Source organism: Chiloscyllium punctatum, chromosome 10, assembly GCF_047496795.1.
Source record: "Chiloscyllium punctatum isolate Juve2018m chromosome 10, sChiPun1.3, whole genome shotgun sequence".
Classification (NCBI taxonomy): domain Eukaryota; kingdom Metazoa; phylum Chordata; class Chondrichthyes; order Orectolobiformes; family Hemiscylliidae; genus Chiloscyllium; species Chiloscyllium punctatum.
Window position 1 is genome coordinate 92,207,521 of NC_092748.1, and position 72,089 is coordinate 92,279,609.

Below are 72,089 nucleotides of genomic sequence, written 5' to 3' on the forward strand. Positions count from 1 at the left end.
GTAAAGTCCCCACTACCCTCTTCAAAATGTGCCTTAACCGAATCAATCTTACCACTTCTCTGTCCATCATCCTCCCATTCAATGACAATTAGTCCTGCTCCTATCACTCAAATTTGCGGGGTGTTTTCAAAGTACTTGCTAAATTAGTTGTGCCAAAACATGTATTTCTTTTTAAGTTGCTGGTTTTATATGTCCTCGCTACAAGGTTCAGTTTCTTTGAACTTAGTTAAGTGACATATAGTTATTGGAAAAAGGAAGCCTTCATCTTATCAACTTGGGATGGATTTGACAAAGTTTCCAGAGGTGAAAGATTATTATTCTCACCTAATGTGCCAACCAGTTTCCTGCAATTTGTTTTTTGAATTCACTGCAGCTTCCTGATCACATTCTCCTAAAATTAAGCAGCAAAGGGTCATAGACACAGCTATGACCCTTGGATCTATCATGTTCCCTTATAGTTAAAGATGAAAGTTCAAATACAGTCCAAAAGAAGGGCTGCAGTGCATGGTGAGGGCTGTCATCGTTCCCATCACACCACATTGGGAATCTGCAGACACACGCCTGGATAGAGAAAAATAAACACGAGCACATTTAATTTGTTCATTCTTACATTTGCATCACTGATTGCTAACTATTTAAATATTAGCTGAATATTATGGTTATGAGTCTGTTGTACCCCTGATATAAATTAACATTATAAATGCCAGCGTAATCCACTCAGCACCACAGAATGCTCCCACCTGCCAAACACCTGTTCCCGCTGTTTCAATACTCTTTGATTACAGCAAATGCTGGGTCTCTTCTGAAGTAATGAGCAATTTTTACATTTTGCATGATTAGAAACAGATGCTGACAAAACCTAGCTCTGCAGTTGTATGCTTGAGCAATCGCTGATATGTTTATGATTAGAAATTACAAGAAGTCAAATCAGTGTTAATGCTATAAAGTAAACACCATATTTAAAAAAAAACAAAAATTCTGATTCAGCATCTTCCTCTACTAGTTAATAAAAAGATGTGTTAACGGGACAGTAAACCTAACAAAACTCAGGATGCAGAACAATTGCTTCTCCAATTCTCACCACCAAAACCTGGTTGACTGATTTGTCTGTGATTGTGCTTCATCCAACACAAACCTCATCCCAATAAAAGCAAGATTCAGTTGGTGGAAGGGAATCAATGTTATGGTTCAAAATAACTTGAAGGTTTGAGGCTTGTCCAACAATGGACATTTCCTAAAGTTTTAAAGAGAGTAAATCATGCAGATTGGTCATAATCGAATGAAAAGTTTAAATACTCTGGGGAAAAAAAAACAAAATACTTGCGCAAAATTGTGTTTAATCCATGCCAAAGTAGTTTATGATAGGTGCAAAGGACATACTCATATCAAATATTCATCTTTATTTCATTAGCTGGAGACAGACTTTGGACTTTTTTTTAAATGGAAAGCTTTTAAATGAAACAAGGACAACAGTTAAAAGTAAAAATTTGCAAAACTCTGTTGTCCTTTTTCCATTCCATTGGAATGGAAGTACAAGGTCTATGACAATAAAGCCCTGGAAATGTATAAGCAGCTTTCTTATTGTCTTGTCAAAATGGAGACATTTATGGTCTTCAACCATGGAGGAATGAGTCATTCAAAAGCTAACTTCTTAGAGAAAAGACCATGATATCTTGAGATAACTATGGAGACATCAGTTAATCAAGGTTGCCTTTTAGACGACACAGTGGATAGCAGTCATAGAGTCATACAACACAGAAACAGATTCTTCTGTCCCACCAGTCTATGCCAACCATAATCCCAAACTAAACTACCCCACTGCACTTGTCCCATATCCCTCCAACCAGTTTTTATTCATGTACTTATCTAAATGTCTTTTAAATGTTTTTACTCTACCCGTATCCGCCATTTCCTTTGGAAGTTCATTCCACACATGAACTATTCTCTGTGTTAAAAGAAATAGTTGGGGAGATGTCATGTGGCCAACCAATATTTGCATGAGTTTACTAACCCAGATGCCAAAAGAACAGTAAAACTGGTGAAAACAACATACTGTTCCAACTCATTTTGTATTTTTCAATACGTTCATTCCCCCCAGTATTACCGTTTTGATTTTCAGCTTATTTCCCTCTGGACAGGATATGCACTAGGTGAAGACCACTAGAAATGTGACTGAAAACTGATGCTTTCTCTCTCTCTCTCTCTCTCCAAATTAGATGGCATTCTAATTGCTGAGTTACATTGTGTCTACGTTCCTGCAAGCAGACAGCGAGCTGTTAAAAGATGACTTCTGTTTCCGCAGCAATATTTACAGGAAAAGGAGAAGACATCAGCTACAGTCTTAACTACCAGCTGAGGAGCAAAGCTTTTGGATAGCTACAACTAGACCAGGCAGCCAGAGAAGTCTTACTCATCCCCTTCTATATTGAACATTAATTGGGCTCAAGATAACGTCCTCTGCTCTGTAGCTTGTATTTTGATAAGTTCGGTTCAAGTATGTGTATCGTGGCTGAAGTAATCACATAACATTTTAATATTTTTTACCTGGGTGGACTTCAGCACAACAAAACTAACCCTCAATTTGTTTAACTCGAAGAAAACCTGTCTGGCAAGTTCTTTATGATCACAGCACTTAATGGTTACATAGACAAGCTGAATTGGCAGATGCATCCTTTCTAAATTCAAAATGCTGTTGCAATAAAACGAGGAGTGTGAAAAGAGAAAAGCCTATCCACACCTGGTCCAAACAAAATATACTGCCATAATGTGCAGTTGAAGGGCTGGAGCAAAGTGGAAGCAAGTGAAATTTGACTTAAAACACACTGGAACTCAATTCCAATGCAAAAGAAAAACATAGAAAATAGGAGCAGGAGTCGGCCATTCAGTTCTTCAAGTCTGCTTTGCTGCTCATTATGAATATGGTGGATCCTTCAACTCAATAGCCTGTTCCTGCTTTTCCCCCATATCCTTGATCCATTTAGTCCCAATTTCTTTATCTAACTCCTTCCTGAAATCTTGCAATGTTTTGCTCTTGACTGCTTTCTGCAGTAACAAATTCCATGGTTTATCACTCTCTGGGTCCTAAATGGTTTACCCCTTATGCAAGATGTATAGTGGGATCCAGTTGGCTAGGATGGCTAATTTGCAATGCAGCGTGATGCTAACAGCGTGCGATCAATTCCCAGACTAGCTGAGGTTACTATGAAGGACTCTCCTTTTGCAACCTCCTCCCTTTCCTGTGGTGTGATGACACTCAGGTTTAACCACCACCAGTCATCTCTCTAATGAGAGAGGAAGACTATGACAACTTTATGTATATGGTAAAGCAATTTTCTTCTCATTGCACTTTTTCTCGTCAATTGTGATTACCATGTTTTGGCATTTTATTGAGAATGTGCCAATCATAATTGATAGGCTTGAGCTTTCAATTCATAGGTGTTAATTTTAACTTGCAGAAACCAGTGTTATCAGGGTGTTCATGGTCATAGGTTGAGGTTAAGAAACTTAACCAGCACATCCATAGTGTTTACAGGGTGGTCACTCATTTTAATCAGTAGTTCCTTTTTAATAAGCTTAGAAGTTCTATGAGCATTACCAATTGCCATTTCAGGGCAAAAGTGCTTGGGTAAGGCAGTGTGAACTTTAAACTTTACCAGCAATATTGGCCAATGAGATTCTGGAAAAGTATGTGGAGTAGGGCAAAAAGGCATGGCCATTGCCAAATGAATACCTGCATCACTGCCCCTGCACTGTCCATACTTAACTAATCTATCTCCTGTGCTATTTGACAAACAATATAAGCAGTCATCTCTCACTGAAGATAAGAATGCCACTGAAGTTAGCAATGGCTGAGAATTGCTTCAAGGACAGAAAGCAGGCACTGGCAGGGAACTCAAGTGCATGTGAGGTTAGGAATGAGAAACTACCAATGATTTACAAATGCAACAAATTCAGAATGACCATTTAGGACAGCAGACCAATAATAAGACTGAACAAGCAGGCAGAGGCAATGACCTAGTGGCATTACCACTAGACTATTAATCCAGAGACCCAGGCAACTTTCTTGGGACCTGAGTTCAAATACTGCCACAGCAGATGGTGAAATTCAATGAAAATCTGGAATTAAACATTAGGATGGTCATGAAACCATTATTGATTAATGGGAATAAACTCATTTGGTATATTAATACACATTAGGGAAGGAAATTGTCATCCTTACCTGGTCTGGTCTGCATGTGACTCCAGACCCAAAACAAGGTGGCTAACTCTTAACTGCCCCCTGGGCAATTAGGGATGGGCAATAACTGCCAGTCTAGCCAGCGGCATCCACTAATCCCACGCATATATTAAAAATAAATCAGGTAACTGACTGAAGTACACAAAACATATCTTCCCAAAATTTATGGCTGCCATTTTGCGCACCAAAGTCAAAATTTGTAGTGCCTCAAGTATTAAATTAACCAAATTTTTTTTAAAAATGGTTTTTTGAAGAAGTAACAAAGAAGATTGATGAGGGCAGAGCAGTAGATGTGATCTTTATGGACTTCAGTAAGGTGTTCGACAAGGTTCCCCATGGGAGACTGATTAGCAAGATTAGATCTCATGGGATACAGGGAGAATTAGCCATTTGGATACAGAACTGGCTCAAAGGTAGAAGACAGAGGGTGGTGGTGGAGGGTTGTTTTTCAGATTGGAGGCCTGTGACCAGTGGAGTGCCACAAGGATTGGTGCTGGGTCCTCTACTTTTTGTCATTTACATAAATGATTTGGATGCGAGCATATGGGGTACAGTTAGTAAGTTTGCAAATTACACCAAAATTGGAGGTGTAATAGATTACAACAGGATCTGGACCAGATGGGCCAATGGGCTGAGAAGTGGCAGATGGAGTTTAATTCAGATAAATGCAAGGTGCTGCATTTTGGGAAAGCAAATCTTAGCAGCACTTATATACTTAATGGTAAGGTCCTAGGGAGTGTTGCTGAACAAAGAGACCTTAGAGTGCAGGTTCATAGCTCCTTAAAAGTGGAGTCGCAGGTAGATAGGATGTTTGGTATGCTTTCCTTTATTGGTCAGAGTATTGAGTATAGGAGTTGGGAGGTCATGTTGCGGGTGTACAGGACATTGGTTAGGCCACTGTCGGAATATTGCGTGCAATTCTGGTCTCCTTCCTATCGGAAAGATGTTGTGAAACTTGAAAGGGTTCAGAAAAGATTTACAAGGATGTTGCCAGGCTTGGAGGATCTGCGCTACAGGGAGAGGCTGAACAGGCTGGGGCTGTTTTCCCTGGAGCATTGGAGGCTGAGGGGTGACCTTGTAGAGGTTTACAAAATTATGAGGGGCATGGATAGTATAAATAGGCAAAGTCTTTTCACTGGGGTTGGGGAGTCCAGAACTAGAGGACATAGGTTTCTGGTGAGAGGGGAAAGATATTAAAGAGAGCTAAGGGGCAACTTTTTCACACAGAGGGTGGTACGTGTATGGAATGAGCTGCCAGAGGAAGTGGTGGAGTCTGGTACAATTGCAACATTTAAGAGGCATTTGGATGGGTATATGAATGGGAAGGGTTTGGAGGGATATAGGCCGGGTGCTGGCAGTTGGGACTAGATTGGGTTGGGATATCTGGTCGGTATGGACAGGTTGGACCGAAGGGTCTATTTCCATGCTGTACCTTTCCATAACTCTAAAAAAACATACAAAAATTACAATCACAGGATTAAATTTGACCAATGCCTTCCTTTTCAATGACTCCAGTCATGTTTAGCTTCAAAACCTATTATTGTCAAAAGCTTGGGAGTTGACTGTATATGTTACTCTCCACACTATGGAATTAAGAACATCATTCACTCGGTATGTGCAATTTAGTGAACTTTCTAGCATGGATTTTTTTATACTGAGCATGTGCAATTGGGAAGCAATCACAGCATGCAACAGACTGTGAAGTGAAAAAGGGAGGTGCATCTCCTCAACCTTTCAGTATTTGCAATTTGTTTGCTTTTTCCAAAAGACTTTGAGACAAGCTGGTGATTGAGTTCACAAAGCTTTATTTTAAGCAAATGATACATTTTAAAATTGAACAACTGTTCCTTTTCGAATATGAACTGCTCAGTTTTACCTCACAGACAGTTAGATAACACCTGTGAATAACATCACCTGTTTTCTTCTTTTCTTGCCATTTAGAAAGGAAAACACAGAATGTTTATCAAGAATTGATTTCTCCTTCTCAGCGTAAACAATTTCAGTTTGTTTTTCCAAGTGAATTAAATCTAACTGGAAGATACATTTGAATGGTTCAGTTTCTGCTAGTTCGAACATAATCATTGAAATTACAGTGAAGCTTTCGATTTGACACAAAAATTATAGCAAAATCTGAGAATGACCACAAATCATTTTCATAGAATCCCTACAGCACAGAAACTGGCCATTTAGCCGATCAAGTACACACAACTGTCTGAAGACCATCCCACCCAGACCTATCCCCTTAACCTTATTCCCTGTAATCCTGCATTTCCTATGACTAATCAACCTAACTCACACAGCTCTGGGAACTATGCACAATTTAACATGCCCAGTTCACCTAACCTGCACATATTTGGAGTTTGGAAGGAAACCAGAGACCTGGAGGAAACCCATACAGACATTGGGGTAATGTGCAAATAGACAGTTGCCTCGTTGTGGAATCAAACCTGGGTCCTTGGTACTATGAGGCTGCAATACAAACCACTGAGCCACCATTTTACATCAAGATAAATTGTTGTATTATAGATTGGATTGGGTTTACAGTATGAACTTTTGAATGCTTTATAAGATCATTTGTTTATTTTTATAATACAGAAATTAATGCTCATTAAATCTCATACAAGTTATTAATTCTCATGACGTGCACATTTAATGATTCATGATAGGGTCCTGAAGGCAAGAATTAGTCAACAATAGAAAATGCATTGACAGCCCAGTGAGGAGTTAAATGATGGCCAAAAGAAACTTCGGACATGTTAGGGGAGAAGAATAATAGACTGAAAATCAACATTTATGAAGTGAGAATTTCCAATGATCCTGAACACCAGGATCACTCTATATATCTCCATCATCATATTCCCTGATCCCAGGGATTTCCCATTTCTCTGACACATTTCATCATTCCTTTGCAAACTTCCATTACCTGCCAATGAGATCTCAGGTTCTGATCCATGGTTCAATTCAAGTTCCTCGGGCTGTTGTTAGTGTGGATAGATTAGCATCTATAAAAGCATTACTTGGCAAGATTTCCCTGTTCATCTTCATCTTGTACTTAAGGAATGCAAAAGGATGGTAACTTGGGTTAAAATTATAAATGAGGTTTTCAAGTTGCAGAACGAAAGCAGTCTTCATTTATTTTGTTTAATCTCTGAATATTACCAACTAATTGCTACAAGGAAAGTTGTTCCCTTGTCTGTCCTTTCTATCTGTTCATAAACTTCATAATAGCTGTGTTGTAGAAGATTTCCCATTTGATTTGTGTGGTTTTGAGACAATAAAACTGTTCCAGGTGGAGAAATTAGATAGATTACCTTAGAAGTCAAATTTTGTATTACCATACAAAAAGTATTTAGTAGCTCAGCTCTTTGGTTAACATCCCTCACCCGGCACCTACTTGTTGTTCTCCATGTAGAAAAATTGGAAGGAAACTGTAACATCATGTAACTCCTGAAATCAGTGAACCACAGGAAAGGAACATATTTTAATTCAAAAGGTGAAAATGAAGAGAACATCTGGAGATTGTTCCAAACGTACGATCAATTTTAACTTGTAAGTGCATAATCCACTTATAAATGCTATTTGTACTAAAAGTTTTATGAATCACGTTCAGAGAAAATTAACTTGAATTATTTGATGGTTTACAATCTTTTGAGTCATGAGGTTGTGGGCTTAAGACCCAAACCAATAATTTGACGTTGTGAATAAATGTGAAGCTGGAAAAGCACATCAGGTTTTGATCCGAAACATTGACTTTCCTGCTCCTCAGATGCTGTCTGACCTGCTGTGCTTTTCCAGCTCACATCTATTGACTTTAATTTCCAGCATCTGTCATCCTTTCCGTGTCCAATAATTTAACATTGTCATGTCGTTTTTTAGGGATGTTTAGGATTTCATTTCATCCGTGCTAGAAGTGTAAGAAGATCCCATTGTATCCTCGATAATGTACTTCTTCAATGCACACCATCTAAAATAAATTAACCAATCATTTACCTCATTTACTTATATCCTTCCTGTCTGTCTTCCAAGCCAAAGAAAATATGTTTGTCACACTCCAAATGAGTAAGTTGCATCTGAATCACCTTGAGATGTTTCTGAAAACTGAACCAGTATTCTACATAAATCCAAGTTGTTCCCCTTCTTACATTTTGCTTACTTTCTCCATTTCCTTCGTGTGGATAAAATTTGAAGTTAAAATAAATCAAAAGTTCAGACTACATAAATTCACTGCAGTCCATGATCCAGAATACATGGAATAGACAAGCAATGCCCTCCCAGCTCTTGCCTCAATGTCACAAGCTGAATTTTCCACAGCTCAAAGATGCACATTTGGATAATTTGGCATAGAAAATAATTTGTAAGTAAAGCATTAATATATACAAACATTTTAAAATACAATTGACTTATCTTTCAAACAAAAATGTTCTGTAAAATATGGTGCACAGCTGACATCCTGTTCTGGAAACAAGCAGCATAAATTCTAAGGAGAACAAAGCCAAACTCATTTTTTACTATAAGCATAAATGCAAAAAATAGGTTCACTGTGATGTGTTTAAAGTTGCAACTTTCTTTTTAATTGGAGAGAAGATTGAGAGAAATGACAGCTAATATCTTTCAAAAAAAAATTAAATCTCTAAGATGGAGCTTCTGGAGAGTTCAGTGAGGATTCTCCAGTCAAACATTCATCCATGTTTGTGCCTGTAACTGAACCTGACAACAGCTGTAATATTTCATCTAAATGGATAAAACATGATGAAGTGTTAGATAATACAAATAAAATGTTGAACTCAGAATTCCAAACTCTGGAAGGAGGCCAAACTGTTAAAAAAATAAAGATCGTAGCATAAAAATCCTCAGGACTCACAAGGTCTTTCAAAAATAATAATTATTTAAAAAATGAAAACATCACCTTGAAGATGTCTCAAATTTTGATTTTGCAAATTGAAATTTTATGCTGGTGGTCAAACTTAGCTGTCAATCATAGTGAACCATGGACTGACATTACCCATAATAATGCCATTTTTGTTTTGAACTCTCCACCTCTTCACATGTATAAAAACATGGCAGATTGATGCCATACCTCCATGCTTCCTGTGAGTGCCAGATAAATTAAAAAAAGTTTGAATAATTAGTCTGCATATCTATTAAAAACATTGAAAGTTCAAAACTGGAAAGACTTTTCATTGATTTGCAAGCAGAGAGTACAACCACATAAATTGAGTGAACTATTTTCCTCTGGTCTTTTTCCTTCTTTTCTCATTATTAGAAAATCTGAAGCATTATAGGAAGGAATGTGAAAGTAAATTTGCCCTATTGCTACTCACTCTTCAAGAAAAAAAACACCAGTTCCCTCATTATGGAGTTTGATTCACAAGTGAGTCTCGTCTTTTCACCTCCACCACAGATAGAACATAACACGGTACAGCACAGGAAAAGGCCCTTCCATGCATTATGTCTAAACTGACCATGTTTCCATTGTCAACTAACCCTATCTGCCTGCACATGGTCCCTGCCTATCCATGTATCTGTCTAAATGGTTCTTAAAGAATGCTAATATATCTGTTTCTACCAGCTCCCCTGGCAGCGTGTTCTCGGCATCTATCACCCTCTCTGTAAAAAACTTGCCATGTGCATCTCGTTTAAGCTTTCCCTCTCTCAATTTGAACCAATATTCCCACCCTGGGAAAAAGATTGTGACTATCCACCCTAACCATACCTCTCATAATTTTATCTACATCAATCAGGTTGCCCCTCAGTGTCTGATGTTTTTGTGAAAACAATCCAGGTATATGTAATATCTCTTTATAGCTAATATATTCCAATCCAGGTAACATCCTGGTAAGCCTTTTTTGAACCCTGTCCAAAACCTCCACATCCATCCTATAGTGTGGCAACTAGAACTGCACACAATACTCCAAACCAAGTGAAGTTTTATACAGCTGGAACATGATTTGCCAGCTTGTATACTCAGTGCCCTGAACAGTGATGGCAAGCATGCATTATGCCTTTTTTTATCAACTTGTGTTGCCACTTTCAGGGAGCTATAGACTTACACCCCAAGATCTCCCTATATATCAATGTTCCTAATGGTTCTGTTATCTACTGTATACTTTCCTCGTGCATTTGAGCTCCCAAAATGCATCAACCTTACACTTGTTCAGATTACATTCCACCTGCCATTTCTCCACTCAGCTTTCCAACTGATCTATATCCTGCAGTAACCTTTGACAGCCTCACTATCCACAACTCCATTTAATGCAATGCCCATCCTTTGTGTGAAAAAGGGTTTTTCTGCTATCTTCCCTAAGTTCTCCTTTATGTTCACTTGAATCTATGTGTCCATGTTAAAATGTGATGATTTGAAGTACTATATTGGATTTATTTTCATTGTCTTAATATATTATAAGATTACAGAATTGTAGAGAACAGAAAAATCCATTTGGTCCATTGAGTCTGCACCAATGAAAAAAGCTACATTTCAAATGCTCATCCAACTATTTTAAAGGTTGTGAAGTTTCCTGCCTCAACTCACCTCCTAGGCAGTGTATTCCAAATTCCCAATTCCGACTGGATGAATTTTCTTTTCCTTCAACTACCCTCTTAAACTCCTGCCTTTTACCTGAAGGCCTCTTATCATTGACCCTCTAACCAAGGGGAACAGTTGCTTTTTATCCACCCTGCCCATGTCTTTCAGAATCATACACACCTCAGTCAGGTCCGCTTTCAACCTTTGCTGCTCTAGAGGGAATGTGATGGTCTAGTGGTGCTATCGCTGGACTATTAATCCAGAGAAGGTATAATGTCTTGGGGACTTGGGTTCAAATACTGCTAAGGCAAATGGTGGAATTTGAATTAAATGGGAAAGTGTTTGGAGTTAAGAGAATAATGACTGTGAATCCATTGCTGATTGTTTGAAAACCCACCTGGTTCACTGCTGCCCTTTGGGGAAAGAAACTGCCATCCATACCTGGTCAGGCCTACATGTGACTCCAGACCCACAGCAGTATAGCTCACTTTTAAACTGCCCTCTGGGCAATACATGCTGGCCTAGATAGGTTGAGATGCTTAGCAAAATGTGACCTGAGTTTATATTTAGTCTCACCAATGTAGAGAAGACCACATCAGGAACATCGAATGCAGTGAACTAGGTTGGAGGAGAGGCAGGTGAATCTTTGTCTCACCAGGAAGGGCTGTTTGGGGCACTGGATGGAGGTGAGGAGAGGAATGATGTACGGCAGATTTTGCATCTTTTGTGATTGTGGGAGAAGGTACTTGGGGATTTGGGCTGTTGGTAGGGAGAGTGGCACAAACCAAGGATTAGCAAAAGGAATGTGAAAGGCAGAGAGGGGTGCGGAGAGGAAGATGTTCTTGGTGGTGGGGTCTAATTGGAGTTGGCGGAAGTATTTTAGGAAGACACATTGGATGTGAAGACTGGTGGGGTGATAGATGAGAACATGGGAACCCTGTCTTTATTACATTTGGGGGGGGGGGTGTTAGAGCAGTGGTGCGGGGAATGGAGGAGGTGTAGAGAGGGGTTGCCTGCATGATGGGGGAAGAAAGCATGTCCTTCAAAATAGGTGGACATCTGGGATGCTTGGGAATGGAATGCTTCCTCGTCTGAGCAGGTACAGCAGAGATGCAGGAATTGGGAGAACAGGATGGAGTTCTTGCAAGATACTAAGGCTGACCTGACCTCCCAGACACTGCCCATTTTAATTCTCCTTCCTACTCCCTTTCTGACATGACCATCCTTGGCCTCCTCCATTGCCACAGTGAATCAGACCGCAAATTGGAGGAACAACACTTCATCTTCTGCCTGGGCAGCCTACAGCCCGGATGACTTAATAATGAGCTCTCCAATTTCAAATAACCTCCCTTCCCATTCCCTCCCCCTCCCTTCCATTCCTCAGATTGACCCTTCCTTCCAGCTACCAACTGAATTCAATGCTCCCATCGGCCAACCAGTTCATACCCTCTATCTGTCTTCAGCTATCCTCACTTCACCACCAAGATGTGCAGGTTAGGTGAATTGGCTATGCTAAATTGCCCATAATGTTAGGGGTAAATGTAGGGGAATGTGTCTGGGTGGGTTGCTCTTCGGAGGGTCAGTGTGGACTTGTTGGGCTGAAGGGCCTGTTTCCACACTGTAGAGAATCTAATCATTACCAATGATGGTATTGCCAAGCAGCTGGCCCTCTGACTGGTTTAACAGCTCTTCAGATATTTTATCAATCATTTAAACTATCTAGTTCCCTTTGTAACTTCTTTTTGTCCTCATCACAACTTTCTCTCTCACTTTCCTTTGTATCAACAACAGATTTTAGCAACCACACTGTTAGCCCTTTCATCCATAAAACCATAAGACTGTAAGAAATATAAACAGGAATAGGCCCTCATCCTTGCTCCGCCATTCAATAAGATCATGCCTTTTATTTTCCTGCCTTTTTAGTGATTAAGAAGGCATATGGTGTGCTTGCTTACATTGGTCGGAGCATGGAGTACAAGAGTTGGCAAACTATGTTGCAGCTATCTAAAGCTCTTCTTAGGCCGCATTTGAAGTATTGTGCTCAATTTTGGTCGCCGCACTACCAAAAGGATGTGGATACTTTTGAGAAAGTACAGAGAATGGTCACCACGACGTTGCCTGGTCTCGAGGGCACTGACTATGAGGAAAGGTTAAAAATATTAAGATTGTTCACTGGAAAGATGGCGGCTGAAAGGAGACCTGATGGAGGTCTACAAAACGAGAGAGGCATAGATAGGGTGGATAATCAAAGGCTTTTTCCCAGGGTTGAAGTTTGAATTACAAGGGATCATTGGTTCAAGGTGAGAGGGGTAGATTTAAGGGAGATGTGCGAGGGCGGTTTTTCATGCAGTGAGATTGGGAGCCTAGATGCAATGCTAGAAGATGTGGTGGAAGCAGGCACATTAGAGAAATTTAAGAGACATCTGGATGGCTACATGAACAGAAGGGAATAGAGGGATATGGACCGAGTAAAGGCAGAAGATTTGTTTTATAGTTTAGTTCGGGCATGATGATCGGCACAGGCTTGGAGGGCCGTAAGGCTTGTCCCTGTGCTGTACTTCTCTTGTGTTGTTTTGTCCTTTGTTCATTTCCCCTTAACCCTTGATTCCCTGACTGATCAAGAACCTATCTGTCTTAGCCTTAAGTATACACAAGGATTCTGCCTCACAGATCTCAATTGCATGGCGTTCCAAAGACTCTCAACCTTCTGAGAAATTCCTCCACATCTCAGTCGTAAATTGGCACTTCTTAATTTGAGATTATGTCCTCTGGTCCTAGACTCTCCCATGAGGAGAAGCATTTTCTCAGCATTTACCCTGTCCAGCCCCTTCAGGATCCTATATGCTTCAATGAGACCAGCTGTCATTCTTTAAAATCCAATGAATAGAGTCCCAACATTCCTAAACTTTGCTCAAACATAATCCCTTGATGCAAAGAACATCTTAGATAACCTTTGCTGAACTGTCTCCATTAAAATATTTATTTTTTAAATATGGAGACCAAAACGACTCTCAGTATTCCAGATGTGGTCTCAACAGCACCTTGTACAGTTGCAGTAAAATGTCCCTATGCTTACACATCAATCCCCTTGAAATAAGAACTCCACTAGCCTTCCTGATTACCTGTTGTAACTGTGTGTTAGCTTTCTGTGTTTTATGCTGTGCCACCAAGTCCCTTTGTGTTGCAGCTTTCTGCAGGTTTTCTCCATTTAAATGATACTCCAAATAAATGATTGATCCCCAATCATTACTCTATTCCCGATGAAGGGCTTTTGCCCAAAACATCGATTTTTCTGCTCCTCGGATGCTGCCTGACTTGCTGTGCTTTTCCAGCACCACTGTAATCTAGAAACTCATTACATTTTGCTGACCAGAACATGACCCAGTTCTGATCACCTCTAAGTGCTTTACAACCAATGAAGATATTTTTGAAATTTAGTCACTGTTTGAATGTGTGAAAATTGAGCAGCCTCATAGGGAAAGGAAATTTAAAAGGAGCCTCAAGACATTTAAAATGAAACCATCTCAGTCTCATTATACACCAGTGTCCATGCAGATAACCATGGGGATTAGCACGCAAACAGCCTTTTAGGCAGCAAACTCATGGTACGTTCCTGGGCAATCTGACTCTTTTCTTCATTAATGTTTTTAATATTCCCTCATCTAAATGGGCCAAGTGAGCTGGCAGTGAGACCTATCTCTGAATTCTAATAGATGAATATTTGTACAGTTAGTGGGAGCTAATGGGATCATTTTCATTCTGTTACAGCAAATCAACAGTTACAGAATTGCCATCTGTGGTTTTGGTAACCTGCATCAGATGTGAATTCTGTTACTGCAAGGTAGAGCAGCTTGTTTAATGATTCCTAATCTTTTTTTTAATTAAATCATTCAGTCAGCCTTACAAAATGTATCTGAAAGCAGCCACAAATTGCTGTTCTGAAAGTAGCAGCAGGATATTTAACTGGCATAGGTTGCAACTTCAAATGTAACAAAAATAATGAAACCATTTTTATAAAATACACTGATTTATGTATCGGCCTACCTTCTTGTATGAATAATTAAGGAGTCACAGAAGATGCTAATTACTTTACGCTGATAAAAATAGTTAATCAATGTTAAGAGAAAAGTGCTTGGAGAAGTTGTCCTATAAAATGCACATGCTGGCTTTTACTTCCCTTGTTAACAGCAATTAAGAGTTCGGGATAATCCCAATCCTTAGTTACTGAGAATTAGAACTCAGACTTGTCAAAATAGCCATATCATTCTTTTTTTTAATACACAATAGCATTAACTGTTACACTTCTAAAACTCATCACTTACTGGAGACGCTGATTGTCACATTGGGTTCAGGGTTCCAACCACCGGTGCCTTGTAATTGGGATAATTTGGCGTCAACATTTCTCATTTTTGCCTTTGTCAGTAAATGTATGAAACAATTCAGGGGTGACCTTTAAGGGTGTAGTAATATAACTCAAAATGTAGAAGTAGACTTAAAAAATATAAATTGAAACGTCATTTAAGGAGAAATGATGCACCTAATCTTGTGCTGCCAATTGTTCATAGAAGCGTACTGGTGGACATCACTTGGTTCCTTTCCAAGTCTCTCTGGCAAGGGCAAAATCATGAAATGAGGCAGGCTTGGTTCCAATAATCCCCTCCATGGACCACGGCATGGACCTGTTCATGTCCATATTGCCCAGGTCCAGGAGGAGATTCATGAAGTGACCTGAAATGTCTGCCCTTCTCTGCATCAGCTGCTCAAAGATCATGAACTGAGGCTGAAGTGCAAACAAAAAAAAGTCTGTTTTTATAACAAATAACCAATTGCATTTAGAGTCACAGAGATTTACAGCAAAGATGCAGGCTCTTTGGCCCATCATAAGGTAGCGCTGATCAGGAACAATAGAGGGAGCTTGAGTCTGGAGTCGGAGGAGGTAAGGGAGGTCCTTAATGAATACTTTGCTTCAGTATTCACGAGTGAGAGGGACCTTGTCCTTTGTGAGGACAGAGTGAAACAGGCTGATATGCTCGAACAGTTGATGCTAAGAAGGAGGATGTGCTGGAAATTTTGAAAAACATGAGGATAGATAGGTTTCCTGGGCCAAATGGCATATACCCAACATTACTACAGGAATGAGGGAAGAGATTGCTGCACCTTTGGCGATGATCTTTGCATCCTCACTGTCCACTGGAGACTGGAGGGTGACAAATGTTATTCCCTTGTTAAAGAATAGGGATAACCTGGGGAATTACAGACCATTCAGTCTTACATTGGTGGTGGGAAAATTGTTGGAGAGGATTCTGAGAAACAGGATTTATGATTATCTGGAAAACCATTGTTTGATTAGAGATAGTCAGCATGGCCTTGTGAGGGACAGGTCATGCCTCACAAACGTTACTGAGTTCTTTGAGGATGTGACAAAACACATTGGTATAGATGGAGCAGTGGATGTGGTCATATGAATTTTAGCAAGGTGTTTGATAAAGTTCCCCATAGTCATTCAGAAAGTAAAGAGGTATGGGATACAGAGAAATTTGACTGTCTGGATACAGAATTGGCTGGCCCATAGAAGTCAGAGGGTGAGAGTAGATGGAAAGTATTCAGCCTGGAGGTTGGTGACCAGTGGTGTTCTGCAAAGATCTGTTCTGGGGCCTCTGCTGTTTGTGGTTTTTATAAATGACTTGGATGAGGAAGTGGAAGGGTGGGTAAGTAAGTTTGCCGATGACACAAAGGTTGTTGGAGTTGTGGATAGTGTGGAGGGCTATTGTAAGTTGCAACAGGACATTGATAGGATGCAGAGCTGGGCTGAAAAGTGGCAGATGGAGTTCACCCTGGAAAAGTGTGAAGTGATACATTTTGAAGGTTGAATTTGAATGTAGATTACAGCGATAAAGGCAAGATTCTTGGCAGTGTGGAGGAACAGAGGCATCTTGGGATCCCTGTCCATAGATTCATCAGAGTGCCACCTAAGTTGATTGGGTTGTTAAGAAGGCGGATGGTATAGAACATAGAACATAGAACATTACAGCGCAGTACAGGCCCTTCAGCCCTCGATGTTGCGCTGACCTGTCATACCAAACTGAAGCCCATTTAACCTACACTATTCCATGTACGCCCATATGCTTGTCCAATGACGACTTAAATGCACTTAAAGTTGGCAAATCTACTACCGTTGCAGTAGTATTCCATACCCTTACTACTGTCTGAGTAAAGAAACTACCTCTGACATTTGTCCTATATCTATCGCCCCTCAATTTAAAGCTATGCCCCCTCGTACTCGCCGTCATCACACTTGGACAAAGGCTCTCCCTGTCCACCCTATCTAACCCTCTGATTCTCTTATATGTCTCTATTAAGTCACCTCTCAACCTTCTTCTCTGTAATGAAAACAGCCTCAAGTCCCTCAGCCTTTCCTCGTAAGACCTTCCCTCCAAACCAGGCAACATCCTAGTAAATCTCCTCTGCACCCTTTCCAAAGTTTCCACATCCTTCTTATAATGTGGTGACCAGAACTGTACACAATACTCCAAGTGCAGCCACACCAGAGTTTTGTACAGCTGTAGCATAACCTCATGGTTCCGGAACTCAATCCCTCTATTAATAAAAGCTAAAACACTGTATGCCTTCTTAATAACCCTGTCATCCTGGGTGGCAAATTTCAAGGATCTGTGTACCTGAACACCGAGATCTCTCTGCTCATCTACAATACCAAGAATCTTACCATTAGCCCAGTCCTTTGCATTCCAGTTACTCCAACCAAAGTGAATCACCTCACACTTGTCTACATTAAACTCCATTTGCCACCTCTCAGCCCAGCTCTGCAACTTACCTATGTCTCTCTGTAACCTACAACATCCTTCATCACTATCCACAACTCCACCGACCTTAGTGTTGTCTGCAAATTTACTAACCCACCCTTCTACGCCCTCATCCAGGCCGTTTATAAAAATGACGAACAGCAGTGGACCCAACACCGAACCTTGCGGTACACCACTAGTAACTGGACTCCAGGATGAACATTTCCCATCAACGACCACCCTCTGTCTTCTTTCAGCAAGCCAATTACTGATCCAAACTGCTATATCTCCCACAATCCCATTCTTCTGCATTTTATACAATTGCCTACTGTGGGGAACCTTATCGAACGCCTTGCTGAAATAATGTTGACTTCCATTAGCAGGGGGGATTGAGTTTAAGAACCATGCTATAGCTTTATAAAGCCCTGGTTAGATCACACTTGGAATATTGTGTTCAGTTCTGGTCTCCTCATTATAGGAAGGATTTGGTAACTGAGAGAGCATGCAGAGGAGATTTACCAGGATGCTGCCTGGACTGGAGGGCATGTCTTATGAAGAAAGGTTGAGGGAGCTAGAGCATTTCTCACTGAAGTGAAGAAGGATGAGATGTGACTTGATAGAGGTGTACAAGATGATGAGAGGTATAGGTAGAGTGGATATCCAGAGATCTTTTCCCAGGGTGGAAATAGCTATCATGAGGGGGCATAATTTTGAGGTGATTGGAGGAAAGTTTAGGGGAGATGTCAGAGGTAGGTTCTTTACACAGAGTGGGTGTGTGGAATGCACGGCCAACACTGATAGTAGAATCAGATATATTATGGACCTTTAAGCGACTCTTGGATAGGCGTGTGGATGATAGTAAAATGAAGTGTATGTGGGTTAGTTTAATCATGGAGTAGGACAAAAGGTCAGCACAATATCAAGGGCCAAAGGGCCTGTACCGTGCTGTACTGTTCTATGTTGTATTCTACACTGGTCAAAAACAACCACCTGACTATATTAATCCCATTTTCCAGCAGCACATAGTCTTGTCTGCTTAATTCATGGACTTCCTCCTTTTTTGATATTTACTATCACACTGTTCAGCTTGTTGTGGCACACTTCTGCAGCAGATGGGACTTGAACCCAGGTCTCTGACTCAGATTTTGGAATATCACCACAAAACCACTCAATATTTTTAAGCAACCTTTTCTGACATGCCAATGCATACCTCGTGCCTCAAAGGTAGGGACATTACCGCTGTGCCATAGGAGCCCTAACTCCATCCGTCATTTTATGCTGAGTCTAATGTCCTATCTCCTAAACAGTAGCAGAGAGAAAAAAACAAAAAACACCTGCCAAACCCTTAATATATTTTACCAATAAAGTGAAGGGCATCAGGAACATGGGAGCATCATCAGTTCCAAATTGTCCTCCAAGTCACAAATCATGGCTAGGACATACACATAACTACTAGTTTTGGCTGACTTAATAGAAAATCTATATCTGTGCCTGAAGATTGTGTGTTTAAATGCCACGCGGTGGACTTTCAATTGACATTCTGGAACTGTTACCTTTCAACATGTTTTCTCAAGCAATTCTCATCTACCTATTCAGATCTATTTTGAAAAAGGATGGGAGAGACCTTTCTCCTCAATGACCTGACCAATCCCTGACATTGCCAAAGCAGATTTTCTTATAACTTATTAATGGTGGGATCTTGCTGTACAAAGGTTGGCTGCCAAAGGTCCCAGAATTCACAAGAGCCCCTACGTCAATTAAGAAATACTGAATCGACTGCAAAGTCCATTACAACATCCCAAGGTTGTGAAAGGCATTTAAAAAATGTAAAGTTCATTCTCCATTGTTGTTCCTTCATCATTGCTGGATCAAAATCCTGAGGCTTTTTGCCTAATAACACTATAGGACTGCCTTCACAGTACAGAATACAGAAATTCAAGACAATAGGTCACCATCACCTTCGCTGGGATGACCACGGCTCAAAAATGACTGTTGAGGTTACCAACCATGCCTACTTTCCAAGGAGGAATGAGACAAAGACACCCTGCTTGCTATTTCCTCTGCACAATGCAGATGTCAGAATAGTTGGGCCAGTTTTCAAGAACTGTTCAGGACAGCTCTAGACTGACCGTGCTTGACCAGGTGCACAACAGACTTTTAAAAATAACACATGCTGGTAAATTCTGGGATATCCACCAATTCCAATGTTCTGGAAATAGGAGTTGCTAAGTGAAATTTGGACATTAGAGATATCATGTGGTGTGATCGTTAGTTATTGAGGTGAGTTGGTAACATATTGAGAGAGAACGTGCTGGGACTCGTAAAACCCTTTCTACTACCTAGTTAATTGGCTCACTAGAATACTGGGTCCAGCCCAGTTCAATTGTAGATTGTCACAATAATATAGATTTCATTTGTTCCAGTATTAGTCTCAGTATTCCATGAACTGCAACCCACTTCTACCACATCATCAGTCTTTGGGCCATGTATTCATTTCTTAAACCTATGTGCCATTTTAATTTTACTCATGATGATGCAAAATTTCTTTCCTGGACCTGTTTATGTCATTCGTACAATTCACATGGATCATTATGACTAGATCTTTCTCCTTCACTATCCTGACCATATGTCCAACCCTGGCAATGGACAGACAACACAGTTGTCTGGACAGACAACATAGTTGTCTGGACTCTGCAGTTTGCTGCAGAGAACAGTGACAATCCCCCTCATTATTGTCCTGTACTGCAGTAACTTTCATTTTTGCTCCATCCACAATGCACCATGGCATCATGGCCAGTTAACTCACCAATTCTGCAGCCATTGCTCTCAACGAAACATGCTGATATTACCTCACTGCAAAGCTGTGGCTACTTCACTTGCTGCCCCATTTGCATTCACACCCTCCAGTCCCTGATCTCTGATCAAATCAAATGATCCTATCATAAGGTTTGAGAGTGTGGTGCTGGAAAGACACAACAGGCAGGCAGCATCCGAGGAGCAGGAGAATCAATGTTTTGGGCATAAGCACTTTATCAGGAATGAGGCTTGTGGGCCAGAGGGCCAGAGGGTCAAGAGATAAATGGCAGAGGTGTGGGGTTAAGGGGAAGGTAGCTAAGAATACAATAGATATATGAAGGTAGGGAGAAGGTGATACGTCGGGCAGGAGGGTGGAGTGGATAGATGGGAAAGGTGATGGACAGGTCAAGAGTGCAGTGCTGAGTTGGAGGCTTGGGACTAGGATAATGTGGGGGGAGGGGAACTGAGCAAACTGGTAAAATCCACATATATCCCGTGTGGTTGCTGGGTCCCAAGGCGGAAGATGAGGCATTCTTCCTCCAGGCATTGGGTGATAAGGGTTTGGTGATGGAGGAGGCCCAGGATCTTCATGTCCTTGGTGGAGTGAGAAGGAGAGTTATAGAGTCATAGAGATGTACGATATGGAAAGAGACTCTTCAGTCCAACTCATCCATGCTGACCAGATATCCCAATATAATCTATTCCCATTTGCCAGCACTTGGCCCATATCTCTCTAAACCCTTCCTATTCATATACCCATCAAGATGCCTTTTAAATGTTGCAATTGTACCAGCTTCCACCACTTCCTCTGGCAGCTCATTTCATACACACACCAACCTCGACATGAAAAAGTTGCCCCTTAGGTCCCTTTTATATCTTTCCCCTCTCACTCTAAACCTATGCTTTCCAGTTCTGGACTCCCCACCTCAGTGAAAAGACTTTGTCTATTTAACCTATCCATGCCCCTCATGATTTTATAAACCTCCGTGAAGTCACCCCTTAGCCTTCGACACTCCAGGGAAAACAGCCCCAGCCTATTCAGCTTCTCCCTATAGCTCAAATCCTCCAACCCCGACAATATCCTTGTAAATCTTTTCTGAAATCCTTTCAAGTTTCACAACATCCTTCTGATAGGAAGGAGACCAGAATTGCACACAATATTCCAAAAGTGGCCTAACCAATGTCCTGTACAGCTGCAACTCTTCCTTCCCCTCCACCAAGTACATGCAAGTCCTGGGCCTCCTCCACTGCCAAACCCTTACCACCTGATGGCTGGAAGAAGAACACCTCATCTTCCGCTTTGGGACCCTGCAACTACATAGGATAAATGTGGATGTTACCAGTTTGCTCAGTTCCCAACACCCCCCCCCCCCCCCCCCACATTATCCCAGACTCAAGCCTGTGTCTGCATAGGTTTCCTTTGGGTGCTCCGGTTTCCTCCCACAGTCCAGAAGATGTGTGGGTCAGGGGATTTGGCCACGCTAAATTGCCCATAGTGTTAGGTGCATTAGTCGGGGTAAATGTGGGGAGGTGAGTCTGGGTGGGTTGCTCTTTGAAGGGTCGGTGTGGACTTGTTGGGTTGAAGGGCCTGTTTCCACACTGTAGAGAATCTAATCTAATCTAATCCAAAATGTACTCCTGCACTTTCTCCTGAGGTAGTCAGAGTGAGTCTGTAAACTTCTCATCTCCAACTCTCGGACCTGGGAATGAAATTGCAAGCCTTAGTTCAAGAATAGGACAGGACCATGTTGTTAAGTATTCTGTGATACAGAGTGTCCAGGAGAAGTAGGAAAGAGATGAGAGAAGAGATAACTGTATTGATTGAGGACAAATTACAGGACTGAACAGAAAGAATGTCCTGATGAGATCAAGGAACAATACTATCTGGTTAATACTAAGAAGCAACACAGGTACAATTACACTACAAACCATGCTGTCTGCCTCTGAAATCATGTAAACGTTATAGAGGAATTACAGAGAAATTAATGCAAGGTACAAAATCGATGGAATAGTTTACCGCTACTATTTTAATAAAAACTCGGATTGTCAGCTTGCAAGCAGCAGAGAGGCAAAAGAGCTTCTGAAGCTGACGAGCTTCTGCAGCAATCATATCCAGCATTTTAATAAGGACAAGTTTTTTTTTAAAAATCATAACCTTTGACCTTTAAAATAATTGTAAAGCATTTCATTTGGGTCTTGGACACATCCTCAAAGAGTTTATTAATATTAAAACCTAAGATCAACCTTCAACTCCCCAACCATTTCATGGTGCAATTCTCAATTTTAATTATTCTTCAAAGATTGTCAGAAGCTGAATAAAAAAAACACACTTTATAATGTGAGAGTGAGTCATTTCATGCAGCACTCACAACTGCATAAGTGAACAACAGGGAGTCCCATACCTGATGTCCCACATAAAAATTATTGGTGCTGTAGATTTCTAACTTTTTTTTGGATTAAAATAAACCCAGTCCAACTCTCAACGTAGAAGGATTTTAACCCTCTTGCATCTTTTCCCCCAAAATAGCAAAAACGTTCTTTTGTAAACTATCTGCCAATCACATGACAGTATTAATCTGATGTCACTACATCTTAATAACTTGGAAAATGTTTAAGAACTGAAGATTCAATAGCACATTTTAACAGATATGATTGTAAATTACCTTCAAGTCTCTAATCAATACAGGAAATATCAACATTCTTTATAAATGCTCATAAAATGCTATACATTTCATAAAAATCAATGAAATGCAGGAAAAGGCACACTTGAATCTAAGGGAGCAGGTGATTTCAAATGAGGTAATGTTACAGAAGCAAAGTTGTTAGAGTCTCTAATATTGATTCCTGATTAACTAAGTCTCATTTCACATTCTGAATAAACAACATGCAGGAGGATAAATGGTAACATCTTGGGTAGAAACACATGCTCTTGTTGATGGTAAGCCTTGCAGCAAGTAGGGCATTTAATTAGATAGGGTAGCGTCATACCTGAGCCTTGCTGCTTTCCTGCCCCAACCAGGTCTATGTTGTGGTCATAAAGGCCCACAAGTTTGAACTTCCTGCCACATCACAATCCATGCTCTGAAATGGCCAAGTAAGGATCACTTAAAGGTCTCATCCCACTGCCATTGATATTAATCTGCAAGTCGACCTGTTGCCATGCAGCATGTCTGACAGGCCCAGTTATGTTGGCTGGTTGTCACCTCCCCGGGTAGGGGGGTTTGGAGACTTTACCCAAATAAAGGCAGTCAGTGTCTGGCTCATGGCCTGGACATTGAGAACTTGGGGAGCACACAACCCTCACTTCTGACTGTGTACCTGTCCCCCCACACACCACCTGGGGGAACTGTGCTTCTCACGTTACTTAATATGACCTGGACTCCTAATAATACTGGGAATTCAGGAGCTGGTCTTTCTCTTGCAGTCATGGTCTCCTCAGTGAACACTGTTCTCTGCAAGAACTGAAGTCCTCTGATTGGCTGTCGCTGTTTGCTCAGCAGGACATTTACTCCCAGGGTTTTCACTCTGGGGCAGTGACAACGTGTATATGGAATTGACTAAGTGATAGGAAGTAGAGAATAGTAATACAGCATTGTTTTTCAGACTGGAGGAAGGTTTGTGGTTGAGTTCTCAGGGGTCTGTATTAAAACCTCTGCTTTTCTTGATATACATCAACAGCAATATATATCAACATCATATCTTGACATTCAGGGGGAATTTTAATACTTGGAAAGATTGTAAATGGTGAGAAGAATATAGTAGAACTTCAAATGGACATAGAAAAGTGTGTGGAATGGGTGGAAGAGTGTCAACTGAAATTTAATAAGTGCAAAGTGAGTCACTTTGATCAGAAGAATATTAGATTACTTACAGTGTGGAAACAGGCCCTTCGGCCCAACAAGTCCACAATGCCCCGCCGAAGCGCAACCCACCCATACCCCTACATCTACCCCTTACCTAACACTACGGGCAATTTAGCATGGCCAGTTCACCTAACCCGCACATCTTTGGACTGTGGGAGGAAACCGGAGCACCCGGAGGAAACCCACGCAGACACGGGGAGAACGTGCAAACTCCACACAGTCAGTCGCCTGAGGCGGGAATTGAACCCAGGTCTCTGGCGCTGTGAGGCAGCAGTGCTAACCACAATATAAAACAAGAGACACAAATCTAATGGACTTGTGTGTTTAAATCATTGAAGGTGGCAGGAGAGTTTGAGATAACTCTGACTAAAGTATATGGCATCCTGAGTGTTATCATAGAAACCCTACAGTGTAGAAACAGTCCATTTGGCCCAACAAGTCCGTACCAACCCTCTGAAGAGTATCCCACCCAGACCCATTCCCCTACCCTATTCATTTCCTCTGACAAATGCACCTAACCTACACAGCCCCAAACACTATGGGCAATTTAGCATGGCCAATTCACTTAATCTGCACACCTATGGACTGTGGGAGGAATTTGGAGCACCTGGAGAAAACCCACACAGATATGGGAGGAATGTGCAAGCTCCACACAGACAATCGCCCGAGGCTGGAATAGAACCTGACTCAGCAGTGCTAACCACAGAGCCACCATGCCACCCATAAATGAGGCACAGAATACTAAATCAAGCAAACAATGTCAAACTTGTAAAAACCACTGGTTCAGCATCAGCTGGGGTACTGCATCCAGTTTTAGGAATGATTTAAAGGCTTGAGAGAAAATACAGAAAAGATTCACAGGAATACATCCAAGGATGAAGTACTCAAGTTACTTTAACAGATTAGAAAAGTTGGGACTGTTGTCCTTGGATTAAAAAAAAAGTTGAGGTTGACCCTGACAGAAGTAAACCTGAATAGACCTGAATAATTAAATTCATGAGGGGGCCTAAAAAGAGTCATCAGAAAGAAATAGTTCCAAATGGTGAAAGGATTTAGATTTATGATAATTGAGGGGGAAAAAAGCAATGGAGACATGGGGAAAAACATTTTCATGCAGCGAGTAATTAAGATCTGAAATGTTCTGTCTGACAGTGTGGTGAGATAGCTTTTTATCTTAAATAAAAAAGATGTACAGGGCGACGGGGAGAAGGCAGGAGAGTGGCATTAGATAAATAGCTTCCTCATAGACCTAGTACAAGCTGAATATCCTTCTCCTACTCTGTATACATTCTATGAATTAATGGAAGATTTATGATTTTCAAAGAGAGTTTTGCTTATCATTGAACATACTGTCATTTCTTTGCGAAAGACACGCAGTTAGGTAAGGAAGATGGCCTTTCTGAAGAAGAGGAGGAAATATTAGAGGATGAGTCTTCCCAAGCCATGTTTTGCATGCATTGACATTTCAAGTGTTATAAATCCAGCAGAGTTTATTCTCAAAGTACAACCTTAGAATGAACAAAGGCCAGTGAGACTCCTGGTACTTCAGAGTCAGCTCAGACCTTCACACGTGATATATATTCCTACTTTGGTGTTGGTGTGAAGCGTATCAGCCCTGTTTCAAAATTAATGTACGTTTGTATGCTTTTTAAGAGCAGAAATTAATAGCAATATTCACAAACTGAGGGGAAAAGTTCTTACAGTCCCAAAAGAAAGGGAAAAATGTGACAAAAGTAGGTGATGGCAAATGAATCAATAAATAAATACTGCTGCTCTGAAAGAAAGTAATGGAGAGGTGAAAGTTCTTTGATGGCTATGTGGAGATTTAATTTAATTCCCTAACAGATGTGCATTTAAACCTAACAGGATATGTCTTTGGACTTTCATTATCGATGGTTGTAAATAGAACAGTGATGTGAATACCTCTAATTCAATAATACAAAAATCACAAGTTCTGATATTAAAGAATTTTATCTACAACTAAAATAGTCAAACCAGGGAGAGAAAGGTTAAAGAAATATAAACATAAGTCTTCCCTTTAAGATAAAGTCTATGTGAATGATAAAATTGCAAAACATATATTTAGGGTCCATTAAAGGACACTTCAATATACAAAGATATTAATTTGTTTTTAATTCATAACGTCAAGTTATACCTTTGGTTGTGTTAAATATGCATTGGCATGAGGCAATATATGAACAATGCATAGGAAATGAAATTGCACTTTATTGCTTACATTTAACTACTTCCAATCTTCATAAGAAGGTGTTTCAGAATTTCTGTTCCTGTGAATAGCACATTTTCCACAAAATTATGCTCCATTATCAGGAATATTCACAGATAAAGAATTTGCAATTAGAGTGTCTCATACTTCTATCACTTTAAATTTGGCAAATTGGTGAAATAAAAGTCACACAACATATTATATAGGTAAGTTAATGTAATTTCAGCACCACCAAAAGCTGTTTGCTTTACATTACAGCTACAATAATGTGGGTTCCAGAAACAAATACAAATGAAAACAGAACACCAGATTTATTTTCAGGTTTAGTCCTGGAAATGGTCAAATGTGGAGGCCACTGTGACTTCTTCCCTCAAAACCCTAATAAAATGATGGACCTGAAAGTAAGATAGCAGTGTTGATATCACCAAAAGCAAAGCAGAACTGTTCATCTGACAGTCTGGATTCTGTCCTGAATGGGAAGGCTAACTCTTGAAATTTGTAAAGGTGAGCAATTCTAATTCACAATGTGTGTGATATGCTTGGCAGAAAGGGAGTCAGGAACTCCTGACATGTAAGGCAGTTAGATTCGAAAAGCCTCTGGAGTGGTAGACATAACACGGGGAAGCAGGTGTGAGAGAAAGACAGATCTGGTCCTGATTGCAGGAGAAAAGGCAACAATTGGGAAAGCATGTCAGCTGGGAGAAATATGACAAAAAGAATAAAGCAGAACAGATAATTTCAGAGACTCTAAACTAAATGTCTTCTTAAGAAAGTATTGAAATAAAAGAACAAGTTGTGTATGGAGATTGATGTTGCAGACACTTTGGCGAAAAATATCAAGTCAGATAAAAAAAAAGACTTAAAGTGGTTTAGACCACTGGTGAAAATTTAGGAAGAAATGGAACAAATGTTATATGATTATATTCAGACAAAAATGCATCCTTACCGGGCTCACAGGAATAGGGAACTGTTCTCTAAGTCTGTAATGATGCTAGTAGATTTCCAATGTTCAAAAGAGGTTATAAGGCAGAACTGGGTAGCATTAGCTTTACCTCAGTATTAGATAGTACTCTTGAATATATAATAAGAAATGCCCTTTATGAAATCTTTCACAAAGTTGTTATCAAGGATGCTCAACATGCTTTTAGATAAGAAGACCATGCCTTAATGATTTCATTAAAATTAATGTAGGAAGGCAACCCAGTAGACATTGTCTATTTAGACTTTCAGAAAATACCTCACAGATGGCTCCTCAAAATAATGGACTCTTGAGGAAGAGATGGTGACTTGCTGCAATGGATTAAGAATTGGCTAAATATCTGTAGGCACAAAGTCATTGTCGGTTTGAATCTGCTGGAGTGGTTAGCTTTGGTGTTCAACAGAAATTAATGTTGGGACCTTTTCTCTTTACTATCTTCATTAATATCCCAGATGTAAGTATTAAGGAAATGATCCCCAAATTTACAGATGAAGCTTTGTTCCACTACTTTAAAATATTATTTACTTAAATGAAACACTTCCAAGCAGAATAAATTAGTAATATGTATTATAGACTCAACCCCTACCATTATTAGTATAGAAGATTTTGTAACAAGGTATGCAAAATAATCTTCACCCAATTGTAATACCATCTCAAACAACATTTTTAGCAAAGACAGTGTGACAAGAGAAAAAAAGGAAAATGTCACATTTCCCTTGCTTCATTCAATGTCAATAAGGTGCTAAAAGTTAGAGTGTACATTTTGGAAATGTAAAAGTATGATGAATACTCTGCAGTATTTGTTTGATATTAGTTAAATGAATTATTAATTTTATCATGGCTTAGGTGACAGATGATATTAGAACATTAAATTATTAATTTCATATGCACATTGAGAGACTGAATATAAGGAGAGAGGCAAACAAAACAGCAGTCATGAAAACAGCAGGATATTTCTCGGTTTCAGAGCATTTTACATTATTCATGTTAAGGTCAGTTAATCTAAAAGGTAACAGAAATAATAGAACAAGAGGACAATTATGCATTTTGTTCTGTTAGTACTTGTTTTACACTATTGATTAGTGGCAATGGAGTATACTACAATTTTCTAAAATAACCATTTTGAAATTTTGAAACATTCTGAAACAATGAGGTTTGATAACCACAGAATGCACTGAAGTAGGTTGTTTCAGAACGGATATCTCATCCACACATCAGTAAATTTACAGCCATCTTCGATTAAAATGCACAAACCAAACAACACAAACGTGTTCAGCTTTGAAATGAAAATCCCTGTCTTTCTCTCTTATATATTAGTATTAACTAAAATTGACAACAATAATAAATTTCCATTTTAGAACAACATAAAACAAATCCTGTGGTCAACAAGGTATTTTTGCATTCCTTTTCTGCCTCTGACCACTCATTCCCCCATACCCAACATACAAACACACACTGCACTTATCATGTTACATTCTTCTTATATTAAAGGAATATTAGTCTAAAGCACAAGATTCTTCATCATTAATCCACTGGTTGGCTGAGTTCAAGCATGATAAACTGAACAAGACAGTTTTCTTCAAACTCCCACTAAGCTAGGACAGAATGCCTCAGTCTTCAAGCTTGAAGGCAAACATATCTTTTGAAATTCACACTGATTATTCATTAAATTATTCCCTTTTTGCACTGAGATCACATTGCAAAATCCAATGCAAATGCAACATATTATTCCGGCTATGATCAACAGGGAAGTATAAAGTTCAATAAAGAAAAATCTCACAACAACGATATGAATCTTAAAATCAATATGACCACAGATGACTGAAAATCTTTCAAGATATAAAGGGCAGAATTTTATTGGGGCATCAGAGGGGTCTTGCCTACCATTGGACAGCCACTGATTGTCTTGCATTGCCTCTTTCAGGGAAGCTGAAAATGTGTTGCTGGAAAAGCGCAGCAGGTCAGGCAGCATCCAAGGAGCAGGAGAATCGACGTTTCGGGCATGAGCACTTCTTCAGGAATGCATTCTTCGGGCTCTTGCCCGAAACGTCAATTCTCCTGCTCCTTGGATGCTGCCTGACCTGCTGCGCGTTTCCAGCAACACATTTTCAGCTCTGATCTCCAGCATCTGCAGTCCTCACTTTCTCCTCTTTCGTGGAAGTCCCACTGAACCACAAGCCAAGCAGGTGAGAAGCAGTCCGTTCCACAGATATAGGATCCAGGGACAGAAGTCTTGGTGATGCAAAGGTGCTGGCCCATCATGGGTCAGCTGATCAGCAGCCCAAGTTCAGCAATGCCATGGGGGAGGCTGGGGATGCTGCTGGAAGGATAGTTGCTGGAGTCCCAGGTGTGCGGAGTGACCCAGGCACCAAGTAAGTAGAGTGAAGTGGTAAGGAAGTGGGTTTCATGAGATGAGGGTCATGCGGAGAGGGGTACGGGACATCAGTGGCATGGACTGCACAGTTGCTATCAGTAACCTCCCGCCACCCCTTCTGAATAGCTGCCACTCTACACACTACTTGGTAACAGCCCCTCCTGCTATTGGATTAATACTAGCAGTAATGGGATGAGGCCCTTAACTGTTCTTTAGTTGGTCATTTAAGGGACTTCTTTGGCATTGGGGATGGCAGGATGACCAGAAGCCTTCCTTTACAGAAATTAATTCTGACAGAAGTGAAAGTTGACTCAGGTGTGCCACATTCCTATTTAATTAACTTGTCCTTTCCACCTCCAAGCCCACCACCACGGAGAACATGAGACTCTGCCCAATATTTTTGCATCAGAGGTGTCATGATTATTTGTCAAGATTTCTCTTCAACTTCCTTGAACTTTTGACAAAACCATCCTGTTCTAAAGCCTTTCTAATATCTTCAGTGTCATTGCTTCTGTTCTACATTACTTACCTGACAGAGATTCACTCTCAACAGTTTCTTTCCTTTCCAGCCTGCACCACTGTTTGAGTCCCTGATGGATTTATCACTATCCCCCTTCTTTTTGTCATCTGTGTGTTACTGATTGCTGATGTACAAACTGAAAACCTGCTTGAAGACGCGCAGCTCTACCTGTTCTCCTTCGCCTTTGACCTCCACTGTTTCTGTCAGGCTTGATTATCATCCAGATTATATTAGATTAGATTCCCTACAGTGTGGAATCCCTACAGGCCCTTCAGCCCAACAAGTCCACACCGACCCTCCGAAGAGTAACCCACCCAGACCCAATTCCCTCTGACATGGCCAATTCACCTGGCCCACACTTCTTTGGACTGTGGGAGGAAACCAGAGGACCCGGAGGAAACCCACAGAGACACAGGGAGAATGTGCAAACTCCTCATAGACAGTCATCCGAGGCTGGAATCAAACCTGGGACTCTGGTGCTGTGAGGCAGCAGTGCTAACCACTGAGCCACTGTGCCACCTCCAGTCTTTGAGGTATTGTTGCTTCATCTAACCAAATTGAAACCATCACCTTTATCTGTCACCTTAGATTCTATGTGCTTATCAGTTCCTTTGTCACTCCATTTGAGCTATTCTATCAGGTGATGTGTAACATTTCAAATTTTAGTATCCATTCCATTGCCAGACTGAGTTTCCTAATATATATATTCTCTCCATTACACGGAACATGTATTTTAACCTCTGTAACATGACCTATATTCAGCCTTATCTTTGACCATCAACCACTGAATTTTTCACAAGTTCTTTGGTATAAATAAGTGTAACATTTTCCTTCTTCATTCTTCTCATTACTGTCTCTAAAACTCAGTCATTCTCAGCTTTCCAAATATCTTCCTGTTGTAGCTCAGTTTTAATGCTTCACACACTTGGTAGTAACTCCAGGATTGAGAAGTGTGGAAGTTCAAATAGAACATAGAACGTAGAACAGTACAGCACAGAACAGGCCCTTCAGCCCACGATGTTGTGCCGACCACTGATCCTCATGTTTACACCCTCAAATTTCTGTGACCACATGCATGTCCAGTAGTCTCTTAAATGTCCCCAATGACCTTGCTTCCACAACTGCTGCTGGCAACACATTCCATGCTCGCGCAACTCTCTGTGTAAAGAACCCACCTCTGACATCCCCTCCATACTTTCCACCAACCAGCTTAAAACTATGACCCCTCGTGTTAGCATTTCTGCCCTGGGAAATAGTCTCTGGCTATCGACTCTATCTATGCTTCTCATTATTTTGTATTCCTCAATAAGGTCCCCTCTCCTCCTCCTTTTCTCCAATGAAAAAAGTCCAAGCTCAGTCAACCTCTCTTCATAAGATAAGCCCTCCAGTCCAGGCAGCATCCTGGTAAACTTCCTCTGAACCCTCTCCAAAGCATCCACATCTTTCCTATAAAAGGGCGACCAGAACTGGACGCAGTATTCCAAGTGCGGTCTAACCAAAGTTTTATAGAGTTGCAACAAGATCTCACGACTCTTAAACTCAATCCCTCTGTAAATGAAAGCCAAAACACCATATGCTTTCTTAACAACCCTGTCCACTTGGGTGGCCATTTTAAGGGATCTATGTACCTGCACACCAAGATCCCTCTGTTCCTCCACACTGCCAAGAATCCTATCCAGTGGAGAGTGAGGATGCAAAGATTTTCGCAAATGGCGAAGCAATTGCATTTCTCGTTTCCCAAAGCAGCCGAGGACAAATCTGGTCTGGGCCTGGTGACTTGTCAATCTTAATGTTTGAAAAAATTTTCAGCACATCAGCTTCCTCGAGCTCTATCCATTCCAGCATACACACCTGCTCTTCAACGGTTTCATTCACTAATCCTGTACTCAGCTTTCAAATTCAACCTTCCAAAATGCATCACCTCGCATTTATCCAGGTTGAATTCCATTTGCCACCTCTCAGCCCATCTCTGCATCTTGTCAATGTCCCGCTGCAGCCTACAATAGCCCTCTATACTGTCAACAACACCTCCAACCTTTGTGTCATCTGCAAACTTGCTGACCCATCCTTCAATCCCCTCATTCAAGTTATTATTAAAAATTACATACAGTAGAGGCCCAGGACAGAGCCCTGTGGAACACCACTCACCACAGACTTCCAGGCAGAATACTTTCCTTCTACTCCCACTTACTGTCTTCTGTTGGCCAGCCAATTCTGTATCCAGACAGCTACGTTCCCCTGTATCCCATTCCTCCTGAACTTCTGAATGAGCCTACCATGGGGAACTTTATCAAATGCCTTGCTGAAGTCCATATACACCACATCCACAGCTCGACCCTCATCAACTTTTCTAGTTGCATCCTCAAAGAACTCGATAAGGTTTGTGAGGCATGACCTACCCCTCACAAAGCTGTGTTGACTGCATTTAATCAAACAATGCTCTTCCAGATGGTCATAAATCCTATCCCTCAGAATCCTTTCTAACACCTTGCAGATGACAGACGTGAGACTTCCTGGTCTGTAATTGCCGGGGATTTCCCTATTTCCTTTCTTGAAGAGAGGAATTACATTTGCCTCTCTCCAGTCCTCAGGTACGACTCCAGTGGAGAGTGAGGATGCAAAGATTTTCGCAAATGGCGAAGCAATTGCATTTCTCGTTTCCCAAAGCAGCCGAGGACAAATCTGGTCCGGGCCTGGTGACTTGTCAATCTTAATGTTTGACAAAACTTTCAGCACATCAGCTTCCTCAATCTCTATCCATTCTAGCATACACACCTGCTCTTCAACGGTTTCATTCACTACAAAGTTCATTTCTTTCATAAAGAGAGAAGCAAAAAACTCATTTAGGGCTTCCCCTACCTCCTCAGACTCCACACACAAATTCCCTATGCTATCCCTGATCGGCCCTACTCTTTCTTTGACCATTCTCTTATTCCTCACATAAGTGTAAAATGCCTTTGTGTTCTCCCTAATCCGTTCTGCCAAGCCTTTCTCGTGCACCCTCCTGGCTCTCCTCAGACTATTTTTGAGCTCCTTCCTCGCCTGCCTGTAATCCTCTAGAGCTGAGCTTGACCCTTGCTTCCTCCACCTTATGTAAGCTACCTTTTTCCTTTTGATGAGAAGCTCCACCGCTCTCATCATTCAACGTTCCTTTATCTTACCCCTTATTGCCTGTCTCAGAGGGACATATTTATTCATCACTTGCAACAACTGTTCCTTAAACAGTCTCCACATGTCTATAGTGCCTTTACCATGGAACAATTGCTCCCAATCCATGCTTCCTAATCATGTCTAATTGCATCATAGTTTCCTCTTCCCCAATTAAATATCCTCCCATTTTGCCTAATCCTCTCCTTCTTCATAGTTATGTGGAATGTGAGGCAGTTGTGGTCACTATCACCAAAATGCTCTCCCATCACAAAATCTGATACCTGCCCCGGCTCATTTCCGAGCACCAAGTCTAGAATGGCCTCTCCCCTCGTCGGCCTGTCAACGTACTGAGTTAGGAAACCCTCCTTGACACACCTTACAAAAACAGCTCCATTCAAATCTCCTGCTCGAAGGAGGTTCCAATCAATATTGGGAAAGTTAAAGTCACCCATTACAACAACCCTACAACATCCACACTTTTCCAAAATCTGCCGACCTATCTCTTTCTCCAATCTCCCTGCTGCTATTGGGGGGCCTGTAGTAAACCCCTAACAAGGTGACTGCTCCCTTGCTGTTCCTAATTTCCACCCATACTGACTCGGTAGGCAGATCTTCCTCGACAATGGAAGCCTCTGTAGCTGTGATACACTCTCTGATTAGTAGTGCTACACCCCTCCTCTTTTTCCCCCCTCCCTATTCTTTTTAAATGCTCTAAACCCTGGAACATCCAGCAACCATTCCTGCCCCTGAGAAACCCATGTCTCCGTTATGGCCACAACATCATAGCACCAGGTACTGATCCATGTTCTAAGTTCATCACTTTTATTCCTGATACTCCTTGCGTTAAAGCAAACACACTTTAACTGATCCCTTGGTTCCTTCCCAGGAAAATCCTTCCCACTAGCTGGTCTACCTCTTGCTATTGCCTCATCTGCATCAACTCTCACGTCCGCTATACAGCTCAGGTTCCCACCCCCCTGCCATACTAAAAACCCTCTCGAACTACTCAAGCAAACCTTCCACCCAGGACATTGGTCCCCTTCCAGTTCAGATGCAACCTGTCCTTCTTGTACAGGTCCCACCTTCCCCAGAAGGTATCCCAATTATCTACATATCTGAAGCCCTTCCACCTACACCAGCTGCGCAGCCACGTGTTACGCTGCACCCGCTCCCTGTTCCTCACCTCGCTTTCTCGTGGCACCGGTAGTAAACTAGAGAACACTACTCTGTTCGTCCTGCTTTGCAGCTTCCATCCTAACTCCCTGAAATCACTTTTTATATCCTCGATCCTTTTCCTGGCTATATCATTAGTGCCAATATGTAACACGATTTCTGGCTGTTCGCCCTCCCCTTTTAGAACCTTATACACCCGATTGGAGACGTCCCGGACCCTGGCACCAGGGATGCAACATACCTTCCGGGAATCCCGATCCTGACCACAAAATCTCCTGTTGATTCCCCTAACTATCGAGTCCCCTACCACGAGTACTTTTCTATTCTGATGGGGATTCAGGCACAAATATCAATTGAGACACCTACAATTTTGCAGGTTTTCTTTTGGTCTCAGAGCTCAATGAATTACGTTGTGCTCACAAACATAAACAAAAGTGCATTTCAAGGGCACTTGCAGCCAACTGCAAAATAGTCAAGTCAGAATCTCTACTTCACATTACTATCTCAGAGCTTGTGACAATAATTGTTTGTCCTCTGATTCCATTGAAAGTTGTGATTCCCTTTTCAATAAGTCTCTTTCCTGTCTCCATTCATCTTGTGCATTTATCCCACATCTCTCATTACTTTTAAAGGCCATGGATCACTCTGGAATTCCATTCAGAAATTCTCCTGCCTGTTTGTCTTTTGCTCCTCTGTTAACACTATTATTAAAACATCTATTTGATTGTGCTTTCAGCTAATTTTATTAATGTCACCGAAAATGGGTCCAACATCCATCCTGTGTCTCTGTGAAATAGCTTGGGATTTTTTTTAATGTTAAAAGTTCTTTATAGAGTAAGTTATAGTTCTTGTTAAAACTACTTAAGCTAATAACTGACTACTGCAAAGTAATAATTTGAGACAGTTCACTGCAAGTTTAGTTTCAGCAAGAGTTTGCATCTTTGTTACTGAGAGTGATCGCCATTTTACGTATGTCATAAAAGTTAATTGACAGCTTTCAAGAAGCAGAGACTGCTCCACAGAAGCTCCCAAAACAGGAATGGTACTGATTAAAATTTAATACTCTTCCTTCTGTGTGATTCACTTATTTTAGCTGAGACTTTGATAGTAATCTTGTGGACTTATAAAGTTAATGGGCATCTGAATGATTTCTGGCACCACTCCAGCCTGTGTCAAGGGTCTGCTATCTGCTCATGCTTAAGGGGTGGCTCTTGTGAACTATCTCTGAATCTGGAGTCCAGTTAGGGTTAGAGGATGGCACACGACAGCAGAAGGGCCCATTGGAGTACTCAAAATGACACTCAGCGGCAGCTTTAGTGGGAGAGATGAGTGCTGTTCATGCCAAGGGACAATGAGAGGACACCTCAAAATGGAATTCCTTTCCCTGCAGATGTGTTAAAAAGAAAGTGTTCTTCTCCTCTCTAAAGGCAGAGGGTAAATGATGTGCCAATACCACAAACTAGTAAGAACATAAGAACTGGGAGCTAGACAAGGCAATTTAGCCATTCACGCCTGCATCACAGATAAATATGATTGTGGTTGATCTCATCCTGGCCTCAACTCCATTTTCCTTGCCATTCCCCATAACCCTTCAACTTCTTACTAATTAACAATCTGCCTATCTTCTCCTTAAATTTATTCAGTGTCTTGGTGTCCACCGTACTCTCGGGCAATGAATTCCACAGATGCGCAATTTTTTGAGAAAGGGGCACTGAGTGTAAGGATCGACAAGGTAAAAACAATGACTGCAGATGCTGGAAACCAGATTCTGGATTAGTGGTGCTGGAAGAGCACAGCAGTTCAGGCAGCATCCAAGGATGATGAAGGACTTTTGCCCGAAACGTCGATTTCGAAACTCCTTGGATGCTGCCTGAACTGCTGTGCTCTTCCAGCACCACTAATCCAGAATAAGTATAGACAAGTTATGCTACAGCTTTAAAGATCTTTAGTTAGGCCACACCTGGGAATATTGTGTACAGTTCTGGTCACCACACTACCAGAATGATACTTTGGAGAGGGAACAGAAAAGGTTTACTAGGATGTTGCCTGATAAAGGGGGATTTTAGCAATGAAGGAAGTTTGAGTAGACTGGGTTTGTTTTCCCTGGAACGGAGGAGGTGGAGGGGTGAACTAATAGAAGTTTATATGGTCGTGAATTGCATGGATAAAATGGAAATAATGAGGCTTTTCCCAGCATGGAGGGATCAATTACTAGGGGATACAAGTTCATGGTGTGAGGGGGGATGTTTAAAAGAGATGTACAAGGCAGGTTTTTCATGCAAGGAGTGGTGAGAGCCTGGAACGCATTGCCAGAGGAGATAGTGGAAACAGATACTATAGCAGCATTCAAGAAGCGCCTGGATGAATACATGATTAGGAAGGAGATAGTGGGATACGATCCTGTAAGTGAAGACAGTTTCAGCATGGAAGGGCAAAATGTGGCAGTGCAGGCTTAAAGGGCCGAAGGGGCTGTTTCTGTGCTGTATTGTTATTTGTTATTTGTTCTTTGTATGTAATTGCTCCTTGTCACTGTAGAATTTAGAATTAGAATTAGCTTCATAGCCATGTGTACTCAAACGAGTACAAATCATGACAATAAAAAGTATACTAGTTGTCACTTATGGTGCTATCTTAGGTACAACGGTCCCCAGGTACACCGTTTTAAATCTGGCACCCTTTATCTTAAACTATGATCTCTCATTCTAGATTGCCCCACATCTGCTTGATACCTCCTTTGTTTATCCCCAGTGACATCTTGCAAAACCTCAATGAAATCTCCTCTCATTTGTCTAAACTTGAGCGAGTATAGACCTCAACGACTCAATCTCTCCTCATAAAACAAATCGTTCTTCTCTAGAACTAATCCAGTGAACCTTCTCTGAATTGCATTCAGTGCAGTTGCCCCACTCTTCACGCAGCTTGGGGCCCATACAATGCTGTTACACCTCCCTGCCTGTCTGAAAATCACCAGAAGTTGCAGCCTGCTGCTGCAAACAGCTAACCATTACTACTCAGAGACAACCTCCAGGAAAATCTCCTTGTGGTGGGAGCCAGCATAACAAACTTCGTTTTGAATTTTTATGCACCACTCTCCCTCAGACTTCACCCACATACTGCTGGGAAAATTTCAGTCTCTATCCTTCACTTTAAACGATTGCTGCCAATCTTAAAGCACCTCTCCATTTGTTGTGCTTTTTCTCATTCCTATGTTTCCTTTATTATTATCAATTTTCTTCCTTTCTTCCATCCTTTAGTGCTATCCATTACTCTACTTCCTTTTTGAGAATTTTCACCTTAATGTTATGAGACCTGAAGTACTATTAGTAATGTTAAAAGCAGAAAGGAATGGAAGTGAACTGGACTTAATATCGTATCCAACAGACTGTGAACCCACTCCCATTCCTTTCGTTTCTTTTAGCTTTACCTCTCATGTTCTCTGTCACCATGTCCTCTCTCCCTTCCCCCCACTCAAGTGGGACTCTCTGCTTTTTCCAGTTTGGCAGTTCGACACACTGTAGTTCTGCCATTCTCATATTATAATCACTTAATCTGCTCTATCAACATCCTTTCTCCCCCAGCAGTCCACCACCACCTCCCCCTCCTACCGACTATTGCATAAATGCTGCCCCCTCCACACTTCACATCAACTCTGATGAAGAGTTATCTAGTGTTGAAACGTTATGCTTTCTCTCCATGGATATTGTCTGACCCTCTGTGATGTCCAGCATTTTTTGTTTTCAGTCAAGGAATGGAAGTGGACTGTCCCAAACAGATTTTTGACAAATATACCATATCTACATGGACTAGGACCCAATATATCACTATGAATCATACGCTAGCATGCGCTGGACATCATTACTCCAAATTAATTCAATCTAACTTATAAGTCAGAATATTCTGGGTCCGCCTGTATGTTTTAAAAGGGCAGGTGAGTGAACTTATTTAAGTTGGGGGCAAAAATGTAATTCCCAGAATTGGTTTTGTTTCTAAATTCTTAGACCCATTCTGGTGGGTTAGCTTTCCCTATCTGTTGTGCACTCATTAATATTTCACAAATGCTCATTAACACCCCAGCCTATGGGAAATACTGCAATGAAGCACGCTTGTTAGCCAAAAATGGGAAACATGTATGCTCATAAACCTGAGTATGTCACTGTTCCTTGATTGTCTGTGGGTCAAAATACCGTAATTCCTGTTCTAATACCACTGTGGGTGTATCTACACCCCATGGACTGTAGCAGCTCAAGAAGGCAGCTCATCTCCGCAGTTGCAACCGCTACTAGGGAGAGGCAATAAGTGCTGGCCTAGCCAACAAAACCGACATTCCATGAGCATTTTTAAAAAAATGTTCATAGATCAAAAAGCAACATATCACCAGGGATGGACAGACATGGGAATAAATCTTGACTTTGTGCCATAATGCATGTACTAGTGAGTTCATTTTCTGTTTTGTATCTCTTCTGATTTTTATATCAATTAAATTTATGAGATGAAAATAGGCTGCTGAGCTGCTATTATGTATTCTTTGTTATGGCACAAAATCTAGATCCATCCCATGATACCTACAAGGCAGTACAGGCAAGACCATTGCACTCACAGTTAATTAGGCTGTTCTCTCTCAGGCCCACAGGATGAATTATGACAATGTAGGTCAGGACCTGGTAAAAATGTATGTGGAACTGATGGACAGAAAGAGTCAATGACTCCATCTTTGTAAAATTCATGACCCAGACAAGTATTATTTTATTCCTGAAAGCTGATGGGGAAAAAAATAAAAGTACACCATGTTTACTTATTAAGAAATGATTTTTAAATTGACTGAAGTGATAACTGTGGTGACAGTGTATAAAACTGCTGATGCAAATTTCAGATACATAGCTCTCTATGACTGCCCAAGAAGTTCCTAGACATAGCACTGATAGCATACCATACAAGTCGTGCCAGATGCTATGTTTATGGGGTTTCAGCGTGAACACATTGAGCTTCAATCAGAAGTATGCAAAGGAAACAGTTCACTGTATTGATCAGCATATAACACTGATTTAATGCTACTGTTGCCATATTGTGCCTCAATGCTCCAGCTTACACTGCCACTTTAATTCATATCTGAACATGCATTCAGCACCATGTCTGACTTACCCCACCAATGCTATTTAAAGGATCGTCAATGATTTATAAGTTACTAGATGGTCAACTACCAGACTGACTGCTGCCACTCTACACGCGTATGCTGCTTTCTTGAGTCCTTTGAAATTGTTAAAGTCGACAGGGGGTGATTTAGAGGTGCTGAAGCATTTAATCATGATCTCAAGGTCTCTGCAAATCAGATGATCCCACAAATTAGAAGGTAAGAGGCTTTCCCTTGGAATTGACTGGAGGAATGAGTACAGATGACAGAGCAAGTTAAGTTACAGGAAGAAGGAGGAGTTGCAAGAAGTCAGAAAAACGACTGTGAAGAGGAGACCGCATCTGCCCAGAACGTTCAGCCAGCAATCCTGAGCCTCAGCAAGGAATAATATGTCAGATGTTTATACCTTGAAGAACACCACAACTTCCCACCTGCTTCTGAACACACATGCTCCTGTGCGGTAAAACTTAATCCTAGAATTCAATGGGAGTTTTTGGAGAAGATTCTTAGTGACTGAATTTACTCATCTGAAAAATATGAACTTATTAATGATAGGCAACATGGCTTTGTGCAGGGTGTGGGGCAGGCTGTCGTGTCTCAGAAACCTGACTGAGTATTTTGAAGAAATGGCAAAGATGATTAATAAGGGCAAGGTAGTAGATGTTGTCAATATGGATTTTAGTAAGACTTTTGACTAGGTTGCTCATGGCAAGCTGATATGAAGGTGAAATCACATAAGATATGCGGTGCACTGCTAAGATGGATACAGAATTGCTAAGGGAAGCAATTTCCTAGTTGTCTCATCAGTAGACAATTGGTCCAGCAACCCAAATAATGTTTTGGGCACCAGGGTTCAAATCCCTCCACAGCAGTTGGTGAAATTTGAAGTCAATAAATGAACCTGGAATTAAGAGTCCAATGATGACCATGAAACTGTTATCAATTGTTGAAAAAACCCAATTGGTTCACTGAAGTCATTTAGTACCATCCTTACCTGGTCTAGCGTACATGTGACTCCAGACCCATAGCAATGTGACTGACTCTTAACTGCTCTCTGGGCAATTCAAGATGGACAATTAATGCTGGCCTAGCCAGTGATGCCCACATTCCATGAATGAATTTTAAAAAACTGGTTTAGTCATAGAAGACAGAGACTAGTGATGCAAGGCTGATTTCTTGACTTGAGATCTGTGAGCAGTGGAGTTCTGCAAGAATCAATGTGGGGCTCCTGGTGTTTGTACTATATATAAATGATTTGGAGGAGAATGCAGGCAGTCAGATTAGTAAGTTTTTGGACAACACATAGATTAGGGGAGTTGCAGATAGTGAGGAGAATTTTCAAAGGATACAACAGAATATAGATAGGCTGGAGATTTGGGCAGAGGAATGGCAAGTGGTGTTTAATCCAGATAAATGTGAGGTGATACATTTTCGAAAGGATACATTTTCTAATGCAGGTTAGAAATATATAATAAATAGAAAGATCCTTTGAAGCATTAACATACGGAGGGATTTTGCTGTATGGGTCCACAATTCCCTGAAAGTTGGCAACATGAGCGGATAAGGTATTCAAGACAGCATATAGCATGCTTGCCTTAATGGGCTGGGGCATGGTGCATAAAAAATTGGCAAGTCTTGTTGCAGTTGTTTAGAACTTTAGTTGGCTAGATTTGAAATATTGTGTACAGTTCTGGTTGTCACACGACCAGAAGCATGTGGATGTTTTAGAGAGGGTACAGAAATGGTTTACCAGAACATTGCCTGGTTTGGAGGGTATAAGCTACGAGGAGAGATTGGACAAATTTGATTTGTCTTCACTTGAGGATGAGTGGCGATGTTTACAAAATTACGAGAGGCATGGATAGAATGAATAGTTGGAGTCTTCTTCCCAGGGTAGAAATGTTAATTACTAGGGGACATAGATTTAATGTAAAAGGGGAAAATTTCAAAGGATGTAATTTTCATTGAACTAGATATCCACTGTCTCAATATATGTTAAAGAAGGAAGAAGAAAGAAGAAAGAACAAAGAGGGCCTTTGGCCCTCAAAGCCTGCACCAATCCATATCCTCTACCTAAATTTGCTGGCTATTTTCTAAGGATCCGTATCCCTTTGCACCCTGCCCATTCGTGTATCTGTCTAGATACATCTTAAATGACACTATCATTCCTGGCCCTACCACCTCCACTGGCAATGCATTCCAGGCACCCACCACCCTCTGCGGAAAGAACTTTCTACATATATCTCCCCTAAACTTTTCCACTCTCACTTTGAACTTATGACCCCTAGTAATTGTGTCCTCCACTCCGGGAAAATGTTTCTTGCTATTCACCCTGTCTACACCTCTCATGATTTTGTAGGCCTCAATCAGGTCCCCCCTCAACCACTTTCTTTCCAATGAAAATAATCCTAATCTACTTAACCTCTCCTCATAGGTAGTGCACTCCATATCAGGCAACAGCCTGATGAACCTCCTCTGCACCCTCTCCAAAGCATCCACATCCTTTTGGTAATGTGGCAACCAGAATTGTACGCGGTATTCCAATTTTTGGAACCAAAGTCTTATACAAATATAGCAGAACCTGCCAACTATTGTACTCAATATACCATATAATTAAGGAAAGCATGTCGTATGCCTTCTTGACCACTCTACTGACCTGTGTTGCCACCTTCAGGGGACAATGGACCTGAACACCCAAATCTCTCTGTAGATCAAATTTCCCCAAGACTTTTCCATTTACTATATAGTTCGCTCTGGAATTGCATCTTCCAAAATGCATCACCTCACTTTTGTCGGGATTGAACTCCATCTGCCATTTCTCTGGCCAACTCTCCAATCTATCTATATTCTGCTATATCCTCTGACAGTCCCCTTCACTACTTGCTACTCCACCAATCTTAGTGTTATCTGCAAACTTGCTAATGCAGCAACCTACACCTTCCTCCAACTCATTTATGTATATGAGAAATAATAGTGGTCCCAGCACAAATCCCTGTAGGACACCGCTGGCCACAGGTCTCCATTTTGAGAAGCTCCCTTCCACTACTACTGTCTCCTGTTGCCCAACCAGTTCTCTCTCCATCAAGCTACAACAGTTCAGGCAGCATCCAAGGAGCTTCGAAATCGACGTTTCGGGCAAAAGCCCTTCATCAGGAATAAAGGCAGTGAGCCTGAAGCGTGGAGAGATAAGCTAGAGGAGGGTGGGGGTGGGGAGAAAGTAGCATAGAGTACAATGGGTGAGTGGGGGAGGGGATAAAGGTGATAGGTTAGGGAGGATAGGGTGGAGTGGATAGGTGGAAAAGGAGATAGGCAGGTAGGACAAGTCCGGACAAGTCATGGGGACAGTGCTGAGCTGGAAGTTTGGAACTAGGGTGAGGTGGGGGAAGGGGAAATGAGGAAACTGTTGAAGTCCACATTGATGCCCTGGGGTTGAAGTGTTTCGAGGCGGAAGATGAGGCGTTCTTCCTCCAGGCGTCTGGTGGTGAGGGAGCGGCGGTGAAGGAGGCCCAGGACCTCCATGTCCTCAGCAGAGTGGGAGGGGGAGTTGAAATGTTGGGCCACGGGGCTGCGTGGTTGATTGGTGCGGGTGTTCCGGAGATGTTCCCTAAAGCGCTCTGCTAGGAGGCGCCCAGTCTCCCCAATGTAGAGGAGACCGCATCGGGAGCAACGGATACAATAAATGATATTAGTGGATGTGCAAGTAAAACTTTGATGGATGTGGAAGGCTCCTTTAGGAGTAGGCGGCCTGTCTCCCCAATATGGAGGACCAAATTCACCTGACCTCCACACACATCATTTACTACATCCGCTGCACCCGATGTGGCCTCCTCTATATTGGGGAGACAGGCCGCCTACTTGCAGAATGTTTCAGAGAACACCTCTGGGACACCTGGACCAACCAACCCAACCACCCCATGGCTCAACACTTCAACTCCCCCTCCCACTCCACCAAGGACATGCAGATCCTTGGACTCCTCCATCGCCAGACAATAGCAACACGATGACTGGGGGAAGAGTGCCTCATCTTCCACCTAGGAACCCTCCAACCACAAGGGATAAACTCAGACTTTTCCAGTTTCCTCATTTCCCCTCCCCCCACCTTGTCTCAGTTCCAACCCTCGAACTTAGCACCACTTTCCTAACCTGCAATCTTCTTCCTGACCTCTCCGCCCCCACCCCCACTCCGGCCTATCACCCTTACCTTAACCTGCTTCCACCTATCACATTTCCATCGCCCCTCCCCCAAGTCCCTCCTCCCTACCTTTTATCTTAGCCCGCTTGACACACTTTCCTCATTCCTGAAGAAGGGCTCATGCCCGAAATGTCAATTTTCCTGCTCCTTGGATGCTGCCTGACCTGCTGTGCTTTTCCAGCAACACATTTTCAGCTCTGATCTCCAGCATCTGCAGTCCTCACTTTTTCCCTTACTTATGCTGACTTGACCTAGAGTAATCAAAGATCTATCCCTAAACTCAACATCTGCCATGTTCGTCTCCTCAGTGAATACAGAGGCAAAATATTCGTTCAGAGTCTCTCCCATTTTCTCTAACTCCATGCATATCTCTCCACCTTTGTCCTTGAGTGGACCAATATTTTCTCTCATTACCCTCTTGCTCCTGATATATGAATAAAAGGCTTTGGGCTTTTCCTTAACTCTGCCCGCTAAGGATATCTTACAACCACTTTTAGCCCTCATAATTCCTTGTTTCAGCTTGGTCCTACATTCCCAATATTCTTCCAAAGCTCCATCTGACTTCAGTCATTTAGACCTTATGTACGCATCCTTTTTCCTCTTCACTAGTCTCACAATTTCACCTGTCATCCATGGTTCCTTAATCTTGCCACTTCAATCCTTCATTTTCACAGAAATATATCTCTCTTGAACTCTAATCAACCTCTCTTTAAAAGCCTCCCATATATTGAATGTGGATTTCCCTTCAAACATCTGTTCCCAATCCACATTCCCCAGCTCCTGCAGAAATTTGGTATAATTGGCCTTCCCCCCCCAATTTAGCACTCTTCCTTTCAGACCACTCTAGCCTTTGTCCATGAGTATCCTAAAACTTATGGAATTGTGACCACTATTCCCAAAGTTATTCTCCAATGAAACTTCAGCCACCTGGCCGGGCTCATTTCTTGGATGTATGTTTGCTTGTTAAGCTGGAAGGTTCGTTTTCAGACGTTTCATCACCATACTAGGTAACATCATCAGTGAGCCTCCAGATGAAGCACTGCTGGCATAGCCCACTTTCTATTTATGTATTTAGGTTTCCTTAGGTTGTGATGTCATTCCATGTGGTGATGTCATTTCCTGTGGTGATGCCATTTCCCTCAGGGAGTGGTAAGTGGGATCCAAGTCAATGTGTCTGTTGATAGAAGGGCTCCTTCTAGGTTTCCTGACACCAGGTCCAGGATTGCCCCTTCATGTGTTGGACTACTTACATACTGCTCTAGAAAACCCTCCTGGATGCTCCTTACAAATTCTGCTCTATCGAATGCTCTAAACTAAGTGAATCCCAGTCAGTGTTGGGAAAATTAAAATCTCCTATCACCACCACCTGTTGCTCCTACATCTTTCTGTGGTCTCTCCACATATTTGTACCTTTATTTCATGCTTGCTATTGGAAAGCCTGCAGTACAACCCCAATATTGTAACCACACCCTTCCTAATTCTGAGCTCTGCCCATATTGCCTCACTGCTCGAGTCCTCCATACTGCCCTCCTTCAGCACAGCTATGACATCCTCTCTGACCAGTAATGCAACTCCTCTACCTCTTTTACTTCCCTCTCTCTCCTGCCTGAAGCATCCGTATCTTGGGACATTTAGTTGCCAATCAAGCCCTTCCCTCAACCAAGTCTCAGTAATAGCAATAGCATCATACTCCCAGGTACTAATCCAAGCCCAAAGTTCATCTGCTTTATATACTATACATCTTGTATTAAAATAAATCAGACCACCAATCCCTCTACGTTCATTCGCCACTTCCTGCCTACTCTTCCTCTTGGTCATGCTGACTCCATTATCTAGTTCCTTACATGCTTTAGTTGCTACCTACTTACTGTCCATTAACCTCCTCATTTGGTTCCCATCTCTCTACCATTTTAGTTTAAACACTCCCCAACAGCATTAGCAAAAGCACCCCAAGGTCATTAGTTCCAATCTAGTTCAGGTGTAGACCGTCCAATTTTTTCATAGTCCCACCTCCCCCAGAACCAGTCCCAATGTCCCAAAGATGACCCCTGCCTCATGCACCATTGCCCAAGCCACACATTTATCTTGAATATCCTATCATTCATACTCTGACTCACATGTGGCACTGGTAGCAATCCTGAGATTACTACCTCTGATGTCCTATTTTTTAGCTTGGTTCCTAACTCCCTAAATTCTTCACGTTTTGTACCTATATCATTGGTGTCTACATGCATCATGACAACTGGCTGTCCACCCTCCCCCTTGAGAGCTTTCTGCAGTCGATCCAAGACATCCCTGACCCCTGCACCTGGGAGGTAACATACTATTCAGGAGTCTCGTTCTTGACCAAAGAATTGCCTATTAACTCCCCTTACAATTGAATCCCCTATGATTATAGCCCTTCCACTCTTTGTCCAGCCCTTCTGGACAGCAGAGCCAGCCATGGTGCCATGAATGTGGCTACTGCTGCCTTCCCCTGGTGAGCCATCTCCCCCAACAGTATCCCAAACGGTAGACCTGTTTTGGTGGGAGATGACCACAGGGGATACCTGCACTGCCTTCTTGCTCTTTCTCTGCCATTTGGTCACCTATTCCTTTTCTCCTTCAGCAATCCTAATCTGTGATGTGACCAATTCACTAAATCCACGACCCCCTCAGCATTGTGCATGCTCCAAAGTGAGTCCATCTGCAGCTCCAGAGCCATCATGCAGTCTAACAAGAGCTGCAGCTGGACACACTTCATGCAAGTGAAGGATTCAGAGACATCAACCATGTTCCTGAGCTCCCACATTGAGCAAGAGGAGCATAACGCGGGTCTGAGATCTCCTGCCAATTTTAATCTTAAGACTTACTAAATTGAGAATAAAGTTATGAGTTGTTTACATGAAGGTGGTAAGGGCCTGAAATGCATTACCAGAAGAGGCCGGGAAGTTGGATCCAACAGTAATGTTTAAAAGGCATCTTTAAAGAGACTTGAATAGGCAGGGAATAGAGGAATACCGACTCAGTAAAGGCATAAAGCTTTTGAAAGTCATGACGTGTCAGTGCAGGCTTGGTGGACTGAAGGCCCTGTTCCTGTACTGTAATTTTTTTTGTTCTTTATTCTTTGAGTCACTGACTCAATAATATTTTGAGGGAACTAGGTTTGAAGAGCTATTTTATCCAACTGTGTAAGGGAGCTGCGTTATAATCAGTTGTTGCAATTATAAAACCAGGCTACTTTCCACCTTCTATTACAGCTGAACATATTAATTCAACTTCTGGGCACAGTAATTCCTTCAAGCCAGTATGCATGAAGATGTCATTTGCACTTGATGGTAATAGGAAAACATCTGAAAATGAAATTAGCAAAGATGAGAATTGCACAACAAAACTTCATAACAGCTTGATTCTTCTGCTACTTCTGATAGTCTGGTCCGCTCTTTGCATCTGGTGGATGTGTCATATCATTAAGACTATTGCATTTTATTCCAATCAATTTTACGTTAACAGGAAACCGTATGCAGTGAGTGAATCTGAGAGTCAAAAGATTCAGCAATGCGAGGCTTGCCAAGTATTGCAATCAAATCTCACACTTAGAGCATTTGCTTCTTCCTGAATATTAGGCAAAGCACAGGGATGCCTCCCAGTGTTTCAATGAGCTGGAGAGAAAAGAGTTCACTCCTGAAAGTTTATATTCCAACAGTTATACCTTTGCTCCATCACTGTTCCACTCCCACCTCAACACACAAATTTCAGGTGCTATGCAGTGATCTGTAAAGGGCATTACTTTTCGAATGCTATTTATTTTTGCTTTAAGTGGCAGCTTAACATTTAGAATTTTAAAATAATAATGCCATGCTAGAGAAAACAGACACAGGATACAACTGTGTAATTTGAGAATGTGTTTGGGGTATATCATTATGTATCGTGTTTACATGATTAACAACTTGGTTTGGTGTATAATTTTGGGAGAAAGTAAGGACTGCAGATGCTGGAGATTCCTGAAGAAGGACTCATTCCCGAAATGTCGATTCTCCTGCTCCTTGGATGCTGCCTGACTTGCTGTGCTTTTCCAGTATAATTTTGGGAGTCTAGATATCTGATGTACTTTCATTTGTTTAAAGTGAGTTTCTTGGGTAGACTACAATGTATTGTCCTTAACTGTCCTTCAGAAAGTGACATTGAGCTGCTGCCGTCCATCTGTATGTAAATGCACCCAAAAAGTTGTTTGGAAAGGAGTTCTAGGATTTAGATCAATACAATAATGGGATGGGCATACAGTTTTAACTCAGGACAGTGTGTGACTTGGAGAGGAACCTGCAAGTGATGATGTGTTCGTTGTATCTTCTTCACTTGTATGCCTAGGTGTAGGGATGAAGTGTTTGGAGGGTGTAAATAAAGGGGCCTTACTGAGTTGTTGCATTGCATCTTATAGGTTGGACACACCATTGTCATTATGCATTGGTTGTAGAAAGGAATGCATGTTATGACAGTGCTTTGGGCACTGATCAAGGAAGTTGATTTTTCTGAATGGTGTAAAGTTCCTTAAGTGTTTTTGTAGCTACATTCTATGACACACTTGACCTAAGGCTTGATGGATAGTCTGTAGGAATCAGGAGGTGAGTTACTAGGTACAGACTTCCACACCTCTGACCTGTTTTTGTAGCCAGAGTCTTTATATGACTAGTCCAGTTCAGTTTCTCATCAAAATTCAGTCAAATGTTGATGTTGTCATATTCAGACATGATAATTTCATTGAATGTTCAGGTAATGATTCAGTAGTCTCTTGTTTGGGACAGTCATTGCCTGAGCTTGTATGGCCATGTATAGCATATGGTCCTGAATACTGTGCAATCACCTGCTCTCATCCTCACTTTAACTTTATGATTGTTATGACATGGAGGCAAACTCCTCTGTTAATTAAACCAAACACCCAGAGAAGGTCGCCTCATAATCTATTAAAATATGAGTGACAACGAACTCCCAAATTCCACCATTTATAGAAAATAATATCTCGCTTTAAAGTGACCATTAAGCAAAAACTATTCATAAATCTAAGCCCCCCTTTCTCTTAACTGCTTACTCTCTGCTTCCAGCTCTATAACAATATGCTGTTTCTTTTTACAGTGAGTATACTTCACATGAAAAGGTATCTTTGATAGAGAGGTTTTTTTAAATTTCTTGGTAAGCAAGGTATTATATTAGCAGTTAGCTCTCTGGCTCTACAGCAGTGGCTTTCTGACCAATTTTCAAAATATCCACATTCTTATACATCTCAATATTGGATCATCTCATTGGTTTGATGTTGGCAAAATAATAAATTCAAACTTGATTGGGTTTTAGTATCCTGCGACATAATTTAAATTGGTTAAATTTGAATTGCTATCAAAACAACAACCAAAACTCGGGTATCCATTTCACAGCCAAATGTTTCTTATTTTCAATTTTCCAATTCACTCTGGGACTGCCATTTAGTCATTTCCACTGGTGCTTGTAACCTCTCAGTTCAGAACAGCATTCACTATCTCTTAAAGGTACTATACATGCCTTCAACTTCATAACAACGATGGAAGGAATTACATTGATGAAGTAATTAAGATGATCATGTCTAGGACACTACTATGAGGAACTCATTAGAGATATCCTGGGACTGGGTTGATTAAGCTTCAACGATCACAAGAATTCACCTTTGTGCTAGATAAGACTCCAATCAATAGAGATTCTTCCCTGATTCAAGTTTTATTAGGCCACCTAGATGGTATACTCAGTTAAATGCTATCTTGATGTCAAAGGCATTTGTTGTCACCTCCTTCTTGAACAAAACTCCATCTTTCATGTTATAACCAAGGTTGTGATAAGCTCTTAAGTCTGGCAGAAGCCAAATTGAGCATTGCTGGTCAGGTTTATGATGGCTGATTGCTAGTTAATAACACTCCTTCACCACTTTGGTAATCATCAAATATAACCTTATGGGGCTATAAATAGTTGGATTGGAATGTCTTGCTTTTCTGTGGACAGGATATATCCAGGCAGTTCTCCACATTGTTGAATAGCTGCCATTATTGAAGATGGACTGGAACAGCCTGACTTGGAACTTAGCTAATTCTTGAGCACATCTTCAGTCCTACTCCTGGACTCAGTACTTCTTTCATTATCCAATCTCTTCAGCTATATTTTGTATCAAGCAGAGTGAATGATGTTGGCTGAAAACTGGTATTGAGATGCTGGGGTCCTCGAGGAGAGTCCAAAATGGACCATCAACTGCACACTTCTGGCCAACAATGCTCTGAGCTTTGTCTTTTATAAGGTCATACTGTAATCCATGAGCATTTTGTATCAAGATGTTGCTTGGACTTTCTCTTCTGATTATGTATTTAATTGTCCCCCACCATCCATGACTGGATGTGGCAGAACTGAAAAATTCTGATCTGATCTTTTGGTTGGTAGATCTCTCTTCTGTTTATGGCATACAGTTTCCAATATCTAACACGATGTCATCCTGGGTTGTAGCTTTAGCTGTTCAGCATTTTATTTTTTAATTAGGCCTGGAACTGTTCTTGACAAACTCCTCTACAATTCTCATTGATTCAGTTTTGCTCCTCTGGCTTGATGGGAATGACTGAATGAAGAATATGTTGGAACACGAGATTATAGACTGGATTTGATGGTCCACGGCATCCCATAGAAGCCCAGCGTTGAACAATTATATCATTGTAATCCATCCCATTTGCTGTAGCATTACAGTCACACAATGCAATGGAGAGCATCTTCAGTACAAAGGTGGAAACTCATCTTCATCAAATTGGTCATTCCTATCTATGGAGTCATGAACAAATGCATCTGCAATAGGTAGTCTAGTGAAAATGAAGTCAAGTTGAATTTTTCCTCTGACTAGTTCCCTGCAGCAGACCCAGTCTGGAAGATATTCCCTTTGGGATTTTGCTTGGCCAGTAGTCTGTCTATCAAGGCAGTCTTGGTAATTGGCCTTTAAACTTACCACCACATCCAGAACCCTTTGCCCTTGCCACTCTTAGTGTGACTTCCAGCTGGAGTTCAACAATGAGAGGTCCTGTTACATTGGTGGAAGGATGTATGTGGTAATCAGCGGGAAATTTGTTATCCATGTTTAACTTGATCCCATGAATCTTTATAAGACCGGGTGTCCATGCTGAGGGTTCCCAGAGCCACTCCCCCAATCCTTTCCTTTGGATTGTACGTCCCGGTGCTGTTGAAGGTGGGACTGCGTTGTCCGTGAAACAAGGTATATCCAGACACAGTGATGGAGCATTCTGGCAAGTTGTCTCAGAGGTATGCTTCAGTGAGTCTGGCTGTATGGAGCTTTGCTTGACACACCTTTGGGATAAATTTCCCAATTTTGGCATAAGCCCTCCAATATGATCAGTGCGTAGAACATTTTGGAATCCACTGGGGAGAATGTAACTTTGGTGTTACTAGTGACTAGGTTGGACCCACCCAAATTTTTTTCTTATTCAGGTATTCCTGTAGCAGTTTGATATAAGTCTTAGAGTCATCAAAATATATAGCACAGAAGAAGGCTCTTCAACCCATTGCATACATGCTGGTCAAAAATGACCACCTAAGGGAATGCCTTGCTTGAGTATTTCACAGAACACTTCAGAGTCAGCCACTTGGCTTTGAGTCTGGAGTCACCTGTCAATCAACCTGGTAAAGATGGCAGATGTCTTTTCCTGACGGACATTAGATTAGCATTAATGACACTCGGTTCCATTCATAATTTTCATTTCTGAGAATAGCATTTTGTTTCAGATTTATATATCTAATTGAATTCAAGGCTGGAGGTTGGAGTGGTCTCCAAAGCATTATTCTGTAATCTGGATTACTAAATAATTGCTATCAGCATTAAAAAAATTCCCAGAATTGTCTTTAGTTGGAAGCCAGAAAATGTTTAACCGCAGTTTTGAAAATGTTTACATGTCTTATAAACAGATTATACACTGGGAAACACAGTCTATGGAGATGATTCCACTTATGAGTGAGAATTCCATAATCCATGACTGATTTCATTGTAAATTGTGAAACTTATTTTCTCCCCTGTGCATTGCAATATTTATATCTTTGTTCTGGGCTCATTATCTGAACTAACACCAGTTAAGCACAATCTTCCACATTAGAAACAATGAAACATAAAAATAGGCACAGGAGTAGGCCATTTGGCACTTCGAGCCTGCACCACCATTCAACATGATCATTACTTTCAATGCACGGGTAGAATTCTTTGCACAAGTCTGAATTTTTAAGGCTTGGAAGCATCATTGCATCACATTTTAGTTTAACTTGCAACTAAATATGAGTTTTATATCCATTTCTAAATGGCTACATTAAAACCTCTGACTTTGGTATTTCAGTCATATTCATACATCCAGAAACACAATGTTGGATGGATTTGTAACATCTTCACATTAATTTGCCTTCTACTTTTCAATATAATGACATTTTCTTGATTTCACTAATTTGAAAGCTGTTGCTTGACATCCATGGTTTAAACAATTAAATTTGTGCGCATCCTCACATAGAGGATGCGCACAAACTTTAAAAATTAATGTTGTTCTTACTTTATAGCTTTTTCTCTTTATTCTTGCAATGATCAGCACATACTGTTTGGTTAACAATTGATTTGTGAGTAAGCGTATTTTGCACATGTATAATGTGTGCAGTGTTGATTCTTGATGAATCAGGAAAGTTGTATTCTTGCTCTCTTGCATTCTAATGGTCAATGTCATAATAATCATTGAGTTTTGGTATCATGGCCATGATAGCTGTCTCAGGATGGGACATTCCCCCTGCAGACTTGAGGTCAGAGAAAAGGCCGTTGCTCCTCTCCTAACTGTTCAGTTGGAGGAAGACAGAATGGATCTTACTGAAGAGTCAATTTAGGTCTTGCACCAACTTTTGAGTAAGTAAGTGAGATACATTATGCTGCTCAATAACTCTGTTAGTTCCCCATTGAGATTTCCAAACTTGTTGACTATTTTCAGTATTCATGCAGTAATTATTTAGACAGGGGAAGGAACATTTCAAGTATTCTTCAAAAACATTGTTCAAGGTCACTTTCTCTTTGGCCTGAAATTCTGGCCAATGTCTTGAAAGTACCCTCATTTTATTTGAGATTTTTTTTGCCTTTCGCTGAATGTTTATTTTTACCACTTTGTAGAGTTCTCCTAAAAAAGTAGAGCATCACATTACCCAAATAATCAAGTAACAGAATCCACACTGAGTTAAACAGATATCCATAAACATTATCAATATAGTTGTCAAGCTAAAAAAAAAGATCTGATAAGGCAGAAGGCAACTTTCCAGAGCAAGCAAAGGTTATACAATGGAAAGAATAAAAATTTTCTTCAGAACTAAATGTACAAACAATGACAGAGGATGTTCCCTAATCACTGTCTGAATTGATAAAGATACTGAGATATTGAGTTAGCCTGAAAACAGAAGAACGACAATGGCAGACATGTCACACCACAGAAACAGAATGAACAGCTGAGACCACCAAGATTCCAATGTCTGTGAACATGAAAGAAAATACACAGAAGAGGTACAAAGAAATCAAAGAAAGAAGGATTCCAGAATTTCTTTGCAGACACTGCAAAATAAAACTAAGCCAAAGGTGACATAGTTATTCTGGAAGACCACATGGATAGTGATGAAGGAATGAAGGTCAGTGCAGAATGTAACCTCTCCTCATCCACACTCCACATGTACTCACAGAATTGAACAATATGCAAGGAAGATATTTCATTAAAACAAGGAGGGAATCTGGGTCCAAGTTTCAGTCTACAATATTTTGAAGGACATTTGCCAGTATCAACAGACACCTAAAAGATTTCAGTACACTAATGATTCAGAAACAAACAAGGGTGAACAAAGGGGTGAGAGAGGGGAGGTGAAGTTATTGTATGCACAAAACACAAAGAACTTAGGCAACTGGGAAAACATACCACAGAAAGTATAGCTAACAAGATGATTTGATGACATTATAGACACACTGTACTGTATGGTACATAACAAAGCCACACAGCAAACAATCTATTAAGCAAATCTGTGCAGCTTGCAACTTTGTTCAATGTCAAAATTATGGGAGTAACTGAGCAACATATTTGAAATAAGGAGGTAGATAGTAGCATGAATGACAAACAACTTGAGACATGAATAGCTAGTAGCCCAAGAGACAAAAGACAAAATAATGGGATGAAAATTTGCAAAGGCTGGAATGGTAAAACTTAAAGTATACAAAGGGGAGAATCTAAACAGATATATATCAGAAATGCACAAAAATGTACTAATTATACAGACAAAGAAAATATTGCACATAGGAATAAACACAGACAAATCCAAACAAAGACAATAATAGCATAAATTAAGAAGTCATGGGGATTATCAAAATTTGAAAAAAATTCTTAAAAACCAATGCGATCAAAATTGCCAGTATAAATACAGACAAAAAGTTGATAAATATTTAATTCAGAAATTCAATTACTGCAACATTCCACCAAACCAAAAGGCAGTATCAACATTTACAGCATACTCACAAGAACGTATATCAAACATTGTTATCTTCAATACCGAGAAGACAAAATCAATAACTGTAGAGAAAGATTGACGGTAATATTATTCACAAACATCTATACTAAAAGGGCATCAAGCTCACTTCAATTACAAACATCTGACCCCTTGACTTGGTATTAACACTGGAGTTTCAGCAACACAAACAGGTGATGGAGAATATTGGAAAAGCTGATCAGCTAGACTCAATACTCACAAAAGTGCAATTTTACCTGTCCTAATTAATGTTAGTCTTCTATTCAGTCAATAATTATTCAAGACAGAAAATGTAGAAGATAGCAGAAATCAATTGGGTTTCATGTGCTTAAAATTATGTACAAGACAGTATTAGATGAATAAAACCAAACAAAGTTTCCCTTTTTAATGACTAACTTGATTCTCAACAACAATTTGCAGATATCCTTTCCGCTATCAGTCCTATGTTATCATGAACAAAAGCAATAACATAATACTGATACTACTTTTCAGCTCAGCTATCATGCATTGGAGTCATGATTTGGAGATGCCGGTGTTGGACTGGGGTGTACAAAGTTAAAAATCACACAACACCAGGTTATAGTCCAACAGGTTTAATTGGAAGCACACTAGCTTTCTTCATCACCTGATGAAGGAGCATCACTCCAAAAGCTAGTGTGCTTCCAATTAAACCTGTTGGACTATAACCTGGTGTTGTGTGATTTTTAACTTTATGCATTGAAGCGATTGCATGATATGACCCTCACAAGAAGAGCAACTTTGCAAAGCTTAGGCTTCAGATCTATTATAATAACTTGAAACTTGAAAGGGTTCAGATGAAACTTGAAAGGGTTCAGAAAAGATTTACAAGGATGTTGACAGGGTTGGAGGATTTGAGCTATAGGGAGAGGCTGAACAGGCTGGGGCTGTTTTCCCTGGAGCATCAGAGGCTGAGGGGTGACCTTATAGAGGTTTACAAAGTTATGAGGGGCACGGATAGGGTAAATAGACAAAGTCTTTTCCCTGGGGTCGGGGAGTTCAGAACTAGCAGGTATAGGTTTAGGGTGAGGGGGAAAGATATAAAAGGGACCTAAGGGGCAACCTTTTCAAACAGAGGGTGGTACGTGAATGGAATGAGCTGCCAGAGGAAGTGGTGGAGGCTGGTGCAATTGCAACATCTAAAAGGCATTTGGATGGGTATATGAATAGGAAGGGTTTGAAGGGATTTGGGCTAGCTGCTGGCAAGTGGGACTAGATTGAGTTAGGATGGCTGGTCGGCATGGACGGGTTGGAATGCTGTACATCCCAATGGCTCTATAACTGATAGAAAATCTCAAGTGATAGTTGCCTAAAATTCACTTTCACCAAATGATGAATTCTAAAAGTAAGTTGTGAAGTTACTCCTTCTCATCAATACTGTTTAAATTGCAAATTATGTTCAGTTCAATCGTCCTTAATCCACATGGAAGAGAACGTATGGGATAAAAGGTTCTTTTTTGGTGTCCCGCAGGGTTCAGTGTTGGGGTCTCAGTTGTTCACTTTGTATATTAATGATCTGAATGAAGGGACTGGGGACATTCTGGCGAAGTTTGCCAATGATACAAAGTTAGGTGTTAGGCAGGTAGTTCTGAGGAGGTGGGGAGGCTGCAGAAAGATTTAGACAGTTTAGGAGAGTGGTCCAGGAAATGGCTGATGAAATTCAACGTGAGCAAATGCGAGGTCTTGCACTTTGGAAAAAAGAATACAAGCATGGACTATTTTCTAAATGGTGAGAAAATTCAGAAAGCCAAAGTACAAAGGGATCTGGGAGTGCTAGTCCGGGATTCTCTAAAGATTGACTTGCAGGTTGAGTCCATGGTTAAGAAAGCAAACGTAATGTTGTCATTTATCTCAAGAGGGTTGGAATGTAAAAGCAACAATGTACTACTGAGACTTTGTAAAGTTTTAGTTAGGACCCATTTAGAATACTGTGTCCAATTCTGGGCCCGCGCCTCAGGAAGGACATACTGGCACTGGAGCATGTCTAGCGGAGATTCACACGGATGGCCTAAAATACGATGAACGGCTGAGGATCCTGGGATTGTATTCATTAGAGTTTAGAAGGTTGAGGGGAGATCTAATAGAAACTTACAAGATAGTGCATGGCTTAGAAAGGGTAGGCACTGGGAATTTGTTTCTGTTAGGCGGGGATACTAGGACCGGTGGGCACAGCCTTAGAATTAGAGGGGGGTCAATTTAGAACAGAAATGAGGAGACATTTCTTCAACCAGAGAGTGGTGGGCCTGTGGAATTCATTGCAATGGAAGCCAGGACGTTAAATGTCTTCAAGACAGAGATTGATAAATTCTTGATGTCGCAGGGAATTAAGGGCTACGGGGTGAGTGCGGTTAAGTGGCATTGAAATGCCCATCAGCCATGATTGAATGGCAGACTCGATGGGCCAAAACGCCTTACTTGCACTACTATGTCTTATGGTCTTATGATCTTATTAAAATATTAAATTTTATAAAATAAGAAATTGCATCATTTTTCCATCTGATAACCTTATTAAAAATTCTGTTGCACTTTTATGTCAACATTTAAGGCAAAGCTTTATTTCAATTTTACAATGTAATTTCTATCTACATACAGTTATTAATAAGTTTATTAAATTACTTAAAAGAAAACCTTTACTTTTTCAGTAACAGAAGTTTCTAAATCAAGCTTTCAAACAAAACATTTGCAAAATATTAGATATTTCCCAATATCAAGAGTAAACTTGTGAATTACTTTATGTTTAATTTATTTCTTTAGGACTCTACTTTCTCTTAAAAGCTTTGACTTTGATTATTTTTGTCAGAACAACTGGAGAAAGTGTCTAAACATATCAGTTCATGCTGAATATGTAGGGTATGAAATTCAACCGTGTAGTGTTAGCCTCCTTTTCTAGGGGTCACAATGCACTTTCTGTAGTTTTCTACATAGTTCAAGAAGCATTCTACTAGGATTTGAACATCGGAATGTTTATCAGGTGAAATTTAATACCTATCCTTATGGTGAGCTTTTGGTGTAAGTAAACTGAGGTATACTTCTCAGCAGCGAATGTGCACTCCATTTCATTCTTGCCTCCATCTTGATCAAGTCCATGAGCAGATACTTCTGTTGACCATCCTGCCTAGCTATCAACTGAGACCTTCAATAGTTCCATCCTAAATGTGCGTGGTTTCAATCAAGTGTCTGGTTGGGGTGACTACCATTCAGGGAGGATGGTACCCATTGTTTAAAGGTCTACCTGACGGCCTTGTATTAGGAAGGAGTCCTGCTGAGATCCACATACATAAACTTGCTGCTGATTCCCCTCTCACCCCTCCACTTAGACTCTCCTCCCACAGCTATCATTGACCTGTGACTTGGGATACAGAAATAATTTTAAGTCTTGAGTGAGTATCATATGATCACCAGGGTCAGCTGGATGGCTGGTTTGTGATTTGATAAGACTGAGGCTTTGGATGTGGGATTGGGGGAGCTGGGTGTCAGAGAGGTTGCAGCTTTTCAAGGTCAGGCAAGGAGGAACAAAGTTGGGTGCATAACCACTTAGATTGGGGGCCTGAATATACACAGCCTTTCAATAGTTATTTTAAAGTAAAATGATTCCTGCAACCAACAATATCATTCCACAGGCAGCTTTGTGTTCCTGTCGATTGACTCATTCATTGGTTTATTAATAAGCTCAATTGCCCAGTAATTACTTTTTTATAAACTAGGTTGCATCAACGAAATAATCTCCTACTTGTCTACCTTTTTATGCTGAGCAGGTTGGGGATAGGTGAAATGGTGATGTTTGCGGATGCTCAGTTTTAATTGCTCAGTTCTTAGTGCCCATACTTCACTTGCCTCGACCACAAGTTCCGTAATTCTCTTACCAAACTTGTTTCTTTTCCCCCTTAAAGTGTTTCCTGAAACCTACCTCTTTGATCAGGCTAGTGAAGGTGAGATTGTAGTAGTTACAATCACTGAACTAATAAGCCAGCTCTCCAGGTTTGTTCTCCGAGAACATGATTCAAACCCATCATGGCAGCTGGTGGAAATTAACATCAATTAATAGATCAGGAGTAAAAAGCTTGTCTCTCTAAGGGAACCATGAAGCCATTGATGATTGTCATTAAAGCCCATCTGATCTGGTCTTTGCCTGGTCTGGCCTAAATGTAATTCTAGACCCACAGAAATGTGGTTGAATCTTAACTGTCTGCTGCCATGGCCCTAACAAACCACCCACTTCAAAGGCAATTCAGGACAAGCAAAAAATGTTCTCCTTGTTACTGATCCCCATATCCCATGAAGAAAAACAACAAAAAAATGATATCTGCTCTAGAATCCCCTTAAGTGGGTTCATGTATAATTTTGCTTCATAGTTCTCCTGTGAAACATGACCTTGGAGTCACTACATAAATCCAAATTGTTGTTGTAACCAACGTACATGGTTACAAATGTTATAATACTTTTGTTGCTTCTCACCTTTCCCACAAGGCACCAAATGTCCCTTAAAATCCACTCATAGTTGCTTGGCAGCCGATGCATTTTTTTGCAGAGAATAACCCTGTGGCCTCACAACCACATTCTGTTTTACAGATTTTGGCGATACTGGATAAATTGCTTCTTATGCATGCATACTGGAGTTTAAAATTCCTTTGAAATTTTGACATTTCCCATGGGAAAGCAAAACATAAAAGTTACTTTCCCTCTGAAAAAAACAACATCATATTTTCCTGTTGACTTCTACTGTTGGGAATTCAAATCTTTCAGAATTTTTAAACTAAAAGTCTTCTATACTGACCTAGGAGACAAACATTTATAACATGATTCACTTTTAAAAAAAAATCTGTGTAAATCATTGCAACATTTGATCTTGCCTTGCGAAGAGTGCTCCCATTTGGGAACATTGCCCCATTTCCTTGCACTTAACATGTATATAAAGCAGAATATAACAATTTTGTGTTTATATTTATGTTGCTGGCAGGCTCCTTTTCATCACTTAGTTAACTAAACAATCTCAAAATATAACCTTAACATCATGATATCTAAAATATTCTTTTTTTATTTTGGTGGTCAAAGCTTATCTCAACAGTATGAGACAACAATACATGAAAGCTGACCATAAATACCTACTTTGGGATAATTTTACAGTCATTCTCCTTTGGAAAATAAAATTAGAAGATGTCTATTATATTGGTACGATGCTCTAAATTAACACCAGTCAATGGTACACTTCATTCCTAGTTTTGAAACCTGTACTTCTTTCATTTCTTACTTGACGCATTGGATTCAGTGGCTGAGAGTCAGTCTAGAACTGAAGGTTATCAAAGCATAAACAAGAATGAGAATCTGCATTGCCTGTTACTGATGCTATCCTTAAACACATTTAATTTCTAACTGTGATGTGCAAGCCAACTGAGTTATGTATTCTTTACAGAAGGTCTGCAGGTAACTCCTTGCTCTTGTCCACTAAGGCACTGTTAATCATGGCTGGTGATTGCATGAGATACCCTGATTAAACTTTCTTCAATTGCTTCCCTGGCATGATTACCAATTGGAATTTGTCCTCCAATAGCTTATTTTAATTGCCTTCCTCCTCACTTCTTCCTCAAAAAGTGCTTCCCCAATTACACTTTTCCAAATGAAAACATTATCCAAGGGCAATCTAACCATTACCATTCCCAACAGATTTGCCAAAAATACTTCCCATTGTGCAGAACAATCTCCTAAACATAATTTTCTTAACTAGACCAGCAGAACTTACAAGTCCCTCAAAGAGTTTCTGTCTTATTACATATGTCTCAGCACTCACACAAAGGGACATCCTAGAGAAGCATTTCCCAAACTATACATACACAGTGACTTTCCTGAACAGTTCCTTCCTCCAAAGATTCCTTGGCAGTGTATGACAAATCTCACTCCGCTCTCTGTGGGGACTATTCACTTTTGATGTGATTACAATAGCATAACATTGCAGTCTAATCTCTTAAATTCCTAAAACACCAGAAAACAAGCTTTTCTGGCTAGTTCTGTTAGACCCAACTCTGATTGGCTCACCTTGAATTTTCTAACCTGCTTCCATGCATATCCCTGTTCAGATTGCAATAAGTATTTACTTTCTCATTTACATACCCAGCAGTGAAACATCAAAGGCTACTTGAAAAATGGATAATACCATGAAGTATAAACCTCTGGGTCAAAGTTGCAGTCTTATTAATGTATATTTATCTCTGTGACCTCTTCATCATTTCCAGCACTACCCCCACCCTCTTTCTTCTACAGTATTTACCACTCAATCCTTCACCGTTATATGTGAAACTCTTCATTTTGATGTAGAATCTCATTTTGTCGCCTGACTTCAGTAACACATGCCTGTGACTTATGGGCTTATTTTCTCATAAGGAACTTAAATGCTTAAGGTATGAGCATACTGATCCAACTTTGCAGTGAATTTCTTCACTAATTTTGGCTTGATATTGGGCTTGGGAATATTGGTAGAGCATTCACCAGCTACTTCAGCAAAGATCTTACAGTTACTTGTCGGCACACTAAAGAGTTTTTCTAACATTACTTGGTGATTAACACCATTTCTGATGTCATTCTGAGCACTTGTTTGCTGGTTAAAATCCTACCTGATGCAGGGTACATAGGGCAATAGTGTGGAGGAAGCAGTTGCAATGGAATGAAGAAAGAAAGGAAACTGCTAGGCATAATTGAAAAGACAACCAAAACTGTCTATGTTGTGTCAAATATTATAGTTTGTCAAGCATGTTTTGACACTAATAGAATAACAGGAGCACAAACAAACTCAGTAGCTTCCTCATTAAATTCAACAGTCATTTTGGACAAAGTATTAACAACATGTTGATGTAACAGCAGTATGGTTACACAGATGATATTTATTCAATTGTAGTGTACTGCACACAATGAGTTGAATAGTGGACAAGCGCTAGATTAAAGGGCTATATTTGGAAAAAGAAAACATTAATAGAATGGGTGTGGAGTGCTCCAAAGCCGAACAGGTGATTAGAGGGTGATTAATCCTTCACCTGCCCATCATGCTTGAATGCAAAACTTGTCAATATTCAGCTTAGTCAGTAAGTGGATTGTCAGGCTGTAGCTGAAAATAAGATTCACAATGTCTTTGTGTAAAGTAATGCCCACGACAAAGGAGAACTTAAAGATGAATACTTTATCACCTGATTTTCCAAGTAAGCTGGAACAGGTAATTGAATGTTTTGAGAGATTATAGGAGTGTAGCTTGTGATTCCTGTTCATTAAAACTGGAATTATTGGATTAAAAAGTTATGATTTCTCAAGAGAGACTTCCTGGGTTCATCTGTCAACCATGCAAGGACTGACAGACCACAGAATCCCAGCACCCATCCCTCATATCCCTATCTCCAACACTGGCATTCTGCAAGGGTAGCTGTCAAAACCAGAAAAGTATCCTCTCCCTCTGAAGTTAGTGAGCAGCATCTTTTAAAGGCTACTTGGCATTAATGTCTATATTGTTAGTTGCTCAATGTATCAGTAATTTGTTCGAAGTTTATTCTGAAACACACTGGACTAGATTTTCATCAAAGAGGCAGGAGTTTACCTAACATCATGATCCCACCTCTGTCTGACTGTGCCAGCAGACAAAGTATCATTTCTTGGAGCATTGGATGACTTAAAGTCAATCACATTAGATTCCCTACAGTGTGAAAACAGGCCCTTTGGCCCAACATGTCCACACCGACTCTCTGAAGACTAACCCACCCAGACCCATTTCCCTCGGACAAATGCACCTAACACTATGGGCAATTTAGCATGGCCAATTCACTTGAACTGTACATCTTTGGACAATGGGAGGAAACTGAAGTACCTGGAGGAAACCCATACTGGCATAGGGAAAATGTGCAAACTCCACACAGTCACCCAAGGCTGGAATTGAACCTGTGTCCCTGGTGCTGTGAGGCAGCAGTGCTAACCACTGAGCCACTGTAAGACAGAGACTGTGATGAACTGATATGAAGGCAGCCAAGTTAAAGACCCATGTCCATACCCAAATATGTCAACCCAGTTCACTCTACCTTGGAAGCTCATGCCCCATTCAATCTCCCACATTCTAATCCACAATTTGGTCACTTAAAATCCACTTTATAAACTGAACTCACATGAACGATAATAAGCATTTGTTTAACAGCTAATATATCTATCAATGTAAACAAATATGATTTGAATAGGTACAAAAATGTTATTATCTTCAGAAGTTCAAAGATTTACCAAAATTAAGAAACTCACATTCTCTCAGTTAGCTGTGTATACACACTCTGTAAGATATCATCCATTCAACACCATTGAAAGCACCCTAAATTTTATTCCTCTTGAATATTTCAAACAGCCAAATAGATGGCATTACAATTCTGCAAGAAATTAGTGACAGCAATGAAGAATCTTTAAACAATTAGCTCTGGATCTCATATTAGTTTACATTTCCAACAGTAGGCATTGCAATATAATACTTTATCCCATGGATAACCAATTGTAATGCATCTGAAACATTTTCAACTTATACAATGTAGTTCTTTCACTTAACAGCATATCTGTTGGGAATGCTGGATGGTGAGAGAAATTAAGATCTTGTTCAAGAAAGAAGAAGGAAGCATATGTCAGGTATAGACATCAGGGATTGAGTGAATTCCTAGAAGAGTATAAAGGCAGTGGAAGTATACTTAAGAGGGAAATCAAGAGGACAAAAACAAGACATTATATAGCTTTGGCAAATAGGGTTAAGGATAATCTAATAGGATTCTATAAATACATTAAATACAAAAGAGTGATAAGGTAATAAAGAGAGAATCAGGTCCCTTAAAGATCAGCAAGGAACTGCAGGAGATGGGGTAGATACCAAGCAAGTATTTTGTGTCAACTTTTATTGTGGAGTAGAATATGGAAATGAGAGTCTTTGTGGAAATAATTAGCAACATCTTAAAAAATGTCTATATTACAGAGGGGTAGGTGCTAGATGTCTTAAAGCACATAAAGGTGGATAAATCCCCAGGACCTGATCAGGTGTACCCTAGAACTCCGTGGGAAGCTAGGGAATATGATTGCTGAGCCTTTTGCTGTGATATTTGGATCATCAGTAGCCACAGTTGAGTTGCTAGAAGACTGGAGGTTGGCTAACATGGTACAACTATTTAAGAAAGATGGTAAGGAAAAGCCAGGAAACTATAGACCGGTGAGCCTGACATCGGTGGTGGGCAAGTTATTGGAGGGGATCCTGAGAGACAGGATGAACATGTATATGGAAAGCTAAGGACTGATTAGGGATAGTCAACATGGCTTTCTACGTGGGATATTGTGTCTCACTAACTTGATTGATTTTCTTGGAGAAGTAACAAATGAAGTTGGAGCATTGGACGTGATCTATATGAACCTCAGTAAGGCATGCAACAAGATTCCTCATGGTAGATTGGTTAGCAAGATTAGATCACATGGAATAAAGGGAGAAATAGCCATTTGGATACAGAACTGGCTTGAAGGTAGGAGACAGAGAGTGATGGTGAGGGTGCTTTTTAGACTGTTGACCTCTGACCAGCGGTATGCCGCAAGGATTGCTGCTGAGTCCACTGCTTTTAGTTATTTAGCTAAATGATTGTATGTGAACATAGGAGGTATAGTTAGTAAGTTTACAGATGACACTAAAATTGTTAATGTAGTGGACAGCGAAGAAGGTTATCTCAGGGACCTTGAGGTCAATGGGCTAAGGAGTGACAAATAGAGTTTAATTTTGATAAATATGAGGTGCTGCCCTTTGAGAAGGCAAATCAGGGCAGAAATTGTACATGTAATGGTAAGGTCCTGGGGAGTGTTGCTGAACAAAGAGACCTTGGAGTGCAGGTTCATAGCTCCTTGAAAGTGGAGTCGCAGGTAGAGAGGATAGTGAAGAAGGCATTTTGGAAGCTTGCCTTTATTGGTCAGAGTATTAAGTATAGGAGTTAAGAAGTCATGTTGCGGCTGTACAGGACATTGGTTAGGTCACTTTTAGAATACTGTGTTCAACTTTAGTCTCCCTGCTGTAGGAAGGAAATTGTGAAACTTAAAAAGGTTCAAAAATGATTTACAAGGATTTTGCCAGCATTGGAGGCTTTGAGCGATAGGCAGAGGCTGAATAGACTGAGACTATTCTCCATGGAGTATTGAAGGCTGAGTGGTTACCTTATAGAGGTTTATACAATCATGAGGGGCATGGATAAGGTGATTAGCCAAGGTCTTTTCCACAAGGAGGGAAGTCCAGAACTGGAGGGCACAGGTTTAAGGTGAGAGGGGACAGATTTTAAAGGGACCTAAGGGTCCCTTTCAATCTTTTTCATGCAGAAGATAGTGTATGTATGGAATGAACTGCCAGAGGAAGTGGTGGAGGCTGGTATAATTACAACATTTAAAAGGCATCTGGATGGGTACATGATTAGCAAGGTTTAGGGAGATATGGGCCAAATACTGGCAAATGGGATTAGATTAATTTAGATTAATTTAGGATAACTAGTTGGTATGCACGAGTTGGATTGAAGGGTTTGTTTCCATGCGGTAAAGCTCTATGACTCCATGACTATGTTATTAGAAATAAAAACCTATAGTCACGTTAGTTAATTGGCAATCACTTTTTTGAATCATAGATGTACCATCATCCATTTCAACGAAGTAAAAACAATGACTGCAGATGCTGGAAACCAGATTCTGGATTAGTGGTGCTGGAAGAGCACAGCCATTCAGGCAGCATCCAAGTAGCTTCGAGATTCCTGATGAATGGCTTTTACCCGAAATGTCGATTTCAAAGCTACTTGGATGCTGCCTGAACTGCTGTGCTCTTCCAGCACCACTAATCCAGAATCCATCATCCATTTCAGTCAATATGGATATAAATCAGTCCACAACATTTCATAATGAGTTTTAAAGGAGGCAGCAACATGTTCACACCCCAGCTACACCTTTCCCATCTCCAATTTATGATCCACACCTTGACTCCGCAAGTATGATTATGAATTCAAAACAAAACTGTCTCAATGAAAATTCAGGAATTCCAAAATGCACAGAGTCATAGAGATGTACAGCATGGAAACAGACCCTTTAGTCCAACTCGTCCATGCCGGCCAGATATCCCAACTTAATCTAGTCCCACTTGCTAGCACCCGGCCCATATCCCTCCAAACCCTTTCTATTCATATACTAGTTCAGATACCTCTTAAATGTTGCAATTGTACCAGCCTCCACCCCTCCCTTTGGCAGCTCATTCCATGCACATACCACCTTCTGTGTGAAAAAGTTGCCTCTTAGGTCTCTTTTATATCTCTCCCCTCTCACCCTAAACCTATGTCCTCTAGTTCTGGAGTCCCCAATCCCAGGGAAAAGACTTTGTCTATTTATCCCCTCATGATTTTATAAACCTTCACCTTCTCACCTCTCATCCTCTGATGCTCCAGGGAAAACAGCCCAGCTTATTCAACCTCCCTCTTTCGCTCAAATCCTCCAACCCTGGCAACATCCTTGTAAATCTTCTTTGAACCCTTTCAAGTTTCACAACATCCTTCCGATAGGAAGGAGACCAGAATTGCATTCAATATTCCAAAAGTGGCCGAACCAATGTTCTAAAGAACAGTGGCAAAATCTTCTAAATGGCAATGTGTGGGTATAATGACCCATCCACTTTTGTGCTCTGCTGAAAATAGCCAGAGTCAAAAAATAAAGATGGAATTCTGTCTTTGCCACTCAGAAACCATTAGTTTTTTTAAAATCTTGAATATATATGGTTCTGAAATGGACTCAGTCTGGCATATTATGTCAACCTCAGCAGAGTTCTTGAGCTCTTGTATGTCAATCAAAATATTGTGGATTCAAATCCTACTCCAGAAGCTAAGCAGATACTTTGGGGCAATGTAAGGGAATATAGCACTGTCAGAACCACTATCATTCAGATAGTTATCAGATAAATCAGTGACCCAGTCTGTTCTCTCTTCTGGCTGAAAAAGTTTTCAAAGAAGAGCAAGGAAATTCTCTCATTGTCCTGGCCAAATGCAATAAAGCATTTCATCTAGCCATTAACTCATTGTTATTTTTGGGAGATTGATGTGTAATAATTATTTGCCATGATTCATAATTTACAAATGAGTACACTCCAAAAAATGCTGCATTGTCTGTAAAACACTTTGAGGCGCCCTGAGGTTGCTTTAATAATATACCATTTTGATTGCATGAAGTAGATTATTCTGGTCAGCAATTGTTTCCTGTCTGAATCTGCTAAACTATTTCATGAATTTACAAATATAGTGTTTTAAATGCATCAGTACCATCTTGCTACTGCTCAATACTCCTAGTTTTTTTTGTGAATTTTAACACATTATTCAAATATTTGAAAGGTTAAAGATAATTGTTAACTCATAAAAGATCTCATGAGCTCTTTCATTACCAAAGACAGTGAGCAAAATGGCAATTTCTTTGATTTCAACATATCACTTCACATCTGCAAGTCAAAGTTTTAATCAGCTTCAGTGAAAACTTGAACTAGAAATAGAAAAATGGATTGGTAAACTTCCAATGTATGGAACTTCCAACCTACCGTATGGTAGAGAGTGTGGTGCTGGAAAAGCACAGCAGGTCAGGCAGCATCTGAGGAGCAGGAGAATCGATGTTTTGTGCAAAAGCCCTTCATCAGGACCCCAAGACATCGATTCTTCCACTCCTCAGATGCTGCCTGACCTGCTCTGCTTTTCCAATACCACACTCTTGACTCTGATCTCTAGCATCTGCAGTCCTCATTTTCTCCTGTCTGTATAGTACGCACTGCAATTGATCTGAATTGAATGTGTGGGATACAGTACTGCTGATTTATTCAGGACATGGACATGCTATAAAAATCACCAATTCATTTGCTTTTCAAATATTTTAGGAACAGAAACCACAATTTTAGTTGAAGATAGTGGTCCTATGGCTGAGCTGAAAAGTCAGTGAACAGCCTATGTCTGCTTTGCAGGGGCACCTCATGACAATTTAAAAGCTGTTGGGCCATTAAATTGGTTCAAGGCAGGATTTATACCCCAAATGTATAGATGCCTGTCTCCGAGAGGCACTGGCCTATATACTGATATATAGTATACCAAAAAATTGTTTTGTGAAAGGACTCCATACAATATCTATTTGAATTAATCAACAAATCCCATGTCTAATAGTTCTCTCAGAAGCCTGCTCCATAAGTACACTCATAGAAATAATGCTTACACAGAATTAGGCTGAATGGACTACAAAGTGTAGCTTGTTCTATTCTTCTAGGTCAGAGGAAGCACCTTGACCGAGTTTATATTATTCAGTCATTGTTGTGGAGTAAATGGTTGACAATACCTTTACTGTGATAAAAGCATGTGCATACATTGAATGTCATAATGGCACACAATAACATTGGACCAGATTCACAAAACCAACAGCAAGAGCAAAGATGCACATCAACAGAAGGCCAGCGGCAGTTTAAAGTAGTACTTAAAGGCTGTCCTACAACCTGACTTCAGAAGAAGGGAAAAAGTCAGAGGGTCATAAAGTTATACAGTATGGAAACAAACCCTTTGATCCAACTCATCCACGACAACCAGACATACCAACCTGATCTAGTCCCATTTGCCAGCATTTGGCCCATATCCTCGAAACCCATCCTATTTATATATCCATCCAGATAGTTATTATATGTTGTTAATTGTACCCACCTCTACCACTTCCTCTGGCAGCTCATTCCAAACATGGACTGCATGAAAAAGTTGCCCCTCAGGTCTTTTTTAAATCATTCCCCTCTGACTTTTAAAAAAAAATTCATTCATGGATGAGGATATCACTGGCTAGGCCAGCATTTATTGCCCATCTCTATCCGCCCAGAGCGCAGGTAAGAGTCAACCACATTGCTGTGGGTCTCGAGTCACATATAGGTCAGACCAGGTAAGGATGGCAGTTTCCTTCCTTGAAGGACATCAATGAACCAGATAGGTTTTTCTAACAATCGGCAATAGATTCATGGTCATCATTAGACCCTTAATTCCAGATTTTTGTTGAATTCAAATTCCACCATCTGCTGAGGCGGGATTTGAATTCAAGTCCCCAGAACATGACCTGGGTCTCTTGATTAATAGTCCACCGATAATATTACTATGCCATCACCTCCTGCAAAGCCACTACCCCTTAATTTTGGACTCTCCTATCCTGGGAGAAAAGATCTTGGCTATTCACTGTATTCATGTCCCTCATGATTTTATAAACCTCTATAAGGTTACCCCTCAGCCTTTGATGCTCCAGGGAAAGAAGTCCCAGTCCATTCGCCTTTCTCTATTGCTCAAACCCTCCAGTCCGTCAACATCTTTGTAAATCTTTTATGAACCCTTTCAATTGAACAACATCTTTCCAGGGAGATCAGAATTGAACACACTTTTCTAAAAGTAGCCTAACCAATGTCTTGTACAGCCACATCATGACATCCCAACTTCTATACTCAATGCATTGACCAATGAAGGCAAGAGTGCCAAATGCCTTCTGCACCACCCAATCTACCGGCAACTCAACTTCCAAAGAACATTTGTACCCCAAGATTTCTTTGTTCAGCTACCCTCCCCAGGGCCCAAACATTAACTGTATAAATCCTGCCGTACTTTTCCTTACGAAAATGCAGGATCTCACCTTTATATAAATCAAATTCCATCTGCCACTCCTTAGTCCATTGGTCCATCTGATCAATGGTCCATCTGCACCATGGGGCACAGGACTGATATCTGTAATACACCCACACATTACATGCTGTTTACCAGAGAAAAAAAACATTCTGTCTACTCTCTGTTTTCTGTTAGCTGGCTGATTTGATATCAAACATTGGCATTGATGTTATCCCTATCAATTAACTTTTATTTTCTGCAATAGCCTTTGATGTGGCAACTTATCAAATTCCTTCTGGAAATCTAAGTACAATACATCTATCAGTTTCCTTTTGCTCTCAGCATGTTACTTCTTCAGTGACCTTCAAAGGATTAGTAAAATATGATTTCTCAAGAGCATGTTAACTCTGATTGATTAGCTTCAATTTGTCTAAGCACCCTGCTGTAATCATTTTAATCATATCACTCATTTAGCACCTATCTCAATGCTCAGAGCATTCTTGCCTTGCCTTTTAGTGCTTTGACTCCTTAGTCAGATCCATTGATGGGTCTCTTCCCATATATCACTGAGAATGATCCCTTCAGCCTTTGACACATGGTTGTTTGCTGGAAGCACATATTGCATCTTTGCTGGGCAAGCTGATGGCACATGGAGATTGACATAACACAATGCCATACAGCAACATGTCCTGATGACTTTGGACATCCATAACAAGCTGTCTGACTTTGTGTCTGCATTAAAAGGCTAGCCAAGTCAGAAGCATGTGCGCTTGTTAGCTCCAACTGCAGAGTCAAAGAACTAAAGGGCAAGACCAGGTAGGATGCTGTGAGCATTCAGGTGGACACTAAGTGAGTGGGGACTAAGAAAGTTAGTGAGCAACCCTGTGATGCAGCGTGGTTCAGTCCAGGAGCTGGTGCCTATCCCTGTGCACAAAGTACCCTTTCAGCAGCATCCCAATGAAAGCAGACAGCACAGTGCAACATTCAAATGCAAAACTAGAATGTAAGCTGATCAGACTTGTTTCATGCCGATGCAGAAAGATTGGGATAGGTTGAATGGGTCTGTAAATGCGGGGTAAATATGGCCACTATCCATGGACTACTGTGAGATGCTGCTGCTGGCCGACTTAAATGGAGCTCCAGAGTGGTGGTGGTGAGCTGGAGTTGCCAGGTATTTGCTCTGACTTTCATATTGGGAATTCTTGGAATCTTGTTTCTATCCAGCTGGTGGTTGAATATGAGGTGCAAACTAATGAGGCAAGATTAAGCAATAATGATGACGGTATCAAGGGATAATCCCCATTAGTAGGCTTCTTGCCACTCACAAGTGAGAACTTTGTCATGATGTCAGGACCTCTGTTGGAATATGCAACTTGATTGCTCCTAACATCAAGAAAGGTCTTGCTCAACCACTCACATGATTCTTGCTGTCACTCATGCTCATCAGGGTCTGGGAATATTCTGCTCACAGTAAATGATTCTTCCCTCCAGAACAGTTAAACACTGAGTTAGAGTGTGAGTTTAGACAGTTTAAAGTGAATGAGAAAGCATTTTGTTGCACAAGATTTCAAGTGTGAAGCTTCACAGATGCAGAATTAATTGAGATGTTCAACAGGGATCTAGAAATATGCTTGAGAATAATGAAAATTAGGGATCTGTAGAAAAGTCTGAGAATGGGTTTGCATGGTATCTGGCAAGGCTAATGAAAATAAAACATACTGTTCCTTTCTCATTGTGCAATCATGGCTTTTTCCTGAGAATGTTGAGTAGATGATAAGACAAGTCATATATGGCTCATAGAGGATAAAGTTTAAAAAAAGCTTCCTGAAAAATACTTTCAACCTGTCTAATTTTTTACTTGTGTTAAAGAAGTTTCTTATTAAGCATAGTCTTGAGGATAGCATATAATATTTGTTATTAAGTCTGCTGGGAAAAGATGGAAAAAAAAATCTTCAGGACATAATACCAAGTGAATGTAAATGTTCAGCTTTATTTGCAGTTTAAACTGTGCTGGCTAAGGGAGGGAAAAAGATTGGAAACCTGTTCTGAGCAAGATCACTCTTCTCTCTTCTATTCTGTGGTTTGCTTACTCAGGTGGTAGTTTAATACAATATGCTCACCCCGACAGATGTGAGCATTCTTCAACTGAATGAAAATGTGGAAATTCAGCAACATTTAGAAATGTGGGAATATAATGTTCTTTCTGTCATGCAATAACAGTACAGTGTATGAGGCATGCTGGAGGATGTTGTGTGTCATGTATTACTGGATGACGCCGACATTCTATGGCATCCAATCTCAATATGCATGGAGTGTTGTAATTTTATGAGGCCAAAGAGTTGATGTAATGTAATTAATCGCAAAGCAAGTTCTGAATTTTTGAGAAAACTTTTAAAGATAGCACAGACATTCTGTGGTACAATCGGTTGCCACCACAGCCTACAAGCCATTCTTCACATTTTCTCCAGTCAAACCCAGCAACTAACCATCAAAATTATCCAAATGACCCTAAACACAGAAAAGGACAAACTTTTGGCAGAAGGAATTCCCATTCCTCAGCATTTTCACGAGCTTAACCACCAAACAGAAAACACTGCTTGAAAATCAACTGTTTCACTGTATTGCCTGGTGCTGTTTTGAAATACGCAAACACTTTCTGAGCACAAAATTCAGCCAGAGGAACTTCTGTTCCTAACAGTGGATGCAAAGGGCAGTATTTTCCAGCTCCTTATAATGGGAGGTATGGGGGTGACAAGGCACAACATATCAACACTGTCCCAGATGAAACAAGCAAGATTTGGGCATATTTCAGGAAGCAGCATCCCATAACCGAAGGAGATCTGAAAGATGTCAGCATTAATATTAGATCAGACCATTGCTCAAGCATCCCATGCTGCCTGAAGTGAACGC